Source organism: Arachis hypogaea, chromosome 8, assembly GCF_003086295.3.
Source record: "Arachis hypogaea cultivar Tifrunner chromosome 8, arahy.Tifrunner.gnm2.J5K5, whole genome shotgun sequence".
NCBI classification, from domain to species: Eukaryota; Viridiplantae; Streptophyta; class Magnoliopsida; order Fabales; family Fabaceae; genus Arachis; species Arachis hypogaea.
The window spans coordinates 7,633,557-7,705,645 of NC_092043.1; the positions used below are offsets into that span (position 1 = coordinate 7,633,557).

Consider the following 72,089-nt stretch of genomic DNA (forward strand, 5'->3'; position numbering starts at 1 on the left):
TAAGTCTATGTATATAATGCTATGTGAATATATCTTTCTAATTAAGTAATTAAAAGTAAAAACTATTTCGTTATCTTAATTAAAGGTTTCGGTTCATATTAGTGAATGCTCAATATTAAATAAAGATAGTATATAATAAAAAGGTTAAGAGGTAACTAACGCCTGAACTTTTAGTTCTTTCATGAGGTGCTGAAAGTTAGGGTGTTACATTATGGTATCAGAGTAGTTCATTCCCGTTAGAGCCTTAGGAATGGACTTACTATGCTTTACTGCATACTCTGAGTGTCTGTCATACAATAGGACTTGTCCTAATGACAAGAGTTTAAGTTGCAAATGCATGATTGTCTATTGATTAATGTTGTTGGTCGACCGTTGCATCTCTCATGGTACTAGGTCTGGCCAACTTAATACTGATGATTTGTGCATACAGAAACACTAATAGATTGTCATAGATGAAATAGAATTAATAGGTGATGCGAATTATGGGTTTTGGGAATGTTAGAAGTTGCATCTCGGAGTTACTCAATCACGTATCTTGTTCTTCCATTGTTTATCTTGAAGTTTTGTTTGGGGTTTCTTTCTTGAAAACTGAACTAATTATTCCCCAATCTTGTTCCGTATTCATATTCTATTTTCATTTGATCTTAACTGCATATGTTTACTTGAATTCCTGGAGATATCTGCTTTTCTTAAGATGCGATTTGGTTCTTTTGCTTCATGTCTTGCATCTTATGTATATCTCATTCCGATTGAATTTGGTTCTTTTAAAGTTCTTGTTTCGAACCTTACATTCTGAATTATTTCCTACCTGATAGTGTTCTTAAACATTCTCTTGAATTCCTGTAAACCCCGTCCATAAATTTTGTTCTTCTTTTCCTAAGTTTTATATCCTTTTAGGTAACTCAAGCTTGTTTTAGAGTAACGTGTGATTCCTTAGATATCTACCTTGTGATGTTTAAACTCTTTTTCTTGACTCATGTATTCTTTTATGTAACTTTGGACTTGTTGATGCATCAAAGAGAAACGTAGAAATCTTTGTGAACATACATTGTCCTTGTTGCTTGTCCTTTTTTTGAGGTCTTGTATCCTTTTGAGTGACTTGAGACTTGTTTTGATGACATGTGCGATCGTTAGATATAGCAAGCGATACGTTAGTTATTTAGGATACGTTGTGCGGACGCGGAAGGTGGAGTTTGTAAGTGTGCAACGTCACAGGATGTTGAGGAGCTTGATTCTTGCGAAGGAGTTTTATTGATGTTAGGCTTGTGCCTGTTAGTGGATTGCGGAGTATTTGATGAGGTTGAGAATTCGCAAAAAATCTGTTTAATATAGTATAGTTGAGAATGGTGAAGTTACGTCATGTTGAAGTTTAGGCAGCTGAAGCTCTAAGTTGGTATGAGTTCAGTGTGCAAACGACCCATTATTTTAATACCAACCTGCCTTGTAACCTTTATGCATCAAGCATATCTTGTATCTTTTGCTTTGCGCCAGATTTTTTTTCCTAAATTTTTAAGTCATAAGAATATCTTGGATTTGAAAACTATATATACAAAAAACTTTTTGCTTTCTTTCCTAAATATGTTCAAAGGAAACTTCAGTTTAAGTTTCTTTCATCTTGTATCAATTTTTTAGAACAAATTTTTTTATAAATGAAATAGAATATAAGACCCCAAATTTTTAAAAATTAAAGAATTAGTTATTTATGAATTATTATGTTTGTGAAAATTTTGATTTTAATAAAATTATTTTATTAAAAATAATTAAATAAAAAATTATGATTAGTGAAATTTAATTTAATTATGATTTATTTTATTAGTTTGAATTATTTATTAGCAACTATTTTAATAGACAAAATTTAAATTAATTTTTATAAATATTATTATTATTATTAAAAAAAAAAGTAGAGAGTGGCCTTTAAGAGAATGAAGAAAGAGATTTTGAAACTTGGTTCATATATATATATATATATATATATATATATATATATATATATATATATATATATATATTAATTATTCATTCTTGGTTGGAAGCCAATATGAAAGCAAAAGAAAGAAATTGAAATGTGGTTTTATATGCATGTATAAATATATATACAATAGGAAACATTTCAAGTGCACCAGGGAGTACCGGTGCACAAGTTGTTTTAACCGTTGATCTGAATTAATATATATTATATATATTTTTTATAATTCAGATCAACGGTTAAAACAACTGGTGCACCGGTACTCCCGGTGCACTTAAAATGCTTCCTATACAATAAGGACACATGCCCTCTTCCTTGCCATCACATTATAACCACTTTATTCTTGTATTTCATTCAGCGGAACTAATAGGGAAAAGAGAGGGAGAGACCGTGAGTGAGAGAAGAGAGATTTCATGGAAGTCATAAACTTTCGGCGTCCGATTTATTGAGATTCATAATTCCAATTAAAAATTTAATCCAATAAAAGTGTTTATATCTTTTTTTTTACATGTTGGCGTTATTTTTATTTAGTAAAAATTGATGGTGACATAGCTCCTCTTTTTTTTGAGTTCGGCCAATTGGAATTATAAAAGGTATAGACGATTTCTGACGTCTTTTTTTTCAACAACTCAGTCAAAAATCTTTTCTAGAGGTCCTGTTAGTTTGATTTCGTACGGAAGTAGAATTTCGTTAAATTCTCACCGATTAAATTTGTGTTGGATAAGTAAATGGTTGTTATGATTGATTATTGATGGAGTTTGATTGATTTTATATTGAATTTTGTTGATATATTGTTATATGTGATTAAACTTGTGATTTGGTCATGTTTGTGCTGTCCAAACTATGATAATGAGGCTGATTTGGGACTGTCATTGTGTTAGTTTTTGAATAAAGTGGGTGAAGTTTGATGGGCGAAGAATTAAATTAAAAGCGGTGAAAAATCGATAATTGTAAAACTCAAAAACGAATTAAAATTTAAATGTATATTTTAAGAAGAAAATAAGGAGGATTTCGATTCTTGGTGAAAGGAAAAATCAGTCAAGAAGAATTATTTTTGAAAAAATATACTTATATTTTTATAAAAAGATTGAGTTTAATATTATAACTATATAAGTTTTTTGGATATTTTGGGTAATAAATAAAGTTCAAGAGTAAAACGGATATTTTATAAAAGTTCAGAATTATTTATATAAATATGAAACATAGTGAAGGTTTAAATATAATTTTATAAAATATTAAAGTTAAAAATAAAATATTAAAAAATTCGTGGTTTAGAAAGTAATTAATAAAAGTTTAAAAATAAGGTTTTATAAAATAAATTTTAAGAGTATTATAAATATTATTTAAAATTTTTGTTTAACATTACTCATTTACATTAGAAGAGTAAATTAATATTATAAATTATTTTTTATCAAGATATTATTTTATAAGAATATTATTATATGTATTATGAAAAATAAAATAGGGAGTGATAAACAGACAAGTTTTTCTAAAAGTTTTAGTAAGACAAATTTAAGTTAAGGATCTCATGATCCCCTCTTTATAAAACATTTAAGGAAAGATGAGGGAAGAGTGTGAAGATAGTTTTTGATGTTAAAAGTAAGAAATTAAAAGAATGATGAGAAAAGAAAAAGGAAAGAATATATTAGTTAAAGGGATCTCTACTAAAGGAAAGCAGAGAGCAAATGATTAAAAGAATCTAAAGAATCTCTGCCACAGGAGAGCAGAGAATAGAAAAGAAAAGAAAGAAAGAATGAAAAGAAAATGAGAGAAGCAGAGATGATTGTTTACCTGCAGAAAATGAGCAGAGATATGATGGTGAGTCCACCGAGATTTGCTTTCCAAAAATACATCGATCAATCCAGGGGATAGTTGCACCTATAAGACAGAGGTTTCTTACAGAGGTTATCGCTACATACATTGGCTAGAGAGAGCCTCACCTGTAAAACAGAGGTTGCTTCCAAATGTTATGTTTGCATACATCGGCTCAAGAGAGTCGCACCTGTAAGACAGAGGTTGCTTACAGAGGTTATGACACTGGATACCAAACACAGACAAAGGTTGCTGAGTTACGTTGGGAGTAGGTCAAAACCGACAGATGAGCTCATTACCTGCATTAGGGATAGACATGCATCATACTTGTTTGCGCATATTTGTTTGTGAGTGTGTTTTCGGTGATTGTGGGTGTGCTAAATCATTGTTTGAATTTTGTGTTTTATAATTGTTGTGTTGGATTATACTTTGTTGACTGTTGTCATTGACTAAGAACATAATGAAACGAACTTAACTTCTAACCCTGACCCTACTAAGAACTCCCCAGTTCTTACCCCATATCTCCACCCTCTTTCAGCTATAGGTGCAAATGTTTAGTGCGGAGTTACAGGAGCATAGAAATTATTTTCACAAGTTGAGTTGTTAGAATTTATTTTCCCTTCGTCGTTTATTATTTTGGTTTTTAAAGGAGTAAGACTTATAATTGAGACTCTTTGATTAAGTCTATGTATATAATGTTATGTGAAATATATATATATATATATATATATATATATATATATATATATATGGGTAAAGTATACTTTTTGTCCCTGAAGTTTACTAAAAGTTTCAAAATTACCCCTAAGTTTCAATTTGTTTCAATTTTATCCCAGAAGTTTTCGAATTGCATCAATTTTATCCCTGAACGTTAACAGCGTTGAAATCACTAACAGACGTTAATGACGTGGCAACAAGGAATTCCATGTGGCAACTATGTGTGTGACTCATTTGTAAAACATTTTTTTAAATAATTTTTAATTTTTGTTTAAAAATTTATATTAAAAAAATAAAATAGGTAAAAATCATGAAACCCTAAAACTAACTTCTTCATTGACGTCTGCGTCTTCGTCTTCTTCATTATCTGTAAGAATCAGAAACCCTAAGGAATGGCTTCCCAAGGCTCTGTATCATCACAAAAAAGTAGTCGGCGACGAAGAACGCTGACGTGCAACTGTGGTGAACCCCCTGTACTGAGATGGTCGAAGACACCAGACAATCCCGGCCGGAGATTTTGGGGCTGTGTATACTTTGATGTAAGTTTGAGTGCTTTCTCATTTTGATGTCTTCCTGAGTATCTTCAATTTCATTTTTTTTTGTGTTTATGTTGCAGATTGGGAAGGAGTGCACATTTTTTTCCTGGGCGGATGGAGTTGCAGAGATAGAAGAGGCTGAGGTTGCAAGGTTGAAGATGAAGATTTCCACTTTGAAGGCTAAATTAGTTTATGCCAAATGCAAACTGTTGGTGGCTGTAATTTTTGGTGTGTTGGGTTGGTTTATGGTGATTCTAATGGTTTATCTGTGGGTGAAGAATGGAACCCATTTGAGGTTAGGGTACTAGTGCGTTTGTGACAGATGAAAGTAGCAGAGTAAGAATAGGATGGCTGTTTGTAAACAGTTTCAAAACTGTACTAAAGTCGAAAACTTGTTAATGTTGTTGTCCTTGAAGTTTAATTTATGTTTCAAAAGTATCCCTAAAAGGATTAAAATAGTTTGGCACTAAAATTGGCATTAAGAACCTGTTGTGACAAGACAAACTCTAATTAAAATTTGCATGACATAAGGTGTTAATCATAAGCAAAATAACATAAGTTGTTAATCAACATAATCTCCAATTGTAATAAGTCATAACCGAAGTAAAAACTGAATTACATAATCTCCAATTAACATAAGTCATAACCAAAGTAAAAACTGAATTACATAATTCGTAAGCAAAATAATTCAGCAACAAAGAAAGAGTTGGAGTCATAGGTCATAAGTCATAATACAAAATGCCAACATTGTTCAAGCTTTCAAAAGAAACACCAATTACAAGATTTGACACAACTAAGACCCTGTGAGAGTACTCTGAGTTTGACTCCCTTGTGATGAGGGTTGTCCATGTGCAGTTGAAGTGGAGTTGCTCCTAAGGATTCTAGTTGGTCTTGGTGGCTGGAATTTTTTTTGTGCAGTTGGTTGGGTATTAGGCCTTGCTGCAACATTGGCCAACCTGGTCCTCTTATGCGCTGAGCCAGTAGATCCAGCTTTCTTAGCAGTGCTGTGCTGGGATGGTGATGATGTAGCAGTTCCAGCATTATTGTTTTGGGCCGACGATGTAGCAGCAGTAGTTTCCTATGATGGACATGAACAAAAAACAGCCAGTTACAGTTTAGAAAAGGTAAATAGCATTAGAAACAGTCTTATGTATGGAAAAGGGAACAATAGACAAGTACTTACGGTTGGCCTTCTAAGAGGGCAGCCTCGCTTGTTGTGACCCAATTTCAGACAACGAGAGCATTTTTGTTGTAACCCCAGCCTAGATGTGCTTGGGCCCTGTGGTTCTTCACCCTCCCCCCTTGCTCTTTTCTTCTTAGGCCTCCCAATTGGCACTCTATGTGGTGGAGGCATCACATCTGGGTGAGTAGTTCTCTCCCACATTGTATGTCCATTACAAGGGTTAATCATGGGGGTATAACAAGCCACATAAGCAGCTTTAGTGTAACAGCTTGCAACATATTTTCGAATATCATCCTTAGCACAATTAATTGCACTAACTGCATGCGGACAAGGTAAACCTGTCATTTGAAATTTTCTACAAGTACACTCTTTCTTCAGAAGATCCACTACAAATTTGTCCCTGCCTCTTATGACTTCAAATTTTGAAATACCGGCAGCAACCGGAAACCACCACCTAGAAGCATCTATTTCCTTTTGTAACTTAAGCTTAATCCTAGGAAGAATATCATCCTTATACTTCTCAATAAGTACCCTATTTTCAGCCCATCTCTTCATCAAATAAACTCTAATATCTTCTAGCATTGTCAATATTGGTTTTTCCCTTGATTCAACAATTGCAGAGTTAAAGCTTTCACACATATTATTGACAAGAGCGTCACATTTAGGATAGAATTCAAACCTTGATTTAGTCCAATACTTTGGACGAATTCCTATCAAGTGTCGATAGGCACCCTCACTAATGGCTCGGATTTCCATCAACTCCTTTTCCCATGCTGCTAGATATGTACATTTTGCAGCTCTCCACATCCTTTTCTTAAGATTCAGCCCTGGAAATTTTTTTTTGAAGTTGGCATAAAGGTGTCTCACACAGAATCTGTGATCAACACCTGGAAGTAATTCATCAAACGTTGGCACCAGGCCCTGTTGGTGCAAAGTACACAATTTTAATATAATGATCAAATAATTAGTTTAATACAGCAGCAAATACCATCGTTTACATATACTGATTCACATGAACTAACTAATTCACAGCAATTTATAACAGCAATATATAACTATATATAAAAGAACATTACAAGAACAGCAACATATAGTGCAGAAGCCACATGACTAACTAATTCACAGCAATTTATAACTATATATAAAAGAACATTACAAGAACAGCAACATATAGTGCAGAAGCCACATGACTAACTAATTCACAGCAATTTCTAACACCAATTTATAACTAATTATAAAAGAACATTACAATAACATTAACATATAGTGCAGCAATTTATAACTAATTATAAAAGAACATTACAGGAACATTAACATATATTGCAGATGCGACATTACTAACTAATTCACAACAATTTATAACTAATTATAAAAGAACATTACAAGACTAATTATAAAAGAACATAACAATAACATTAACATATAGTGCAGCAATTTATAACTAATTATAAAAGAACATTACAAAAACATTAACATATATTGCAGATGCCACATTACTAACTAATTCACAACAATTTATAACTAATTATAAAAGAACATTACAATAACATTAACATATAGTGCAGCAATTTATAACTAATTATAAAAGAACATTAACATATAGTGCAGAAGCCATGAACGTGCTAATTATAAAAGAACATTACAAGAACATTAACATTAACTAATTATAACTAGACATAAAAATATAGTGCAAAATCTTAATTACACTAAAATACAAGTTAGTAAATTACCTTTTGTTGGTCAGACATGAACGTGCTACGTAATAATTTATCCGCTCCTATATCATCAATTAGGTTTGAGAGGAACCACGTCCATGAATCTTTTGTCTCAGCCTCCACGACCGCATATGCTATAGGTAGCATCTGGTCATTCGGATCCCACCCCATAGCAACCAATAGCCATCCTCCATATGGTGTCTTCAAAAAGCAACCATCAAGCCCTATCATAGGCCTACACTTCATGAAACTCTCCTTGCAAGCCTTTAAGCAAATATAAATCCTATGAAATCGTGGACTTAGGTCGACCGATGTATCGGGGTGCTCAGTTTGGGCTGCTGGAGGTAATTGAACATGCAGCTTCACAGATGAACCAGGATTGGTACGCAGCAACTCATGGCAATAGTCGTAAAGTCTTCTATACTGCTCCCTAAAAGTTCCATTAATGTCAACCAGTGCAATCTGCTTGGCCCGAAATGCCTTTGCTCTTGAAATCTGCACATTCCACTTCCTAAGAGTCCTACTTTGTATGGTGCCCAGCTTCAACTTCGGATTCTCTTCTACTTTTCTCCTGAAGACCTTCGCTAGCCACTTCGACTTCATCACTTTTATGTCAAATACAGTGTTACAAGAATGATGATCATTAACTGTTCTTAGCTGCCAACTATCTTCATTGGCCATCTTCACCGCATATGCAAACCATTCACAACCATCTCCACACTTAGCCCTCACCCGGACATTGTCCACCACTGGAAATTTTATGTTTCTCCCAGTATGAACAGCATATGATGTCACAGCTTCCTTGAACTCCTCTCTCGTTGCATAGAGAGTTCCAGCCTCCCACTTATACTTACTCATATCCTTCAACTCCTTGTGAACGGGAAATTTCTTCTTGCTGGCTTCATCATCCTCACTTGATACCTCCTCTAATTCATCACTGTTCAATCCTTCATCATCGCTTAAACGAGAGCTCTTTCTCTTTCCAACAGCCACCTTTTGAGTCTTCTTTAACTTCTCTACAACACTCTTACTTTTCTTAGACTTTCTTATATCTTGATGCATCTCCCCAAGAGTTATATCAACATCAAACAGCCCATCATCACCACAATAATCATCTTCACTATCACTAAAATGAAGATCAGAATCAGCCTTATAATCTGGGTCATCAGAGTCATCCTCTTCTTCACTATTGTCCCCATCACCAACATTCTGTAGCACTTCTTCAGCATTTAAATGGACATCAACTAATCCCTGCATTTGGGCCTCCATATCCACCCCTTCACATTGGGCTTCTACTTCAATATTTTGGGCCTGTCTATTATCACTTGGCCCACTATCAGCATCCACACACTCTTCCTCAACAACCTTGCTGTCACCCCCAACATCTAAATACCCAATGTCGTAACAAAAATCATCAGGGATTGAAGCCTTATGCACCACATACAAATCAACCACCTTTTTTTCAACTCCTATATTTGCCATTTCCATTGCTTCTTCATCACCTTTCAACAACTTCAACCCTTCTAATCGTAATTCAGTATCTTTATACCACAGTTTTCCAATGTTCTCAGCAATGTACCCAAGTTTTCCAACCACATCATAAGCCTCTATAACACTCCATCTATCTCTGTCACACCAGTCAACCGTTGTCACCTCACCATCAACATACTCAGTTTTACCCTTATCACTACAAAACCTACCCCTGTGATGAACTCTAACACTGAAATCATCCATCCTGCCGTTATAAAAACATTTTCAGACCAAAGAACAGAGTAACTAATAGTTCGAAAATATAGACCACGTAAAAGTTATATTTTTCACAAAAACTCAACAGAAATCCCTCAATCCCTGAATGTAATAGAACCCTAACAGCAATCAAAACTGATAAAGAAAAACCCTAAATCCTAACTGTTCAAACATGCAGTAGCAAGATTGATCAGAATCGTGGCCTACCTCGTCGGAAACGATGATCAGAATGGCGCTACCCCAGACTGAATGCTATCCCAGACTCCTCCCTCAGTCTCGACGGCGTCGCAGCATGCGCCGTCCTGCCCCTCCTCACGGCGGACTCAAGAAAACGGTGCGTCGTCTGACCACCCAGCAAGCTTCCTCGAATGATTCTGTTTTCCTGGCTGTGTTCCTTTGTGCCACAGGGAAGATAAAAGGCTTATGTTTGAACAAGGAAGCCAATTCATTTACTGGGGTTACTCAGCCATGGGTATTTTGGGGGTTTCACCTTTCTTGCCACATCACACGCTTCACTTTGCCATATCACTAACGTCTGTTACTAATTTAAACGGCGTCAACTTAAAGGATAAAATTGATGCAATTCGAAAACTTCTGGGATAAAATTGAAACAAATTGAAACTTAGGGGTAATTTTGAAACTTTTAGTAAACTTCAGGGACAAAAAGTATACTTTACCCTATATATATATATATCTTTGTGATTAAATAATTAAAAGTAAAAACTATTTTGTTATCTTAATTAAAGGTTTCGGTTCGTATTAGCGAATGCTCAATATTAAATAAAGATAGTGTATAATAAAAAGGTTTAGAGGTAAGTAACGCCTGAACTTTTAGTATGATTATGAGGTGCTGACAGTTAAGGTGCTACAAAGAGCTCCTGTCAACACAATGCTACAAAATTCCTTATTATAAATTATAGATTATAGAAGAAATCCTAACATTACAATTGTAGAATTGCAAGAGGTCTTAGTCTATGGTATTACTAAGATTCTATTTTAATACATTATATAGTTGCAATAGTAAAAAATTTGTGCCACACTTTGCCCCAAAGTTCCAACAACTCAAACAACAAATCTTAAAAGTCTTTAATATTCAATTGTTCGGCTATTCCTTTGTGCCTATATAAAAATTAAATAAAAATTTTACAAAAATTATAAAACTAAATCAAACTTGACAAATGTTAACTTCCTAAAAAAATCTAAGCAACCAAGAAATCAATTTGAACAAGACTTATTCACACTCTCATACCAAAAAAAAATCACAATTTAAAATTTCATAACCAATAAATGATAAGAAAGAAGAGCTCCTAGCATCACAATTCTACAAAATTACTAATTATACATTATAGAAGAACTCTAACATCATAAGGGGTATTAGTTTATTGTATCACTATATGGGTTCTCTTTCAATTACTTAGAAATTTGCGAATGTACATACCGAAAAAATTGGGACATATTGTGCCAAAAATTTGTAACAACTCAACAAACAGTAAATCGGAAAAACCCTCGATCTTAGTTGTTCCTTTTTGTTTATAGAAAAATTGTATAAAAATGTTATAAAAATTATAAAAACTAAATTAGACTTGACAATTTAACATTAACCTTATACAATTTTTTTGCAAGCAAAATACCAGTTTTAACACTTCTATATCACAAGAAAATCAACCGTTCAGAGTTTCATAATCATTAATTGATAAAAAAAGAAGAACTCCTAATAACACAGTGCTACAAAATTCCTGATTATAAATTAAAGATTATAGAAGAAACCCTAGCATTACAATCGTAGAATTGCGAGAGGTAGTAGTTTATGGTATTATTAGGATTCTATTTTAATACATTATATATTTGTAATAGTACGTACCAAAAAATTTGTACCATGCTCTGCCACAAAGTTGTTACAACTCAAACAACAAATCTGAAAAGCTCTCGATCTTCAATTACTAGGTTATTCCTTTGTGCCGGTAAAAAGAATTATATAAAATTTTTACAGAAATTATAAAACTAAATCAAACTTGACAATCTAATGTTAACTTCATAAAAAAAATATGAGCAACCAAGAAACTAGTTTGAACAAGACATATTCACACTCTCATACCAAAAGAAAATCAGAATTTAAAATTCCATAATCAATAAACAATAAAAATAAAAGAATAGCGCCTAGCATCACACTACTACAAAATTATTGATTACAGATTATAGATTATAGATAATAGATAATAGATTATAGATTACAGATTATAGATTATAAAAGAATTCCTACCATTATAATCCTAACCATACAAGAGGTATTAGTTTATTTTATCACTACTTCAGTTCTCTTTCAATATATTACAAATTTGTGATTGAAAATACTAACAAAGTTGGACACACTATGTACAAAGTTGCAACAACTTAACAAAGTACAAATCGAAAGAAAAATTCAAAAAATAACAATGAAAAAGATAATTATTATAAAAATAAAATTAAAAGCATAAACATGTCAAACAACAATGGAAGAAAAAAATTCAATAATACGACTTGAGAATGATATAGGTAGCCGCACCAAAATCAGCAACGAAATAGAGAAAAAAAAAAAGATCGACGTCGCAATAGCAGACAAGAAGATGTGACACTAATAGCATGAGAGTAGCATAAATGGGTAAAAACCTAAGAATAACCTATGTAACCATTTTTTTCTTTCCGCTGGGAGCTTTGACTGGCCCATACCCGAAAACATACCATTTTCTATTTGCCCCGAAACATATGGAATTTGCCAATTTCGTAAAAAAAGAAAGAAGAAACTTGAATATTTATTTTTTCATTGTAGCCGTGTAATCAATCATAAATTGCAAAAAATTAGAGAGGATTATTTGGAGCATGAGCCTTCCACCAAAAATTATAGCAGAGCTAAAGAGAGACTTCAACACATCAAACTAGGTTTCTTAGCAACCGATCCAATTTGGGGGAGGGTGGAGAAAGGTACTTGGCAAATCGAGGTGTCTCTTTGTCGCCAGTGTAGGTCTAATGGAGTCGGTTGGCCATGGGCGCCGTAATTTGAGAATCATGGTGCCTTCATGGAGACAGGGGTTCTTCTCCAGAATCGGTTTTACGTTTGGAATTAGCCAGCCAATAGCGACGACGGACAGGCGTCTCCCTCTTCCATGGCAGTTATTTATCGGGCTTGGAAGGTCGTTCATGGCAGAGGCAGAAGGGAGTGGGTTTAAGAGTGTCTAAATCTGTGGCCGACCAGAACGATAGTAGATGCACCGCCAGTAAACAGTGAAGATGTTTGAAGACATCACATCGGCAATAACAGAATAATGGAGGAGTTCCATCAAGTTTTCTTGAGTACTTTTCTCATGTAAAGGTCATCTTGTGTTGAATGAGGGGATTAGTTTTTTTCTTTTTTTGGTCTAGTGCCAATTTGTTTGATCAGCCCATGACAAAAAAAGAAAATAATAATACTAATAAATAAATTTAATTTACCTGATAACTTTTGAAAGTAAATTAACTTTTAAAGAATGTTGCACTCTCTATTTTGTCTAAAGTGCACTAGCTTTTGCCTTAAGTGTTCACAAGTGGTTAGGATGACAAAATTAAAATATCAATTAATAAGCAACACCTATAGATATGGGAAATAGGTACTGATTCCTCCTTTGTGAAATAAAACTGTTACGTATACATAAAAAAATCAGTTATTAAATTAATTATTATATATATACATATGAGATATTCTCCACATCTAAGCAATTTTGGCATCCAAGTTCATACAAGCAATTTTTATCTTTTCCTCCTTCTCTCCCTGGTGAAGAAACAGTAAAAGGTGAGGAGAAAGAGTTTTGAATTGTGTAGAATAGAAATGAACCAAACATGTTATTATGGTGATACAATTGTATAGTATTAAATGAATGGAACATTATCCATTATATAAATTCAAATTCGAACAGCTTTCTGCATAATAAACCGAACATATACTCATGGTGAAATAATTGTATAGTACTGCATGAACGAAACATAATCCATTATATAAAATCAAATTCAAATAGCTTTCTGCATAATGAACCGAACACGTACCCATGGTGAAACAATTGTATAGTACTGAATGAACGAAACATAATCCATTATACAAAATCAAATTCAAACATCTTTTTGCATAATGAACCGAACACCTACTCATGGTGAAATAATTGTATAGTACTGAATGAACGAAACATAATCCATTATATAAAATCAAATTCAAATAGCTTTCTGCATAATGAACTAAATACGTACTTATGGTGAAACAATTGTGTAGTACTGAATAAACAAAACATAATCCATTATATAAAATCAAATTTGAAACACCTTTGTCTACAATTTAAAGATTATCAATTTAATTCAGATTCAGAATACATGCGTCCATTCAATTCAATTTAGCAATTACATTCCATTCAATTCGATTGAAACAATAATCCATTAGCAAAATGTTGGTGTTGTTGGTGATGACAATAACGAAGGAGAAAGAGGAGGAGGAGGAGAAGTAGAAGAAGAATCTGCGTAGAAGAAGAAGGAGGGGGAGGAGGAGGAGGAGCAGAAGAAGAAGAAGAATCTGCGTGCACGAAGGAAGAGGAGGAGGAGGAGGAGGAGGAGGAGGTATACGTGAATTTGAAAGAAGAAGAAGATGAAGAAGCATAGGGGAGAAGAAGAAGAAGAAGAGCGGGGGAGGAGAAGAAGATAAACCGCGTGTAATGACATTATTTTAATGAGAGTGGTTTTTGTTGGTGTTGAACCTACTTGGATAAAACTTGGATGAAAAAATACTTGGATGTGTAGCATAGTCCTATATATATATATATATATATATATATATATATATATATATATATATATATATATATATATATATATATATATATATATATATGTTTCAATATATATTTTATGAGAGTTTAATTTTAATGTATTGACAGTGTAAAATATTTTACACAGTCGTGCAATTACATCCATTCTTTTGAATAACCATTATGTAAAAAATAGTTATTTTTACTGATATGGCATCACATAATTAAATACATATGTAAAACTATTTTACACTTATATTACATCAAAATTAAATTTATTTTATAAAAATAACTAATTTAATGATTAATTTTTTTAACGTGATTAACTGATTTTTAATATAGATTATTATTTGTAGGGTAAAGTATTTTTTTTTTGTTCCTGAAATTCGCTAAGAATTTTAAAGTTATCCTTAAACTTTATTTTATTTTAATTTTGTCCTAAAAATTTTCAATTTGTATCAAATATATCTCTGACAACTAAATCTTTTAAAAATAATAGGATTAATCTAACAATAACGCATGATAAATATGTTTGATTTGCTTATGTTAAAGGTTATTCTTGTGGAGCCAATAAGCTATAGCTCAAATGACATAGTATCTTCATCATCATTTAGAGATCTTGGGTTTGAGTCTCACTCCTAACTTTGGGAAAAAAAAGTTGTTCTTTGTTAGTGTTAGTTAAGTGAACACCCCTGAACTTAGCAACTTGATTAATCTGTTATGACAGCTCAACAAGTTTGTTAGTTTATTACTCTCTCTAATCAACTACAACCACACTTTTCCCCTTCTCTTTTTGTATAAATTGTAACTCTGTAAAACCCTAATAAACTATTCCTCATTCTTGAATCACAACAAATTCGTTCACTCCCCATTTTCTCTCTTTTAACTCTGTTTTCTGTTCGGTTCTCTCACATGGTATCAGAGCTTCAGTTCTGATCCATGGAGGGTTCCACATCTTCCACTAACCAACACTCCACCATTCAAGCTTCACAGCTTCAATAAAAAACAACAATAATGGCTTCAATTGCCAATTTTCCGGCAACAATAAAGCTAGATGAAGGCAACTTCAAGGCATGGAAACGCCAAGCACTAGCGTGCATTAAGGCAAATAGGTTGCAGAATCACATCACCACGAGATCATCAATTCCAAGAAAGTTCAACTCAAATCAAGATCAAGTAGAAAACAGAATATTTCCAGAATTCAAAGAATGGAAACAACAAGATGAGTGCCTGGTAGCATGGATACTTTCTGCCATGACTGAAATCTTTGTTAATAAAGTGGTAGAATACGACTATGCGTTCGAGATCTGGAATGCTCTAGAAGATTACTTTGCAACAAGACTCAAGTCAAGGATAAGATTGCTAAAAGTGCAGTTGAAGACAATAAAAAAGCACATATCCACATTCTTTGAATACATTGGCAAGATGAATAAGGTAATTAACTCACTCTCAGCTCTTGGAGCTCCTCTCTCAAAAGAAGAATACTTTGAATGTGATTTAGGAGGATTGGATGAAGAGTATAGTGCATTTATCACCATAATTAATGGAAGAATCAATCACATGACAATCAGTGAATTTAAGTCACAGCTTCTAGCACAAGAGGAAGTGAATGACATGTTTAGAAAAGTAGATCTAACCATGGCTCATGTGAACCTAGTGCAAAAAGAATCAGATGCAAGAAAAGAAGCTAAATACTCAACACCAGATCCCTATGAGAACTACACAAGAGACTCATACAAAGGCCAAAGCAGCATAAGGAGTAGAGGTAGAAGCTTCAAAGGAGGCAGATCATGGTGGCATAGGAACATACCTCAATGTCAGCTTTGTGGAAGAATTAATCATACTGTCTGGCAATGTTACCATAGGTTCAACCAAAGTTACCAAAATCCACAACTTCAACATTCCAATCAAGCGACTCCACCGCCTAATGGTGCTTTCCATCAACAAAACAACCAAACATAACCCTACTACCAATGCACTCAACAACCAAACCAGCCTAACTAAGCTCCACAAGCTTTGCTGACAGTTTCAGCGAGCAGCAGTGACACAGGATGATATCATGACTCTGGAGCATCTCACCACATCACTTTCGATCAAATGAACCTGATTAACAGTTTAGAATATGAGAGACTTGAGCAAGTGTTCGGAGGTAATGGAAAAGGTATGAACATTGCTATCATTGGAAGGACTATCATGCATGCATCTATGTCAAACAAGTTTTTTTAAACTCCAAAATTTGCTTCATGTCCCATCAATTTCAAAGAATTTAGTGAGTGTCTCTAAATTTGCACTTGACAATAGAGTATTCTTTGAATTCTGGCCTTATTTATGTGCTGTAAAATGCCAGAAATTCAAAAAGATTCTGCTGCAAGACAGGTTTAGAAATGGAGTATATCGTTTTGATAACATTCAGATACAAAGGCCAATATAAAAAATTGATAAAGTTCAAGATTTTTCTGCTTAAAAAGAAAAAGAAAATTTATGCTAATATTGCTGATACTGTGGTACTTACTAAAATCTTGAGAAAAGAAAAAGAAGAGGAAAAGAAAAAGAATAACAACAGCTCAACTAAAGAAAAAGAAGAAGGGGTTAGTAGCTACATCAATAGTAGCAATACTACTAGCAGTTGTAGCAATGAAGTTAGTAGCACAGTTCAAATAGCAAAAAATAGTTACAGCTCAATAAAAGACAAAGAAGAAGAATTTAGCAGCTGTAATAGTGATAGACAGCACACTGGCAGTTGTAATAGTAGTAGTCAAGATAGCAGTGCAAAAATTAATGTATAAATTCATCATCATGTCATTCCCAATATAATAAATAAAGTTACTGCCAATATTGTTTCATTTATCTCTCCTATCACTACTAATATTGCTGATCAAAATAATGCTTTTGTTACTAACATACCTGAAATCAGCAGCAAGCCCTTAGGCAATCAAGAACTAAACTCCAAATCTAATAACACCAGCATATTTTACCTCTAGCACCGTAGACTAGGCCACCCCTCACACAACATCACCAAAATTGTTCTTACCAAGAATCAAATCCCATTTTGCCAAGAACACCGTAGCTCCGACACACACTGTAAGCCATGCCTCACCAACAAAATCCATCAATTCCCTTTCTCAAAATCACAAACCAAATACAACACACCCTTAGAACTAGTGTATTTTAATATCTGGCGGCCTACACCAACCATCAATAGGCCAGGCTTCAAGTATTATGTTTGCTTCATCGATGCATTCAGCAAATACACCTTCACCTACCTCATCCAAACCAAATCACAAATCTTCATAGCTTTCTGTCAGTTTACAACCATGATAGAGTCCAAAACAAACCATAAAATTAAAGCACTTCAAATGGATAACGGTGGAGAATACTGGTCCAAAGTTTTTACCCAATACCTTAGAGAACAAGGAATCTAGCATAGGCTTACCTGCCTCACACACACCAACAGAATAGCTGTGTGAAAGGAAACACAGACACCTAATAGAGACCTCACTAACACTACTGTCCTAAGCCAACCTTCCCTTCTCTTTCTGGTATGAAGCTATATTGACCTCCACCTACCTCATAAATAGACTGTCCACTTCAGTTCTTAACCTCAAAACATCACTAGAAACTCTCTTCCATACCTCCTCTGATTACAATGCTTTGAAACCCTTTGGTTGCACCAGCTATCCTTGGCTAAGACCATATAACAGACACAAGTTTAATCACAGGTCCATCAAGTGCATCTTTATTGGTTATAATTCTGACCACAGAGGCTACAAGTGCCTGACTCCATCAGGCAGAGTTATTATATTACCCGCCATGTCCTGTTCTGTGAACATAATTTTTCTTTTCCTCTCCTCTTTAGTGACCATCACACCACCCTCAATCTAGAAAAACCAAAAACTATACCACCATCCACCTACACACTTCAACCAACATGCATAGGCATGCATGATCCTCCTTCCAATTTTAGCAATTCTATATCTAATTCATTGCTAACAACATCTGTTTATGTAATTGATGTTGCATCTGTTAATGATTCTGCTAATGTAATTATTGAAAATACAGAATCTTCTACAACTGTGCCTTTACAAGTTGTCGTTGAATCCAACATTCAGATTGATCAACCCAATGGTGCCTCTCTCACTGCTCGAAACACCCATGCTATGCAAACTTAAAGCAAGAGTGAAATTTTTAAGTCCAGAGTGTTTGCTACCACTCTAGTTGCCAAAGGAGACACCAACAATAACCTTCTATATTCCATTGCCCAGGAACTTGCAACCCCACATTGGAGGGAGGCAATGAATGAGAAATATTCAGCCCTCCTGAAGAACTAAACCTGGAAGCTGGTTGATCCACCTGCTCATTCGGAATCAATATGCTGTCGATGGATTTTTAGAGTAAAAAAGAAAACCTGACTGTTCAGAAGTATAAAGCAAGGCTTGTGGCTAAAGGCTTTTATCAGAGGCAAGGAGTTGACTACGACCAGAATTTCAGCCCCGTAGTCAGACTTGCAACAATTCGAATCATGCTCAATGTGGCTCTTGCAAGAGAATGGAAAATTCTCCAATTTGACTTCAACAATGCTTTCTTAAATGGGGATCTCTTTGAGAATGTCTACATGCAGCAGCTGGAGGGATTTATATCATCCAATTCTCATCAAGTGTGCAAGCTTCAAAGATCTCTTTATGGACTCAAGTAAGCCCCTCGTGCTTGGTTTGCAAAATTGAGCTCTACTCTCCAATGTTTTGGCTTCTCCAGCACCAAATCTGATGTATCTTTCTTCACCAGGTTTACTCCCACTTCATCTATCTATATCCTTGTATATGTAGATGACATATTGGTTACTGGCAGATTAGAAGCATAAATCAAGAGCCTCGTGGCTCAACTAAATGATACATTTTCACTAAAAGAACTTGCTGAAATGAGCTATTTTCTTGGCATTGAAGTTACAAGGAGTTTGAATGGCACAGTCACTCTCAAACAAACCAAATACATCAAGGATCTACTGCAGAAAGCTGAGATGAGTAATGCAAAATCAGTCTCCACTCTCATGACATCCTCTCTCAAACTTTCTGCCTTGGTGATGATGTCTTCTCCAATCCTACACTGTACAGATCTATGGTAGGTGGCTTGCAATATGCAACTATTACTCAACCAAAAATATCCTTTTCAGTTAATAAAATAGCACATTTTTTTTCACAATACCCTCAACTCTCACTGGAAGGTTGTAAAACGGATCCTCATGTACCTGGCAGGGACAACACACCATGGCTTAAGGTTTAGTAAGAGCACAAACTTTAGGATTTATGGGATCTGTGACTCAGACTGGGCTAGTGACATTGATGACAGAAAATCCACCAATGGATATAGAATTTATCTTGGGCAAGTCGCAAGCAGGCTGAAGTATCCAAGAGCAGCACTGAAGCAGAATTTCAGGGTATCTCTGATGTAGTAACTGAAATTGTTTGGCTTCAAAATCTACTAACAGAGATTAGAATGACTTGTACAATAAAACCAATAGTTTATTGTGATAACCTAAGTGTAGTTCTTCTCTCAGATAATTCGATCCTACACAATAAATCAAAACACTTTGCCCTGTACCAGTCATTTGTAAGAGACTATGTAACAAAAAAGAAAATTTTTGTTCAACACATTCCGGCCCAGGATCAACTAGCAGGCACACTAACCAAACCTCTCTCAGCTTCATCCTTCCTCAAATTTAGAAATCTACTTAGAGTCTTCAAAGCAAAACCTTAAATGGCCCTTGGTTTGAGAGAGCATGTTAGTGTTAGTTAAGTGAACACCCCTGAAATTAGCAACTTGATTAATCTGTTATGACAGCTCAACAAATTTGTTAGTTTGTTACTCTCTCTAATCAACTATAACCACACACACCTTTTCCCTTCTCTTGTATAAATTGTAACTCTGTAAAACCCTAATCAACCATTCCTCATTCTTGAATCATAACAAATCTGTTCACTTTCCACTTTCTCTCTTTTAACTCTGCTTTCTATTCGGTTCTCTCACATTCTTGTGGAGTTATTTTTAAATTGGTCATAATTTTTTTTTAAAATTAGTTATTAAAAATAAATTTGATGCAAATAAAAAATGTTTAGGATAAAATTAAAATAAAATAAAATTTTGGAATATTTTTAAAATTTTTAATAAATTTTAAGAGTAAAAAATATACTTTTTTGAATTTTTTTAAAGTTAGGAGTAAAATTTAAATTTAAAACCTCTAAATAAAAATGAAAAAATAAAAATGAAAAGATTATGTTATTTGAATTATAGTTCGTAGGGATGTCAATGGGGTAGGGCAGGGTGGGGGCGGGGGCGGGGGATGCCTCCCTGCTCCCTATCCCCCGCCCCCAGATTTACTCCCCGTCCCCGCCCCATTCTCCGCTGTGGGGGAATATTGCTCCCCATCCCCATTTCCCACAGGGCCTCATTCCCCGCGGGGACCCCATTCCCTATCTATCTGATAGTTCTAACTAATTATTAATTTCCATATGAATAGAGATGTAAGTATCCATTCTATACAAAAATAACAAGATTTTATACAAAAAATCTAAACGACAAGATGGTGACTTCTTTCGAAATGACGCAGTGGGGGAATGCAACGACGAGACTGAGGATAGAGAAGTGGACAAGGTGAGAGATGCGGCAACAGAGAGCAGAATGGACAAGACGACAAAGTTACGGAAAGGAACGGCGCAAATAGAGAGCACGACGCAGTGAGGATCATGGTACGGTGAGGTGTGACGATGCGGTGAGAAGGGAGAGCAACGAGAGAGTGGCTGCAAAGATGTTGGATGGAGTATGAACAACGTTAGGAATTTCTGAATTGAAGAAGAGTTATGCAAACGAGAATTAGGAGTTTTGGGTTTATATATATATGTGTGTGTGTGTGTGTGAAATGACTAAAAAACATATATGAGAAATAAACTATTAAGGACAATTCAGTAAATTTATGATCTTTGGGGATTAGCGGGAATGGGACGGAGATCCCCGCTCGGGTCCTCGCGCTTGCCTCGGAGAAATTTTGTCCCCCATCCCCATCCCCACGGAAAAAATTTCCCATAGTCGGATCCCCATTCGAAACAGCCCCGTAAAGATCCCCGCCTCTCGGGGAGTTTTGCCATCCCTAATAGTTCGTGGCTTCCTTATTTGTATTATTACCAAACCGTGAAGTGCGAACATTTATTAGCCATTAAAGTAGCAATTTCTTTGCCATTTTTGTTTGTCAAACTTCTTTGCCAATTCAAGCGGGTGTCCCGTTTTTGGAACAGAAGGTGTTTTATGCAAATGTGGCCTATAAAGTGATGGGAACTGACACACTATAATTTCCTTAACGTCTTTATCTTATGTTTTCAATTTAGTTAGGCAGGCCTAAAAGGCAATCTTCATGTTATACAGTAATTATTTGCAATTTAATTATTTATTCTTATATGATAAGTGATATTATTCTCATTTCTCAATTAACACCATAAAAACAGTCTCTCACAACCCCCGACAAATACATGAACATTGTTATTAATTTATAATTATCAAACGACACATTCTTCAAAGGAGCATAACAGAACTGGTATCATCAGTTAAGGCGAATCTCGTCCAAGCCACTTTTATAAGCAAATCGAGTCATCTGCTGAATTTCAAAATAGTCCCTGTATTTCATGGTTTTGAACAATGGGTCCTCCTTCTCCAACAGGCCCAGTGCAGGCCCAATTTCCTTATCGAGATCAGGCCCATTTACAAGCACAAGGCTAATCCTGGTGTCACGATTGTTAAGTACTGCTCTGTGCATCACACTTTTGTACCTCCCATTACTCACAGCCTATCACACACAATTAATTATGAATTAATGAGATTAAGCCGCAAAAGAAAGAATTAATTAATTAATTAATTAAGTTATTGTTGACCTCAAGTTGATCCCCAGTGTTGACAATGAGGCAATTAGGGAGGGGATTGACGTTGACCCATTTGCCAGTGTGTTTGACCTGAAGACCTCCAATTCCATTCTGAGTGAGGAGTGTGAGAAGGCCATGATCTGAATGTGGAGGCAACCCAACAGCAAGGTCTGGCTCTGGACATGGCGGGTACAGATTCACAGCAAATATCTGCAACCCTGAGTCAAAACCCGTTGACTCTATTATTGACTCAGCATCCAATCCCAAGCTCTCTGAGATTCCTATAAGCAATTCCCTTGCTACACCTCTTATTTTTCGGCTATATTCAAATGCAACCTCCCTTCAAATCAAACACTAATTCATCATCTCTGTTTAACTAGTAAACTATTTTGATATTGCTATTTCAAATGAAAATTTAAGTGCAGTTGTGTTCAGTGAAGCTGCTATTTTAAAATGATATAACGACTCTAAACTATAAATTTCACATGAACGCGTGTCTATCCAATTTTATATCTATTAATTTAGTTTATTTTTCTGATTTCACATAAAATTTCAATATTTTCCATACAGCTACACTACTTAGCTTACTTGTAACCGGGTGGTTTGTGAGGGAAGTTGAATTGGGGGAGTGTGATGACTTTGAGATAATCTCTCCAATAATGAAGCTTCTCAGCTTGAGGATGGAAGCTAGTTCCATGCCTTATTGCTGTTAAAGGCCCTTTATCCGCAAACTCCTCCTTTTCTTCCAATGGAAGGTTGTGAAACTCGTGACTCTTTTCCATCACTTCCTCCATCAGTTTCTCCGAGATCCCATGATTCGTCAGCTGGTAAAACATAAAAAAAAATGAATCTATCTCACATCATGGAAGAAGAAGAAAATGTGATGAGGCGGAGTGAGTACCAGGAAGAAACCCCATTGGGCGCAGGCGTTGGCGAGTTGGTGGACGGTTGAGGCGTGGATTTGAGGGTCATGGGAAGTGAGGTGAGAGAAGTCAATGACTGGGATTGAGCATGCAAGGTGGTCGGCGACATCATCACGGGGTTCTGTTAGGGAGTGGTAGGTGAAAGGGATGGGAGACGAACCATTTGATTCTGCAAATGCTTTTATGCTTGTTATCTCAGATGGTGATGCAGCAGAAGCCATGGCTAATGTTGTATTGGATATTACTGAATGAATAATTAGAGTGCAAAGATAATAATATAATAGAGCAAACGAGAAAGAGAAAGAGAAAGAGAAAAAGAAAATATGAGAAGGGAATTGTCGTGATGCGAGGAAGGCTAATTGCAAATTCAACAGATTTATTTATGCATGAAAAGAACAGTGCTTCTTTTGATCTAGAATAAAGCTGTGATGACTGTGAGTCTGAGTTGTATTTGCATTGCATGGATGTGGAACAAAATGTTAGGATTTGGTTGAATTAGTCCCACATTGCTTAGGATAGCAAATGGAGTGGGTGGCCTAGGCTATAAATATGAGGCTAAGTTCTCCATTTGTTTTTGCACCAGTCAGAAACACTTTAAGCTTGTATCTGATTTTTCTTTTCCTCTGTACTCTTTGATTAGAGAGTGTTGTGAGGTGTAGTTAGATATTTGCTTTGAAAGAGTGTGGGTGTACTGGGGTGCCGGTGAGAGAAAGAAGTCTATGTGTTGTAACAATTTTCACATAGTGATATTCTCTGGTTGTCATTTGACAACGGCCGTGGTTTTTTCTCCGGTAATTGGAGTTTCCACGTTAAATTCTTGTGTTGTGATTGTGTCTATTTTATTTCTCTGTCAAAGGTGTTTTCTCAAGGGGGAATTGTGTCTTATTCCCAACAAGTGGTATCAGAGCTTCGGTTCGGTGGGATTTATTCTTAGTATGCTCTGTGGTTGCAGCCTAGTCTGATCTTCCACATCAAAAAAGAATTTTGTCCTGTGGCTTGAGGTTGATCTTTGGTTGCTGTTGTTGTTGCTGGAAGGCAGTGTGACTCTGTGAGAGTGCAGTTTGGAAAAGGTTCTGGCTAAGGAAAGACTTGGTATTTAAGTGTGTCCATTGTGACCCACCTCTCTTTCCTGGGGACCCTTCCTAGTGCACGGTCTACAGTTGAGTTATAATATTCCAGTATACGGTTGCAACAATGTCAGGATATTCAAGTGCTGTGAAGCTTGAAATAGAGAAATTTGATGGAAGAATCAATTTTGGCTTGTGGCAAGTACAAGTCAAGGATGTGTTGATACAATCAGGTTTGCACAAGGCGTTGAAGGAGAAGATCTCTGGTTGCTCTCTCTATGAGAGAAGATGATGTTCTCTAGAAGACAAGAAGTATCCTCATGGTATTACCGCACTGCCATGGATAAGGATGAGTTGTGGCAATCAGGTCCACAATTGCACACGGGCATTGGTTGGCGTTGAGATGCAAGGTGTGTGGCGGAGTTAGGTCGATGGCTGAAGAACTTCCAAGAAAAGCCAATTTGGAAGTTGCACCATGAATTTTCAGCAAGGTTTCGATCTGTACCAAGGCGAAATTCTTGGAGTGGTCTAATTCCAAGTGAGTATACTTTCATGGTGGAGTATGATAGTTCTCTGAACTATGATTGTCGGTATAGACAATGGCAGCAAAGAATTGTCGGTGTTGACAATGGAAGCTGAAGATGTGTGACTATTTCAATCAAGGTGGAGATTGTTAGGATTTGGTTGAATTAGTCCCACATTGCTTAGGATAGCAAATGGAGTGGGTGGCCTAGGCTATAAATATGAGGCTAAGTTCTCCATTTGTTTTTGCACCAGTCAGAAACACTTTAAGCTTGTATCTGATTTTTCTTTTCCTCTGTACTCTTTGATTAGAGAGTGTTGTGAGGTGTAGTTAGATATTTGCTTTGAAAGAGTGTGGGTGTACTGGGGTGCCGGTGAGAGAAAGAAGTCTATGTGTTGTAACAATTTTCACATAGTGATATTCTCTGGTTGTCATTTGACAACGGCCGTGGTTTTTTCTCCGGTAATTGGAGTTTCCACGTTAAATTCTTGTGTTGTGATTGTGTCTATTTTATTTCTCTGTCAAAGGTGTTTTCTCAAGGGGGAATTGTGTCTTATTCCCAACACAAAACAATGCAAAAGATAAGGTAGTGCCCTTGCAATAGTGCAATACTACTCCATGTGTCCTTTCTAGATAGATATACATACAAATATACAATCATTATATTTCTTCTAGTTCCTTCTTTCTCCTAACTTGTTTGTCTTTCAATGAATATATTTATTAATTTATGCCTTATCTGTAGCCCACATTTGTATGTTTTTTCCAAGGAAAAGTCTAGGGGCAGCAGTTTTATTGAATGTTGGCCAGCATGTAACCGGCAGAGGAAGGTGAGCCATTGGATGAAATTTCACATCAATCTCACACCATCAAATTATCATTGATGATTAGTTGATGGCTAACAATCACAAAAATTACTGGCCCTAGCATTACTCTTTCTCCAAATATGTATACAACTACACTGTCTCTTTATTTTCTAATATGCTAGGTATTTGAACATGATCATTATTGGATAAGAACAACCACAATAATTATGGATAAATTATGTTTTCTGTGTTATTTTTTATGGATTTTTTAAGTCTTTTTGTGGTATAAAAGGTACAGCTTTTTTATCTCATTGTTTTTTTATTAAAACATTTTTAATATTTAAAAAATATATGAAAAATGTACACAAATAATACATATAATGTCACTCGATCGTTATTATGGCCTTTTTTTTTTCAACTTCATTTCATTAATCATTACTATATTCATGGAGTTTTTTCTGACCTTGTATTTTGTATTTATGATGGCTCAAATGAAAAATGCAAATGCTAAAGGGCCATGACAGCCTCCACCTTCCAATCTTGAGCATTATATCACACACTCACATACATTACACATTTAAGAATTCTATCTACTATTTAATTATTGCCAAATTTAAATTCGGGTATAACATATTAAGTGACAACATATTTAGTTACTGAACCAAATTCTTGATTTCTAGATGTTCATAATAGTCTTTTTTTTTTTTTTTTTAATTGGACAGGGATGTTCATAATAGTCTAATGTGTGCAGCATGGTATCTGAGGTTTCTCTATTCCATACAGGATTTTTGGTACTTAAGCCTAGCCCAGTGTGCTCTGGACTTCTCAGCCGAATAGTAATAAGTCCTTTAACCCAATAGTGAAATCGGGCAAACAGTATCCTTGACTTTGTGCAAAACAAAATGTATTAAATTTTTAATCTTACTCCAGGTTCAAAAAAGGTAAAATTTCAGCCCCATAATCTTTTTCAATTATCTCTAATTGAAACTGTTCTATTGAAGTTAAAATAATAAATTCTAGCTGATTAGAGACTTGACTAGTATTAACTAAAATATAAGAGAAATACAATAAAAATATTGATCACCTAGCATGTTTTTATTATTAGATAATCATTTTTTTGTATTAACTTTTGTGCTGAATTAGTAATACACTTGACGAAAAATAGTTGTCTTATTTTTGGTCGGAATGATGGCCTCCATACGTTGGTGAAGTTGGCCCACTAAATTTCTAGGAGTTATTCAGCTGAATTTGGGCCTAATATCCATACCTGCTGGACAAAAAAAACAATATTAGATGTTATGGGCGGGTCAGTTTTGTGGCCCAAGGCCATGTCCAGAAAAACAAAATGGTTTTAGGTTTAGGTTGGAGCTGCGGGGAATCGAACCCCGTGCCCCTCGCATGCGAAGCGAGCGCTCTACCATATGAGCTAAAACCCCTGATGGAAAACCTTGAATTTCAGTCTTTATCAGGACAAATATTGTCCAATCAATACTAAAAAATCAGTACTTTTAGTATAAAAAATTAACCAACAAATATTTTTTTTATTTATCATATCAAATCAAATCAAAGGTTTCATCAATTATAAACAAATTATTAATTTTAAATAAATTATTTCAATTCAAGATTTTGTTCAGTTTTGTTTTATTTTGTTTTATCAAATCGAATCTGTTGAAGATTTTGCAATCAGTTTTTTTATTAGATTATAATTAGATTTAAATTTTAAACTGAGAGAATGTTATAGTTTTCTGGAATTTTCTACTTAAGCTGCCTGCGGGGGGTTTGTTTTTCTCGCACTCTAACTATCTCTACTGTTTATGCAGCCTATATAAAGCACAAGATTCCATTCTCTCTGTTAAATTAAACCCTACTCCCTTCAAAGCTCAAATCTTGAATCCCCTTCGAGTCACACGACCGACTCGAATCACTCACTCACTAATGGCGATAATCTCCGATTTCAACGAAGATGACCACAAAGAAACTCGCACCAAACCCTCATCTTCCTCCTCTCAATCCCCTTCTTCTTCTTCTTCTTCCTCCTCATCGTTCAGCGCCAGCTTCGATCCCTCAAATCCCGTCGCTTTTCTCCAGAAGGTCTTCGATTTCGTCAACCAAGAAAGTGACTTCTTTGGAACTGACGCGGCAGAGAAAGAGATCGCCTCACTGGCACATGCCACTAGGGACAAGCGCAAGAAGAAAGCGGAGGAGCTCAAGGCTGCCGCCGCCGCCGAGGCTGAAGCCAAAAAGAAGGCTGAGAAGAGGCTGAAGGAGGAGAAGGAGCACGAGTCTGCTCAAGACACGAAGAAACAAGAATCTGCTGCTAAAATAGGTGAATTCATTCCCAATTTGAAATTTATGCTTGTTCTCGTGGCCTTATCATCTTGAATTGATTCAATTTTTGAATTTGTTATACCATAATATTGAATGTTTTCAATTTATTTTGATGAGTAAGATAGAATATGGATTCTATATAGTTGACTAGTGAAAATTTACAATTGCATTGCTGTGTTTGTGTGTGTGTGTTCGTGTATGCAATTCTTTTAATCTTGCCAAAACATTAGTTTCGTAGGCTTAATAATGTTGCAAACCGAATAGTGTTTATTAATATCAAGATTTTCCATAGTTTGCGAAAAAGTAATTCTTTTATGCTAAAGAACCATGGGTGCAATTGTCTACACCGGTTGCATATCTATTAAACTTTTGAGCTATGAATCTGAAGTTTTATAATTGTTTTTCTATATATATTTGGACAGTTCCTAACAAAGGTAATGGTATGGATCTGGAGAAATATTCCTGGACTCAGACTCTACAGGAGGTCACTGTTAATGTTCCGGTGCCAAGTGGAACCAAATCAAGGTTTGTTATCTGTGAGATTAAGAAGAACCATATAAAAGTTGGACTTAAAGGCCAGCCACCAATTATTGAGGTAAGATTTCTATCCTAATAATATCAGTTTATATATGATATATCCAACAATACTTGAATGTTACTCCTTATTCATAATATGATCTGTGCCAGTTGGTAACCTTGTTCTGATGTTATTTTGTGTAATGACAGTGCTTATAATTGAATTTGTGTTTGCAGGGGGAACTATATAAGCCTGTCAAGCCTGATGACTGCTATTGGAGCATAGGTACTATACTACTTAAAAGTCAAAACTATGCTTAATCCTTCAAAGTGACCGTAACCTATTATCATATTGATGAATTTGATATCTTAAATCATGAGCTGGCATTGTATTGAATGAGCATATGCATTCGTACTTGGGTTGATTTATTATTTGGGGGTCATGTGTTTTGAATTGGTTAATACTGTCAAGTGTCATCTCATCCATTGCATCTAAACCTATTTTGCAGAGGATCAAAGTGCGATTTCTATCCTTTTAACCAAGCATGATCAAATGGAGTGGTGGAAATGCTTGGTAAAAGGTGATCCTGAAATTGATACCCAAAAAGTTGAACCTGAGAATAGCAAACTGTCTGATCTCGATCCAGAGACTCGGCAGACCGTTGAAAAAATGATGGTAACTAATCCATAGTCTTTGACTTTAACTGGTTTTATAGCTTGTTATCATTGGTTTTGTTCTTTCATCTTTTTTCGTTTCTTAAGATCCTTTAGATAATTAGTTTCACTTGTCTCTATATCAGGGGAGTTATTTAGTATGTTTCTTCAAGTCATGTCCTTTTCAAACTTATTTTGGTTTAATGCAAAAAGATGAAATAATAGTTTTGGTATGTTAGGTTTGAGTTATTAGTCCTCCTCTTCAATGAAAATTTGCCTTAGGCTGCTTGAATTTTGTGAAACCTTAAATTGATCAACCATACATACCACTGCTCTTTCTTAGGAATCTATGATATTTCTTTCTTAATTGGTTGACAAGTTTGTATTGTTTGTTTTGTACAGTTTGATCAGAGGCAAAAGTCAATGGGCCTTCCAACCAGTGATGAACTCCAAAAGCAAGAACTCCTAAAGAAATTTATGGCTGAGGTTGGCAATTGACTCTATTAAAACATTTTCCGTTTTGGTTTGTCATTATCTGCCAAATTTGCTGACTTATATCTGTTGTGTGTTTGCAGCATCCGGAGATGGACTTCTCAAGGGCAAAAATAGCATAAGCGCTGTGTTACTATTGGCGTTGTTCTTTTTTGTTTTAGTTCATTGTTATTACTTATTACTTATTACTAGTCCGACATCACGTGCCAGCTTTTCTCTTTTACTAGTGTTATTCATGGTTTCCATTTAGTGTCTTTTGGTTTCCATTTAGTGTCTTTCTGTCTCATTTTTGTGTTCTGAACACTGAACTTGTTCATAAATCACAATTATCTAGTGTTTTGGGAGAAATTCAACTTTTAATATAAATGTGGTATGATAGGTTGATGGGATATTAACTATGTTAGACTACGCTTAAATATTCTTGTTAAGAATAACAATTCAAAAGTAGTTTTGGTTTTTATTTGAAAATAAATAAATAACAGTGATGTCATTGTAAATTTTGTCAATTTTTATTTATTTTTTTTAACCCAGGCAAAGTTTTTATTTTAACCGAAAGGCTTTTTCTGGGTATCGGGGATTGATGGTCCAAATTCATACGAGAACCCATAGATAGCAGATACCCATCGCCATCAATCTGCAGCTGAGATCGAATGAAAATTAGACCACCACTTTTCAAGTCTGGAACAATTTAATATCAAAAAAGTTTGGAACAATTAGAAACACTCCTTTTTTTAGGACATGAATTAGAACACTTTTTTTCTTGTCTTTTTTTTTTCTCAAGTTCTCTTCTTGAATTAGAACTTTTCAAGTCTTTTCTTTCCCTCTTTTGTTTTGTTGTTTATGGACTATGAAGTGTTCGTGGGCTTTTTGTGCCCATTAAGCATGTTGCTCCTTTGTAGGATTGCCAAAACTAAATAATGAATTTGGGCCTTTGGGCCTATTTTAGTAGAAAAATATTCAATTCAATTAATGATATAAATATGTATCACCAAAAACAAAATAATTGCTATAAATATTATGGATGAATCTAGAAAACAGTGTTAACATTTTTACCCAAAAAAAGAACAGTTTAACATGCCCATGTGAATTTTAATGCATGGGTAAAATTTGTAAGTTTGAGAAGGTCTTTTACCAAGTTGATTTCTTTTATTCTTTTTATTATTATTTATATCTTTTTAGAAAGATAAATTATTATTTATGTCCATTTGAGTCAAATTCTAATTTAGTCTCTAATGTTTTAAACGTTTTATTTTTATCTCAAAAAAAATTAAATAAATTCAATGTTGTTCTACTATTAAATTTGACACAAATAATTAACAAAATGAGTGACGTAGATATTAACTACATTATTGGTTTAAATTATATCATATCTTCTTATACCAGTATTAGAGAAATATAACCAAAATTTTTTTTTATCATACTTTTCAATCTTTTTGTGTAAAGTTTCAAATCTTAGCAATAATTTATTAATATTCTAAATAAAAAAAATCTTATATTAATACTTGTTAGTAAATTAATTTTACTTATATACTAAAATTAAATATTATTAATTTTTTAATACGTTAATTATTCGTATTAAATTTAATAGTGTAATAATATTAAATTTGTTTAAAATTTTTTAGAATTGAAATATAAGATTTAAAACTTAAGAGAAAAATTAAGATCTAATGGGGACAAAACTCAAACCTTCCCTTTTATAAAGAGAAACCTACTAGCTCGAGACAGGAACATTCGACCTTTTTCTATTCATTCCCTACTTAAGAAGAAATGTTGGCATACCACTCAAACCAACTCCGATAATTTATAAACAAATCAATTAATGGACTTTATCATTGTTAGAATGTTAGTAGCTAGTGAAATCAAACTCAATCATGTTATCTTGTATAAGCTTCACACAAGAAGAAAATAGAGACGCGTGGCCAATAATAAGCAAAGGTCCCTTTCCACATAAAGTAGATGATTGCAATGGCACTTCCACACCCCAATTGTCCTCTTCTCCTGTTACCATTTGGGCATTAACCCTTATGGTCCATATCATTTCACATAAACCCATCATTATCCTCAAGAAAGTGATGCCCTCTTTTGTATTTTCTGCTATATTCAGTTTTCGCACCCAAAAGGGCCAAAATCTGGTGAGAGAACAAATTGATGTTTGCAAAGGGAGAGTCAAAATGTAGTGCTTAATTTGCTTGATATTTAGGAATTGCCTCCACCCACAATTATTGATCCTGGTTGATAGCCGGACAAACTCTTTCAAATAGTAGCAACTACAACGGAGTATTTATTTTTAAGGTTTAATTATTCTATCGATATTTATAATTTTATCGAAATTTTAATTAAATTTTTATATTTTTTAATTAAATTTTTATATCATGTCAAATTTTATAATTAAATTTTTATCGTAACAAAAATATTAGAATTAATAAAAACTTTTATTAAACAAAACGAATATATTTAATATTTAAATAAATATTTTATTTTGTTTAACAAAATATTTATTTGATTTTAATATTTTTACGACGGCAGGAACTTAGTTATAAAATTTAATATGATATAAGGATTTATTTATAAAAAAAGTGTAAAATTTTAACTAAAAATTCGATAAAACTATAAGAACCAACAGACTAATTAAACCTATTTTAAAATTAGTTTTTTCAAATTTCAATAAATATAAAAATTGCCTATTAAATTCGTCATTATATGTTTATGTATATTTTTAAACAAAATAATCAATTACTAAAATAATCAAAATTTTTATAAACACCAAAAATCATTCACTGTATCTTTTGTATTTTCATTGGTATTTTGATTATATTCTTTATAAAATTTAACTACAAGTATAAATATTATTATATGTAACATGGTTACTTTGTTGTTGATATATCAATTTGAGGATGATATACTTCCATGCTTGAAAATTTTTAAGAAATTTTTCCTAAGAAAAACTCTCTCACAAAATATTTAATATTTTGATATCTCTATTTTATTTTTTCCGATTTAGCAAAATTATATTTGATTATATATATATATATATATATATTAATTGACTCCTTTGACTACAAATAGTTTTTTTGAGTGATAATTTATATATTACATAATTAAATCGGTAATGCTTGAGAGACAAAAAAAAATAGTTAAAATTTGTTTTATTTAACATTTATTAAATGTCATAATAATTAATAAATATTAAATAAGACAAATTATAGCTATTTTTTACTAATTTTCTTTGATTACCGAATATTTTTGCAATTGAATAAACAAAAAAATGGAATTCTTTTCTTTTATTTCCTAAGTCTTGCACTCTTAATTACTTGACAAAGAAAGATACGGAAGCTACCTATACAATACAGAGAATTATTGAATGTGACATAAATGAATTTGCAAATACAAATAAACACTTAAAATTATTTATATACAAATGTTTTTATGTAAAAGTACTAATTAAATATTATTAAATAATTTAATGTATTTTATTAAATTATTAAATATAATATGTGTCAAAACTCAAAAAGATCATTTTCATACAAAAAGATCTTTATATAAATAGCTGCTTGAAGAGTCGTCACATTGTTCGTTGTTGGGTTTCAATAATTTAAACTGACATACCCTCTTACGCATGCATATAATAACACTGCTGACATTAAGTGGCATTCATTTTTGTCGTTTTCTCATTATTTTTTCCAAAACGTTAAAATATACTCTTTTAAAATTTAATTTTGATGGATTATAAGTATACAAAAATTATATATAATTAATTATAAAAATATTATAGAGACATTAAAATTAATAATTAAAATTATTTATTAATATATTTATATTTTAATATATATTTTATATTATTAATATATTATATTAAATTTATAAATTTATTTTCAATATCTCACCGAAATAAAACAATAGCTTAATTATGCATTGCTCTCCTATTTAAGTATTTATAAATGTAAAAGGCTGCACTGACTTTCCTAGAAAATTTATAAAATTAATAGGGTAATACTCTAAATTATTTTTTAAGAAAATTTAATTGAATAATTTAATTTTAATAAACTTTAATTACTAAATTAATTTTAAATTTTTTATTTTATTAGATAAATCAGTCATATAACAAATTCCATAAAAAAATATTAACAAACAAATTCTTAAAAAGTTTTTAATTAAAATTCTCATATTAATTTATGAAAAAAGGGAGCTAGTATTTTTATTAAAATTTGGCTAATACTCAAAAGAAAAGTGAATAATTCCACACTATTAAATGAAATCTCACACTATTAAAAATACTAATAATAATTAATTAATAATTATAAATCACAAAATTTGTTGGACTTTTAATACTTCTGTTAATTTATTTATATAGATGACTAATATGATATAGGAATTGATAGTCATTTATTTGCTAGTGACATGGATTTCTCGTAAATCTTTATTCGCTAGACCCAAATTGAATTTCATCAAATATGAAGATGATGAGCATATAGTTTTTTCCCCCCTTTTTTTTATATTTCTAAAATTTAATAAATTTCAGCACGTCCACTTTCTATTTGTTCAACTAACATTAACTTTCTTTCCAAACCTCGATCTATTTTTACGTACGATTAATGTATATTTTTAGAAACAAATAAAGAAGGCTGAGTTTCGCTTGCCATTATAAATACTATATAATTGGCTAAAAAAGAAAACCTTGAATATATAATCTTAAAGCATGGTGACCTTAAATCATTAATCACATCAAATAATTTATTCCACTCGTGAAAAATATCATAATGTATGTCCGAACTAATTAAGCAAAGCGTGACAAGGTGGAGATGGCAAGCAAATTAGCTATGAGCTACTTGTCTCAAATATTTGGAATCTTCTAAGCATATATATGCACAAGTGGCTTTTCAATTATGACTCAATAATAATAATAATAATAATAATAATAATAATAATAATAATAATAATAATAATAATAATAATAATAATAATAATAATACCCTATCATCGAAATGGATGTCCATGTCCATGTCCATGTTGTATGATGTGCATGTCACCATTTATTCATTGCTCCATAGCAAGAAAACAGGAATCTGTTATCTCTTATTGAATCTGTCATTTTCTCTAACCTCCATGCTTTGGATTATTAGGGCTAAGACAAGCTATGCTACCAATGAGAAATCAAATATTTTTCTATTAAGAGAAGATGGATAATAAAACAAGGTTGACTACCTTTATTTCATGTAAACACAGTCATTATACTATATAAATCATATTATGATGCAATTAGTGAAATGGAAAGAAATAATCAAATTCTATGATTTGAGAATGGATTGAAAAAGCAGTATAGCATATGATTGCACCGGGGAAGAGTGGGTATATTGAGTGTTTTTTTTTTTAATATAACGAATAATAAATTGATGTGAAGTACACTCCCTTCGGGCATATAGAGTACAAATACATATTCAATCATTTAAGTCTATATATCCCTTAACAATAGATTTTTTTTTTCTCTATTTTTGTTAGTTTTGTTAGCTAACTAATTAGGAGTGCAGCAAACTAGTATAGGAATTATAAAAGAAGTCTAACAAGAGGGAAAAAAATCATAAAAAAAATTATTGTAAAAAAAATACTCAAAATCTAATAAAAAAAACATCCGAAACATAACAAAAGCGAAACATCCAAAATCTAACAAAGAGATATCCAAATTCATTTTGAAAAATTTTAAAACCTAGTAAAACAAGACATCTAATATTATTGAAAAAAGAACATACAAAAATTAAAAAAAAATCTAAATTTAATTTATATAACATAACTTTTATAATTTTATATACGTAGCATCTCTAATTTCATATTTATTACATCTAAAATTGTGTAATTATTTTAACAATAGTTAATGAATACTAAATAAAATAATTTTAAATTATTTGGACTGAATTTTTATTTTTTTCCTAAATATTCTTGAAATTGGTAGGTATTAATTTTTTCCTTTTTATGTATCACTTGAATATAGTTAACCAACTTTAATTAATGATTTTATCTTTCTTTTTTTTTTTTGTTATCTACAGTATTTCTCAACCTAACAGATTAAGGATTAATTTGTCTCAAATCTGAGTTTTATTTGAAAAATTTTCACTGTTAAATAGATTATTATTATATGTGAAAGGTGACATTCAATAACTCTGACGTTTGTTTAAACAGACTAATATAGTAAATATGAATAATAATAATAATAAATTTAAGATTAGCTAATAAAATGGTAAATAACTAAATATGTTACATTAAAACTACAAGATCATGAATTTTAACTTTTGAAGTAAGCAAAATAATTTTCTTTATAATAATCAATGATTCAAAAATTTAAGAATCAACTACAATAAATGACATTTATTTGATATATCTATGTTGATATTTATTTTTCAAACCCATAAATAATAACTTTAAACTCATTATTTTAAATACCTTTTATAGTTTTGGAGAAAGTGATAAATAGAATTTATATATATTTGTTTACAATGGTCATTATTTTCCTAATCTTGGTTATTTCTATTAGTTTATTTTGTGGTGGGATTGTTGTTAGTTTATATTAGATTTGAGATACAATCTCTCTCTCTCTACTCTTTTTTATTTTCAATTTATTATTTACCATTTTATGTTTTTCTTTTTGTTTTGGTATCTTGCAAAGGTTTTGTTATTATTTTTTGTGTGTGTTTTGGTTTTCTCTTTTGTAATACTTGAATTTATATTAGTAGACATTTTAATTCAATTATCTTATGAAATAAAACATGTAAAAAGTGGTCAAACTAATTGTAGAACAAGGAAGTGACTCAAAAAAATAAATATTAAAAGAGAGAAATTTTTTGCAGTTTTTTTTTTTTTTGGAGAAAAGATATAAAAGAAAATGAAATTAGTTGATCAATAATATTTGCTAATCTTACACGCAGGTATATATACATTGAATAGAGCTATCATCTAGAGGATTACGTTATGGTTAGCCTGAACTAATTCAATTAGAGAAACTAGCAATTAATTCTCACATGTTGAGTTAATTATAAGTCATACCAGAAGAAAGAAGAGAAAAAATTGTTAACCAACTAATTAAACTTATGATAAAATTATAAAGAATAAGAAAAGAAAAGATGAAAAAGGTTATACTTCGTATTTTTTGATTGATTGTTGATTGATTAAATTATGAAGGTAAAACTAAATATATATAGAGTACTGTCTACAAAAGATAAAAAAAGATAAAATAACAAATAAAAATAAAATAAGAATTTAATATGTTCCCGCAAGCTTGTGGAGGAAAGATGTCAATAATCCATCACTTGGATAAGTTTCGATGAAATGGTTGATGAAGACGCGTGTGACGTAGTAACACAGAGGGAGATACGTGCGGAGGAGCTAGAGCTACTGACGGCAAAAAAATAAAAAAAAAACATAGAGGAAAATTATGTGTTTGAGGGAGAGAAAGCAAGCAGCGATCTTCAAAGAGCGCGTAGAGCATGATAAGATTGATCTTCAAATGGAACATAGAGCGCGATAAGAGAAAGGGCGGATATAGCGCGATAAGATTGATCTTCAAAGGGAGAGAGAGCAAGCAGCGATTTTCAAAGAGCGCAATAAGATTGATCTTCAGAGGGTGCGCTTGGAGCGCAGTAAGAGTGAAATTAAAGAATGCAGACAGAACTACGAAAAGAAGCGGACGAAACTGCGAAAAGAAATTAAAGCGTAGACGTAACTGTAAGAAGAAGGTGTGATAAGAGGGGGCGCATAGAGCGCGGTAATTTAGGTCTATTAGAATCGAAAGGATAAGATGAAAATGATGGATTATTTGGTGAGTTGAGAAAATATCAAATCAATAACAAAAACGATCAATAAAAAAGAAGTATGATAATTTCTCACAAAAAAGATGATAACTTATGTATTTTTCAAGATGTCAACACTCTGATATCATGATAAAATTATAAAAAAATAAAAAATAAAAAATATTCTATTTTATATTTTTTGATTAATTTTTGATTGATTGAATTATAAAAATAAAATTAAATATATATAAAGCATTGCCTATGAAAAAAATAACAAATAAAAATGAAATAAGAATTTAATAACTTGATCATATAGATTAAGTCACAAAACATAATACATTTTTTAAAATTTGTCACACATGTTTTGTAGTCTTTGATCTACAATACCCATAAAATTGATTTTTCAAACAAGAAATAAAGCCGTATATATTTGCTCTTAATTAATTTAAGCAGTATATTTCCTTCTTATTAAAATTTGATCAAATCAATCTTTTTTAATTTGTAAAAACCGTTAAACAGTTAAACTTATCTACGAATAAAATTTTCTATTACCATTTATCAAGTTAGATTTGTATAGTAGTTAATTTATTAATTTGATTAAGCAGTAATTTGTTGACTAACAGTAAATTTTTAAATAGAACTCAATATTAAAATATCAGATCAAAGAATACCATAAATAACAAAAAAAATTTAAAAAAAATTTGAGAAAAGAGATTATATATTTGCAATGGAAGAAAACTGAATTGTCGAAATTAATTAAGGCCCCGTTTTTATTGAATTGTGTTGGGCATGAAGACGATGGAGAAGAGAGGGTCTTTCGCACACGTCATATCAATTATTTACATAAAAAAAGAATCTTAAAAGTGCTTCGAGTTTGGGCCGTTTAAGAGAGCATGGAGGAGCCCATTTTCATGTCACTATCAATTTCTATACAAAGACAAACCTACTACATTCACATGCTCCTCCACCACTGTTTCGTTACTTTCCATCAAATATGAATTATATATGTTTACTTGCTTTGCTTAGAAAATATTTAAATTAGTTTTAAAAAGATTTAAGTTTAGTTTTAATCATTTTTTTATAAGTTTTTGAGAATTATTATTGTCGGACATATTAGTCTCTCTTCCTGTTGGCTTTTAATTTTTAACATTTTTTTTTTGTGTAGGGACATTTAAAAGAAAGCAAGAAAATAGAATATAAACAAAACAAACAAGCAGCTAGCGATGCTTCTGATAGCACCTGTCACCTGATTAAGGCTGTGACTTTAGTAATAGAATTCAATAAATAAGTTCTTAATAAATTTTATTAAAGAATAATTAAATTTTTAAAAAATATATTATAATTTTATAAGATAAATTAATTCTTTTTTAAAATAATACAAAATTAGATTTGTTTAACAGAAATCATTTTTAAAAATGTTTTTAATAAATAAAAATTTATTAAAGATAAAGTATCATATCTAAAAAAATTATGCATAAAAGAGTTTTTGGTGGTCAAAAATATATATTAAATTCTTAAATATTAAAATACATTCCAAAAATTATTTTTAATGAACAAAAATATACACTTAAAATTCGTAAATATTAAATTTTTACTAATAATATGATACTTTTGTCTATAAAAAATAATTTCTAAGATATATTTTTGTATTTACAAATCTTTACTATTTATTTTTATATATTCCAAGCATTTTCACATGTACTTTTATTCATTTATTTTTAAATATCTTCTATGATAAAAGAATTAAACTACTATTATTATTAGTGATAAATATTTCAATTTAATTTACAAATAAAAAAATTAAGTAAAATTATGTTACAAAAAAATGTTGATATTTCATATGTTACTGCTTTCATTTAAAGTTAATAATTAAATATATCAAATCATCTAATAATTTTAAATTATTAATTTTGCATCAAAACAAATGTAGCTGGTCTCTACCTTTAAAATTTGAGTACTTGGTGAACGAGAATAAACATCGACAACTTCATCAACTTTATAGTAGCGTAACAATTGAAGCTTTTAATAGTAAAATGAAATTGTTTGGAGTAACATTAAAACTGTAAAAATTAAATTGGGTTGGTCTAATAATTAGTTTATTAGTCTATTTAAATAAATGTTAGAAGTTCGAATTTTGTTTTCTGTATACATCAATTTATTGGCCAACAATAAACCTAACTCAATATCGCAACAAATTAGTATTTGACCTATCAAATTATGAAATACCATAAAAAATAAAAAAACATTATAACCGTGAAAAAAAAAGTCATCAAGTTTAAAATGATTAATAAGTAAGAGTGGCTAAATTCATTTCATGAGTTAATGCTATATTATTAGTGTGATCTAAGCATCCATTTTGAGTTAAGTCAAATGAATTTTGCTGCCAACCAATTCATTCAACTCAGTTGGCAACCAATCCGTGCCTTGATTCTTCTTCACAACTTCAAATTCCAATTACTCTCTTTTCTTTATTCGCGTTTCTGATTCCATAAATCAATTCACAGCAAGAACGAACGAAACAAAACCATGATTCAGAGATTCCACGCCCCCAAATAGATGTCAATTAAAGCACGTTTCCAACACACACGGCTGGTGACACCTAAATTAAGCTAACCTAATTTTCCATTAATTGCTTTGCACCACGAACAGACAACATTTTCGTCTGTTCCTTCCATTGTCTGCTGACTAGAACGCTACAAATTATCACCCTATTCTTTTTTTTTTATTATCCACAATATTTTTTAATTTGACAAATCAATAATTAATTTATCATGAATTTAAATTTTATTTTGAGATTTTGCTATTGATCAATAAATTGTTCAATTCTCACCCTATTTTTACTAAGACAAAATTGACATTTTCATTCAACTAATTTATTTAAGTTGCTAAATGTGTTCTAAAAATACATTTTAGGAATAGTAAAATATTATTAAAAATATTTTATAAAAAATTATTAAAATATATTTTTATATTTTTAATAAATTAAGTATATTAAAACTTTAAAAAATATATTATTATAACATACTCTTAAAATATAAAATAATTAAATCCTTTTTTAAATAAATAATCTTTTATATATTACTAGTTAACTGCATATGTGGTTTAGATAAATAATTTTATTACATAATATTAAAGTTTTTATCATCAAAATGTAAAAAAAAAATATTATTTTTATCATTTTATATATTTTTATTTTTGGAATAAATATTTTTTTATAAAATTAACATAAATAATCAAAGTACTAACTACTAAGAATTATCTATAGAAACCAAGGTTTGTATACAAACAATACAACAAACATAATAAAGTAACAAAATAATTATTTTTTAAACTTATTACAGATTGCTAAAAAGCACCCACACATAGCTAAGCCTAATTATTAGCTTTCTTTTCTGAGCTTGTTAGGATTTTATTTATTTAATTATTTATTATTAATATTTTCCTAATATGGGATTTCAGGAACATATAGTACCCTGCTACTTTAGCCATCTGAACATTCCTTATTGCTCAAAACAGAAGAAAAATTAGAGGAGGCACATGTCACCTCTCCAAGGTTCCCTTTTTGAAGTGGCTGAAATTCTTTTCACACTTTTTTGTGTTTTTCCCCCTTAACTCTGTTTACTTTACATCCCAACTTCATATATATTCCACCTTGGCCATGGAATTAACTATATATTTACTAAATAAAAATTTATGGGTTTGTATTTGTAGTTTTGAAGAATTAAAGTATTTTTTAAAATTAATTTGTGTTTTTAAAATATTTAATGTATAATTTTGTATATTAATAAATATTTAAATTTATTTTTAACTAAATTATTAATGTCAAATTTTGTTTACTATCAAATTTTTTCTATTTATCTCTAGTCATTTTAATTTTTAAAAATTATTTTATTAAATATAATTATTGTTATTTATATTTGTTATTTTTCTAATTTAATTTTATCAAATATAAGTACTATAATTTTTAAAATTATCTTTTAAAATTTTGTTTTAATAAATTATTTGTGAAATATAAAAATCTTACCAAACCGAATTTAACAATATCTTTACTTTCAATAAAAAAATAGTAATCCTTTTAAACCAAAGAGTGAACAAAATATTATTTGTAGTAGGAGATTGTGTGTTTTGTGATGGACTAAAGTGAGTGCAAAAGTTTTGGCAATGAGAATTGGAGTTTTTAAATTAATTTGTTTTAGACACTAAATAACTACAAGTCAGAAGGATTGCATGATTAGTGTGAAAATTTGATGAAGATGTCGTTTATTTTACTAACTCATTTAAGTAATAATTACGGGTAGAAAATTCTGATAAAGATATAACTAGTTGTAAATTTATAGTTAAGAATTTGAAAAAAATTAGTTTCTTCTTCAGTTAAATTATTTACCTAGTTTGTTGTAGTGGAACGAGTTAATTAGGAGCGTTTAAGACGCGGTCCAGTTCGAAATTCGATCCAGATTCAAAACATATTTTGTTGGGTTTAAATTTGTCAATTCTGCTTTTTGTTATTTTTTGTTATTTGGTTTATGCTTTTGGGACTTATGGTCCGATTTGAAATTGTCTTTTACAATAAAAAATATATTTTAAAATGACATTAGTAGTGTTATATTATATTTTTATATTTTAGTTAATATTTTTATATTATATAATATTATTTTATTTTAAAATAATTTATTTTAGTATAAATATGATATAATATTTGTTAAATTTAATTTTTAAAAATAAAATTTTAATATTTTAATATATAAAATTTATAAATTTGTATATACTAATATTACATTGGATTGATTCAATTTATTTTTGGATTACTTCGGATCGAAATTATAATAGATTCGTTATCTTTTTAGAGATTAATATAAGTCTACTTAAACTCGGCCCATAAACATTCTAATTATGTAAAAAAGATGTTATTAAAATTGTATAATATTTATTTGTTACTTATAATTTACTTGATAAATATGGTGTACTTGGATAATTGATGTTCTATGATTATGGACTATGTTGGACACCATAAAACACTTTTAAGAGTTGAATAAATGCATCAGTGAAAAAAACGCAAAAAAGTGGTTATTATAATTTTTTTATTATTTAAAATATTTGACTAAAATAGAATAACATATTTTAAAACAACACAATAAAAGTTACAACAAAAAAACGTAAGAAATGATTGATTAGATTTTTTTATTTAAAACATTTGATCGATTAGAAATGATAGAACAAAACAACAAAAATTGCAAAACATTGTTGATAGGTCGTTCAACAAATATAAAGAGTGGAAGAGAATGGATTCTTCATTCTTGTAGTTATTAATGACAAGATCAAAGATAACATATAAATACTATATTGTTTGTTGTTTTTGTCTTTTGACTGTTTGTTTGCTCCAATCCAAGATACATTGAGCTTTTTCTTTGAAAAAAAGAAAAATAGATTTTTTTAAATTTTTTTAATTATTTAATAAAGTATAATTTTTTATTTTTTATTTTTTAAGTAAAATAAAAATATAATATGTAAAAAAAAATATTAAATAATAAAATATCACAATTTATTAAATAATTACGAAAAAATGGACGAATCTAATAAAAAAGAGTAATCCTTTATTTCTCTTCTGTTAATGATGATGTTATTTTAACTTAATCTTATTTATAACTATCACTCGCTGAATGGTTTTGGCTTCCCAGCATATTCCAATAGTCCAATATCCGAAAGAAGCATTCAGCAGCATACAGTACGGTACTATTGTGTTCGGTGCAGTGCTCTACATGCATGGCCATGTGCCAGCGTGATTGTGTAAATGTACATATATTTATGAACCTGTCCAAAGAAAGCAACGTCATATTAAATTATTAATATCTGTACAACATAATTATTATTTTATTAAAAAAAAACTTAAAGTTCATGTATGTACTGATCCATCAATAGCATTAATTTTGAGATGCATATCATATCATATAATGCAGTTTCTGTTTATGTGTAACGCTTAATAGTTACTGCCATTGTGTGCAAGTTTATTTTCTGATATATTTAGTTTTTTATGACAGACTAAAAATTATATCATCGTAGATCAAAGTTTTAATTTATTTAAAATTTTGTTATTAGTGAATGAATTACTATATATATAAGTTGACAAAAAGTTTAAAAAATTAGACTAGTTATCAAACTGTTCTAATCACGGATTTATTGATTCAATCGTAATTCAATCGAAAAAAATTGTTTTAGAATAAAATAATAAATAATTTATAAATAAACATCATAAAATATAATTATAGTCTAATATAAATATATTTTTTCGTAAATTAAAAGAATCTTATGACGGACTATTGTTAGAACTAGGAGGATTGGGATTAGTAACATCATTCAAATTAAGAGGATTGGCAGATGAATTATTACTCACAGATTTATTGTTATCAGCAACTTCGTGATTAATACTTCCATTCATAACTGAAATCAATACACCATAATCAAAGTTAAAAACAGCAGAACTTAACAGAACCAAAAATAAAAAAGAATCAACAACAAACATTAAATACCAGCAACAAATACCAAATCATAAATACCATTATTAAATACCAAAAGCAGAATTTAACAGAACCAAAAATAAAAAAGAAATAGTAACAAAAATTACCAAATACCAAAAGCAGAAATCAATAAGACAACACACTACCAACAGCTCTCAAAGGATCCCAATCAAAGATACCATTACCAACACCACAACAGACTGAACAACAGTCATGAATCAAGAACAATCAACAACAAAAATAAAAAAAAGCAGCAACAATTAATCACCTTAAACCAGAAATCAATAAATATATCAATTAAAATTCAAAAATAGCATACTCACTTTTTCGAAAATTAAAAAGAGCAGCAACAGAATAACAAAACCATTTTTAACACACAAAATCAACAATTTAATTTCAATCTATAACATCCTAATATTCAAATCCTTATACTCGAGTCATAAATCAATGATAGTAAGGTCGTACCACTCTCAAGGTGGATTATAATATATATAAGTTGAAAGGAAATATTAAACGAGAAGCCTGAAAAGGAGTAATATAAAATCGCGCATTGGAAAGCTCACATATTGATAAAACAGAAGATAAAGCGCGTCTTAAAGCGAAAGTAGAGATGAGCAGTAATGAAGGATAAGATAAAGATAGGATATAAATATATAACACAAGTAAATAACCACTAATCGCGATCCGAGAAGTTTAATTCAACCTCTCATCTTTCCCAACCTTCCAAACTTTTCAACTTCCAATTCATTACAAAACCATGACCACAACAAGCACCAGCTAATTCGACTAAGTGATTATATATCAATACCTCACATCTTCACCTGAAACAAGTGAAATCACTTTACTATGTCTATCTAGAGAGTTCAAATAATCTCATTCAGTATTCATCATTGTTAATCAATCATCTCATCAGTTCACTTTAACAAGGACTGCCTTCAGCGTCAACTGACACCAGCATGAGGGACCTCTCAGTTGTATAAACACAAGCAATACTAACAAGTAATGCACAAGTAAGGCAATTAAGGCAAGTAGTATTTAGTCAAATAACATATTCAATTAGGCAAACTAATACAATTAGGCAAATCCAAACAAATACAAATGATGTATGCCTGTCCTATGGCCAATGAGCTCATCTGTTGGTTATACAGCCAACCCGACACACCCGGTAACTAACACAGATATCGTCTCTCAACACAAAGAGAATCCTCAACCTTCAAGGAGGGAATCTTCAGCCTCCCATTCAGAGAGAGATTGTGATGTAATGATAGAGAATCTTCAACCTAACTCGTTCACACCACATCCAGGAATCGAAGGGAATCCTCAACTTTCTTTATTCAATTCCCTGATGTAGCAAGAGAGGGAATCCTCAACCTCACTTGTCCACCAAAATGAAAGAGAGAATCCTTAACCTCATCTTGTCCACTACAGCAAGAGAGAGAATTCTCTATCTCAACTTGCCTATCAGTGGGCGGGATTCAACCACCATCCTCACCATTTCAATTCGAAACTCATTTTCAATTCAACACAAGCAAACACACCCGCAATCCGAATTAATTATTATAGATTTAAACCAAAGGGAATTCTCGACCTCCTATTCAACTCTCTAGTGCGACAAGTGAGGGAATCCTCGACCTCAAGCTCGTCTACCACAATAAGAGAGGGAATCATTGACCTCAACTTGTTTATCACTGCAAGTGAGAGAATCCTCAATCTCAACTTGCCTTTATATGAGCGGGACAACACCACCATCATCACAACACAAATCTTATTGTCTCTTTAATCTTAATCACAACACGAGAGAGGAAATCCTCTACCGCAGCTCACCTATTCATCCTGGGATATAGTGTCTGTCACACTTCACCATCATTATCTTGTCCAAAACTTCACTCACTTATACAACAAATAATTCGGAGGGAATCCTCAACCTCCCCAATCTGCCATTATTCACCAATTATCAATAACTTACACTCATCGCTCATTTTGCTCATTATCATCATCATTCTCATCAAACTCAATCTTTACTCCTCATCACATTCATCCCCATCATGCATAATTTTACATCTTATTCATTTTTCTTAATTTCATTAACTTAACTCTTTAGATTTGGCCTCTAACTCTTCCATTCTTAATTACATCGGCTCTATACTCTTATTGGGGTTTATAAAGGTTTAAAAGGTTAAAAGAATAGTTAAAAAGCTTAAAAATACACTTTTATAAAATTTGAAGGTTGTGTGTACACATGCAAAAACTCGCATACACAAGGCTAAAAATTTGGGTGTCGTGTATGCGAGCCTTGTTCGCATACGCGAGTGTTGAAAACAACAGCCTTTGCTCGCGTCGCGTATCATGTCCACGTATGCGAGTCTGTAATTTCGATACTTCCACGTACGCATGCCTCCTTCTGCGTATGCGAGATCACTGGACAGCACCCAGTGTCCGCTTGCGTGGCACCTCCACGTACACAAGTGTTATAGAATTGCAAAAAGCTGTTAAGTGTAAAAATCAGTTTTTGAACTCAATTTTCAAACCTTCATATCTTTTTGTACAAAATTCACTTTTTAACTATTCTTGAACCGTTAGAAAGATCGATAAATGAATTTTCATAAAAATCCAATTTTAAAATTTTTTAAACTTTGAGGACCGAGTTACGACCCGCTAAAGTTGGCCAAAAATCCGTTTTTACCAAAAACACACATTTACCAATTTTTCAAAGATTCACAAGTCTCAATCATTTTCAACCAACAAAATGAACCCAAACTAACTCAATCCACTTATTCACACTCAACCAAATCCAATCCTACTCCATCTATACATTCCAACTCAAATACATCCATTCAACATTTCAAAAATATCATTTTCCACTATTCCATCAATCAATTACATTCTCATACATTCTATACTAATTCTTCATTCAATCTCATACATTATTACACAATTCAATCATTACATACAGTCTTTACCTTTTTCGGCCTCCGGCCCAAAATTCACAGCCTTCGGTCCAATATTCATTAACTCAACACATATATAACTTATAAATGCACAATTCATCATCCAACACCAATTACAATAAACACAACTATGCATCATCCAAATCATCAATTATCATAACATATCTTCTACACATACCAAATCCATCCAAATACACAATTCAAACCTAATTCTAGGGTATCTAACCTGGGAATTCTCATTACACCACATGATACTTAAATAAAACTTAAACCATACCTTTGATGACGGCGGTTCACACTCAACACTTGAATTCTCCCCTCTAAGGCTCACCCACAAGCTCCACAAGCTAATTCCAAGTTTTAAATGTGTATTCAAGTACCCAATACTCTAATATACACAATTTTATACATACATCAACTTAGGGTTTATAAAATCTCGTAAATCACAAGGGTTTGAGGATCTCTTACCATAACCTATGGAAATAGTTGATGAAACTCATCAATAGCTCATATTAGAACACCCATAAACAACCAAATTCACAAGATTTCCTCAAAATCCAAACTAAAACTCAAAATTAGGGGAAAAAATGAAACTAAATAGAGGACAATGAGATACTCACGATAATACCTAGATATAATTAAAGAGGGTGAGGAGAGCGATGCGTAACTATAAACGACTCGCCAATCGGAGCACCGAAGCAAAAGTTATGAAGATTTGAAGTTCGATGGAGTTAGAATTTTCTCTCTTCTTCCTCTCTTCTCCATTTCAGTGCCCCTCTCTCTTTCTCTAGGATTAATGAACTAAAATGCTCATAACTAAGGTTTATATATGTTGGATCTTGGACCCAACTTGGGCCTGATTCATATATAACCCGTTTGGCCCAAGTTTGAGCCAAAACCTTTAAAATTACCGTTTCAATGTGCGTTTTAAATATTTTTACATTCTCAATTCATAATTTCTATTTTGTTAACCTTTCTCACTCATTATTAATTTTCTCAGCTGTAGTGCCGAACAAATCTAGGTCGGTACTGCTGGTCAAATTTTTAGTGCACGTTTTTACGCAGAAAACTATGTTTTTCCAACTCAAAAAAATCCACTCGGTCCAAATATCATATTTAAATTGTCAAAATTTAATTGCTAAATTTTCTAACTATTTTTGTCCATATTTATTTAATTACTTAATTATGCGATTTTACATCCTACCCACCTTATTAGAAATTTTGCCCAAAAAATTAGTTGCCACAAATTCGTCCTTAAGCCACAATGCATCTTTGCTGTCCTTAGGATTAGTTAAGAATCCACGACTGAGTCGATAGTCTCTCTCCTATATCATGCAATCGAACTAACTCTATTTTTGGCACTAAGTCTACTTAAGTTCACTCTTAGTTTTCTCTAGGTCTTTCTCAATAGCAATTCTACTATCAAGTTCACCTCTTCTAAACCTTCTGTAACTTTCAATTAAAATCTTAACTTAGAATTTTCAAAACTCTTAGAATCCTTAACGAATGTCGGCAGAACGTCCTCTAAGCTGAAGTTCATCACCCTTCATGGGTTTTCTCTATTCAACCTCAAAAAGATGTTAGAATTCTCCATTCAACGTTTTGCAATTTCATCGTTCAAAATCAGTCATTATCAATTCAATCTAATCTCACAGCCACCACCAAACTCAATCATCTAGAAATCACTATCTGCATGAACCCCGTGAACCTTCGAGGTATTCAAACCTAAGGTATTTCTAATCATTCCTTACTACTTCTTATTGCAACCATACTATGTTAATGCTCCCGCAAGCTTCCATTGCATCACTCTGATTTTCAGCCACCAAGCATCCAATTATCCATCCACGTCATGTTCTATTATCGGATCACAAAACCTAGGCTCACTTCTAAGCTTTCTTAGTCTGATCCCAAATAATGCTTAAGTTCATCCTAAGACTTCAATCGCAATTTAGGACCCTGGCGCATTTCTACAACCATGTCAAATCCTCATTCTTCAACAACTAATTTCACATATTTAACATCTCATAAAATTTCCACTCTCAACATAACACCAACTTGCACCGACCTCTATCAACACACAATTCACAATATATGCACATTATAACGCAATCCATCATCATCAAAATCAGAACTTGCTCATGTATCCCATAATCTCATAACCAATCAACCATAAATATACTCATCATATTTTATACACAGTCCCAATAACAACCAACTAATTATAGACACAAATAATTCCATTCATCATAACTAAAGTCGAATGCCAATGAATGTCAAATCCAATCAAATTCAAGTCTAATTACTATAGGTTGAGAAGTCGGCGTATGCACATGCAAGTCGAAACTAACTCCACTACTACTCATCATCAACATACAAACATCATTCCCAAATCACATCCTAATTATCCAAAACCTATAACATCAATTTTCTAGTAATTAGTCGTCCTCCAATTCCTATACAATTGTTCAGTTTCGCGAACTCTCATTCCAATTTAATTTCCAACTATACCAATGTCATATACAAGCATCCTCTACTCTCAATAAGTTTAAGCCATTAATTGATAGTCCATTTGAAAATTATGTTTATCGCAATTCAGCCTTACGTTACAAACAAATACCATATGTCATTATTATGTCAAGCAGTTAAATTTTTTTATTATGCTTATCAATTTTACAATTACCTCAATCTCGTTGAGATTGGTCCTCTCCTTGATTTTTTTTTGTATGGACAATCTCGGGAGATATGCCTTGGTTTTCCACAACGATAGCATAGTCCTAACTCGGTTCGGCGTGGCTGGTCCGAATAGTATCTCTTGCATCATTGGCACTGCAAATTATCCGAAGTAGCCTTCGCCTGCTTTTCTTTACCATTTTCCATGCGGTTGTCATTTCTTCAGTAATTGTTTCAACCTTGGAAAGGCTGAGGTAGATAACTATTCCTTTTGAAGTCTAAGTCCCTCGATGCAAAACTCTTGTCTTAATCCTTTTCATGAGACTCCTGGTGGTCACTCCTTGCTATATCAGTTTTTCTGCAGCACTCTTCCACCACTCGACTCTTGTTAATTAACTCCGCAAAACTCTTAACCTCAAAAGGCGCCACAGCTTGCATGATATCGTCCCTCAAACCATCTTGGTACTTCATACACTTCCACCCCCTATATTCTTTAGGAGCACCTTGACAGACCCTTAAGAAATGGCACAACTCTTCGAATTTGCTCGTATAAGCAGCCACTGACATTGATCCTTGCTTTAGTTGTAGTAGCTCCAATTTCTTAGCCTGTCTTATAGAATCCAGGAAGTATTTCTTGTAAAAATTCCCTCTGAACATCTCCCAGGTAATCACCTCATCTCCATTCCCTTGCTGCAGTAGACGGTGAGCTCCTTGCCACCAGTATTGCGCTTCTGCACTCAACTGATATTTAGCAAATTCTACCAACTGACTCTCAGGTACATGTTGCACTTGAAATGCACTTTCTATCGCCTGGAACCAATTGTAGGCTTCCGTCAGATCAGTTGAACCCTTGAACATTGACAGATTAACCTTCAAAAAGGTTGCTAAAGTCATCGGACCTGCATCAACTGAGTTTCCTCCAAGTCTGTTATCGTTTCCATTCATCCTTTCCATAGCTTGGTTTGTAGCCACAATATTTGTGTGCATAGCATTTACAAGAGTAGTCATAGCAGCCAGGAGTGTGGCTTGGTTATCCCTTGGTGTGCCTTCCTCATTTTCTCTTCGCGTCCAGGTTTGACCGCATCCACGAGTCGTCATTCAGGTCGTATCCACACCAAACAAATGATATTAAGGTGACCAGTCTCAATATTTCAAGTTAAGTGCTTCGAATTCCCAAAAGTATACTCATGAACTTCATGATAAATGTATCAGTTAGATATCCTAGATAGCATAGGCACAGACTCAGAGTATGCATTGAAGCATAAGTAGTCCATCCCTCAGGTTCACGAGGACGAACTACTCTAATATCATAATATAACACCCTAATATTCAAATCCTTATGCTCGAGTCATAAGTCAATGATAATAAGGTGGTACGACTCTCAAGGTGGATTATAACACACACACACACACACACACACACACACACACACACACACACACACACACACACACACACACACACACACACACACATATATATATATATATAAGTTGAAAGAAAATATTAAACGAGAAGTCTGAAAACCCTAAACCCTATATATATAAGTTGAAAGAAAATATTAAACGAGAAGTCTAAAAGAGAGTAAAATAAAATCGTGCATCGGAACGCTCACGTATCGATAAAACAGAAGATAAAGCACGTCTTAAAACGAAGGTAGAGATGAGCAGTAATGAAGGATAAGATAAAGATAGGATATAAATATATAACATAAGTACATAGCCACTAGTCGCGACCCACGAAGTTTAGGCTGGCTAGGGTTAAAGAAGTAAAAGCAGTTGACAATAGTATTTCCTATATCTCCTAAGGATACATCATTGCCTCTATAAGCAAGTTCTAAAATAAACATTTATATAAATCATTTTAAATGTTTTTCAAAATAAAAAAGAGAGATTCTAAAGGTACAAAATAGAATCAAATAGACTTCGCCGTCGTCCAAAAGAATCCAACTCACTACTGAGCACCAGAACCTGTATCTAAAAGATAGAAAATATATGGAATGAGAACCCTCGACCCATAGGTTTCCAGTATGGTAAAAGTGACAAATAAATACATTGCACTATAATTAGAACTCACTAAGCATCCTAATCTCCCTTTCATTAATTATTCACCCTAAGTTCTCACTAATCCTAAGTCTTATTCAACCTCTCATCTTTTCCATCTTTTCAAACTTTCTAACTTCCAATTCATTGCAGAACCATGACCAGAACTAGCACCAGCTAATTCGACTCAGTAATTATATATCAATACCTCACATCTTCACTTGGAGCAAGTGAAATCACTTCACTACGTCTATCCAGGAAGCTCAAATAATCTCATTCAGTATTCATCATTGTTAATCAATCATCTCATCATTTTATTTCAACAAGGACTGCCCTTAGCGTCAACCAACACCAGCATGAGGGACCTCTCAGTTGTACAAGTACAAGCAATACAAATAAGTAGTACACAAGTAAGGCAATTAAGACAAGTAACATTTAGTCATATAATATATTCAATTAGCCAAATCCAAACAAGTCAAACATATACAAATGATGTATGCTTACCCTATGGCCAATGAGCTCATCTGTCGGTTATACAGCCAATCCAACACACTCGGTAGCTAATCCTGAAATCGTCTCTCAACACGAAGGAAATCCTCAATCTTCAAGGAGGGAATTCTCAACCTAACTCATTCACACCACAGCCAGGAATCGAATCGAATCGAATCGAAGGTAATCCTCAAGCTTCTCCATTCAATTCTCTGATGTAGCAAGAGAGGAAATCCTCAACCTCGCTTGCCCACCGCAATAAGAGAGGAAATCTTCAACCTCATCTTGTCCATTACAGCAAGAGAGAAAATCCTCTATATCAGCTTGCTATCAGTGGGCGGGATCCAACCACCATCCTCACCATTTCAATTCGATACTCATTTTCAATTTAACACAAGCAAACATACCCGCAATCCGAATTAATCATTACAAAATTAAATCGAAGGAAATCTTCGACCTTAAGCTTGTCTACCACAACAAAAGAGGGAATCCTCAACCTCAACTTGTTTATCACAACAAGTGAGAAAATTCTTAATATCAACTTGTGTAACACCCTACCACACAGAATCTTATGCTTAACTCATAAGACAAAGGTTGTGAGGTATTACGACCTCTAAAAATACAAAATTATATATAATATAGTTCGAAAAAGATTTGTAACTAGGAGCATTTAAAGAAAAGTTAAAGCAAAAGTGGTATAACGAAAAGCACAAATACTCACAAAGCGAGAACGTAAGCGAAACAAGATAGAGTGAGCTAACATTGATATAAACAAAAGAGAGTTTCAAGGTACAAATATCAAAGCTCAAGACTCAGCTCGTGAAGATAAAGCAGCCAGAGCACATAAAAGAACCCAAAAAAACCCAAAAGACAAAGTTTACAGAACTTGTTTCTCCAAAATAACCTCTAAAAGGAAGTTAATACAACATATACATAAGTAGTGGAGATAATAAGTATTTACGTATATACATATAACCAAAATAAGCCCTAAAAGACATAGAGATCTTCGCTATCAGAAGCTTCCAGCATGGCTCAACGAAGTGCCTCACGTCCTGCATCTGAAAATCACAAAATACGTATGGGATGAGAACTAGAGGTTCTCAGCATGGTAACAGTACCCACATACCTAACATATAATGTTCTGGAAAAGGCAAAGGCAATCCTAAAACCTTCGACATATAATCAAATCTTATAAACATAAGTAAACCATTAAAATAAAATAGGCAACTATCTAAGGGTCTTCCGTCTATCTAATACTCCCCTTTCCAACTCCTCCGAACCTCCCAACCGCCACCGAAATTAAATGTTACAAACACAATTATTGCATGTAAAGAAATCACAGGTAGAAGCATATACAGAAGATAAACAGGTAGCAAATAGTTTATGCAAGCAATTAGGCAATCCAAATAAGGCATACCAAACAAACACATAGATGCATATGATGCATGCCTGTCTTATGGCTGATGAGTCTCATCTGTCAATTATAAAGCCAACCTAACAAGTCCTGGTAGCTAACCATTGGACTGTCTCTTTGTCGTGCATCCCCAACTCGAGCAATTCTCAATCATAAACACATAACACACACCGGTATTATTCCACGAGGGCGAGCTCATCCGGAACTTTCACAGTGTCTAGTCATACTTACAACATAGGGTCAGCAGAGTATCGAGTCTCAACCTGGAGCACGTGGTGGCTAGCCACTGATTTTACCCAAGAAAACTCGTATCTCAAATATTTGGAAGTGCAACAATCACATTATCAAATTAATAATCTTACATATTCATGCTCAGCCATAATTAAATATTAATACAGCCATCTAGCTCATAACATAATCCATAACCAGCCATAATGCATTATCAAATACCACCATCCAACTCAGAACATAAACATCATTTCTACCATCGTAATCAACAACTCATATAATCGTCATTAGTCATGATTCATCACTAATTCACCCTTACTTCATCGATAAGTTACCTTCCTCACAGTCTTCACTATACTTCATTACCCAAAATCCACCTACCAGGCTTTAAACAAGAGAAATTAAGGTTTTGAAAACTAGAGGAATGCCTTAGAAATCAAAACTTAAAGTTTGGAAAAAAAAAGGACTCGTGTACGCGACCCTTGCTCGCGTACGCGAGGAATGCAGCCAGTAATGCATGCTTGCGTCGCATGTAACCTTTCATGTACGCGACCTTTAAAAATTTGACTTCTTCTGTACGCGAAACTGGCTCGCGTACACGAGCTTCTTAACCCGTAAATACTGCTTGTGTCGCGCGCTATGTGGTCGCGTACGCAACCAAGAAAACGAGATGTTCGCGTATGCGACACACATCTCGCACACGCGAGTTATTGAGGCAGCAACAATTGGTCGCATCGCGCATGTATCACGTGTACACGGGCTTATCAGAAATTCAAAAAGCTGCTAAGTCCTGAAATCTCACTTTTGCACCTCAAACTTTGATTGCGCATAACTTTCTCGTTTTAAAACATTTTTTCTCCGTTCTTTAAATGGTGTAAACATCTCGGACCAAAGTTTCTTTCTAAAAATTTTGATAAAAATTGGAGGTCCAAAGATCAAGTTATGCTTTACCAAAGTTGGGTCAAAATCATAATTTTCACAAAACTTAACAAACCTCCAATTTCAAAACATACAATTTCCAAACCCTTTAAAACCAACCCAGAACTTACCAATTCAGTATCAACCATATACCAACTTCCTCATACAATCCACAACCTACCAATTTTCTCCTTTTTCGTCAATCTCAAATTCAATATTTCAAGTTCAACAACATACAAATCACATCATCAATTTCTTATGACAACTCCAATATCAACTTCACCATCAACATGGTACTAACAACAATTCAATCTCACTAACCATTATATATATACCAAGTCACACATATCATACATACAAGCTTTCATCACAACCTCCAAAAATCACTAACCACATATGTAATAATACAATCCATCTCAACCAATCAACAACATCAACAATTCAATTCCTATTCTAGGGTCACTAGCCTAAGTTTTCACAATACATTATATTTTAGATACGAAAAATCAAAATCATACATTGACCGATTTCCATGTAAAACCCAAAAACACCACCAAAAAGGCACAAACTTAGCCCCAAGGATTCAAAAACTCCAAAGCAATGACACCCAAAGCTCCTTCAAGTCCCCAATGTCCACAATTAAGCTCAATATATATATATATATATATATACTACCTAATCCACATTACTACATTCAAATATAACAACTTAATACCCAAACACAATAAATCAAGAATTTCACTAGGGTTGAGAATTCTTACCGTACCCACGGACCAAAGAGGCAAGATTAAGCGTTTCCCTCAAACTAATTGGATCCTATAATATCAAAGAACTCAAAATTTTAACACCTTTACTCAATAGATTCGAAAATCAAGGGCTGGGAAACTGGTGAGAAAATCGTGACTTACCTCTTAAATAACCTTGTGGGTTTTGTAGATCTCGACGCTGCAGTCGCGTGGCCGTAAACGGTGCGGCGATCAAAACTTTGGATCAAAAGTTACGTTGGATTGAAATTACACTAAGGGTTTGGTTCTTCTTCCTCCACCCCTCAATGTTTCCCAGCGTGTTTAGCTTATGGGAAGGGGAAGAAGAAGCTTAGCTCTTTTGTTTAATGTAGCTTGGGCTGGGCCAAGGGCTCAATACGGGCTCGGTTCACCTGGTTCGGCCCAATTTTGGGCCAAATTCTCAAAAATTAGTATCAAAATTCTCGTTTTAATTAGCTCTATCACATTAAACTATAAAAGTTAATTTTTTAATTTCTTTAATAAATATTAATTTATGAGCTAATTATTTATTAATTATTCGGGTTTTACAACTTGCCTTTACGTGAGCAGAATAACACCACCGTCCTTCCAACACAAATTATATTGTCTATTCAATCATAATCACAACACAAGAGAGGGAATCCTCTACCTCAACTCGCTTATTCATCCCAGTATATAGTGCCCGTCACACTTCACCATCATTATCTTGTCCAAAACTTCACTCACTTATACAACATATAACTCGGAGGGAATCCTCAACCTCCCCAATCTGCCATCATTCACCAATTATCAATAACTTACACCCATCGCTCATTTCACTCATTATCATCATCATTCTCATCATACTCAATCTTTACTCCTCATCACATTCATCCCCATCACGCATCACTTTACATCTTATTCATTTTCCTTAATTTCACTAACTTAACTCTTTAGATTTGGTCTCTAACTCTTCCATTCTTAATTACACCAACTCTATATTCTTATTGGGATTTATAAAGGTTTAAAAGGCTAAAAGAATGGTTAAAAGGCTGAAAAATACACTTTTGCAAAATCTGGAGGATGTACGTACGCATGCATAAACTCGCATACGCATAGTTGAAAATTTGGGTGTCGCGTACCATGTCCGCATACGCGAGTCTGCAATTTCAACACTTTCGTGTATGCATGCCTCTTTCCGCGTATGCGAGATCACTGGACAGCACCCAGTGTCTGCGCCGCGTGGTACCTTTGCATACACGAGTGTTGCAGAATTGCAAAAAGCTGTTAAGTGTAAAAATCAGTTTTTGAACCTAATTTTCAAACCTTCATATCTTTTTGTACAAAATTCATTTTTCAACCCTTGTTGAACTATTATAAAGATCGATAAATGAATTTTCATAAAAAATCAATTTTGAAAGTTTTTCAACTCTGAGTACTAGGTTACGCCCGCTGAAGTTGACCAAAAATCTGTTTATACCAAAAACACACATTTATTAATTTTCCAAAGATTCACAAGTCTCAATCATTTTCAACTAACAAAATGAACCCAAACAAACTCAATTAACATATTCACACTCAACTTAATTCAATCCTACTCCATCTACACATTCCAACTCAAATACATTCATTCAACATTTCAAAAACCTCATTTTCTACTATTCTATCAATAAATTAAATTCTCATACATTCCATACTAATTCTTCATTCAATCTTATACATTATTACACAATTCAATCATCATGTACCGCCCTTGCCTTTTCCGGCCTCTGGCCCAAAATTCACATCCTCTGGTCTAATATTCATTAACTCAACACATCTATAACTCATAAATTCACAATTCATCATCCAACACCAATTACATCCAACACAACAACTATGCATCATTCAAATCATCAATTATACACCCCAAATCCTTCCAATACACAATTCAAACTTAATTCTAGGGGCATCTAACCTAGAAATTCTCATCACAGCACAGGTACTTAAATGAAACTTAAACCGTACCTTTGATGACGGCGGTTCAAACCCAACACTTGAATTCTCCACTCCAAGGCTCACCCAAAAGTTCCACAAGCTAATTCCAAGTTCCAAATGTGTACTTAAAAGTACCCAATACTCTAATATAGACAGTTTTATACATACATCAACCTAGGGTTTATAAAATTTCTTAAATCACAAGGATTTGAGAATCTCTTACCTTAACCCATGGAAATAGTTGATAAAACTCATCAATAGCTCATTTTATAGTACCCTTAAATAACTAAAATCACAAAATTTCTTCAAAACCCAAACTAAAATTCGAAATTAGAGGAAAAAATAAAAATGGATAGAGGAAAATGAGATATTCACCACAAACCTAGATAGAATCGAAGAGGATGAGGAGAGCGAGGTGGCCACAAACGGCTTGTCAATCAGAGTACCGAAGCAAAAGTTATGGAGGTTTGAAGTTTGATGGAGTTAGGGTTTTCTCTCTTCTTCCTCTCTTCTTCATTTCAGCGCCCCTCTCTCTTTCTCTAGGGTTAATGAACTGAAATGCTCATAACTAAGGTTTATATATGTTGGATCTTGGACCCAACTTGTGTTCGGTTCACATATATGGCCTGTTTGACCCAACTTTGGGCCAAAATCTTTAAGATTAGCGTTTTAATGTGTGTTTTAAATATTTTTACATTCTCAATTCATAATTTCTATTTTGTTAACCTTTCTCACTCATAATTAATTTTCTCAACTGTAGTGCCAGATAGATCTCAGTCGGTACTTCCGGTCAAATTTTTAGTGCACGTTTTTACGCAAAAAATTATGTTTTCCGAATTAGAAAAATTCACTGAGTCCAGATATCATATTTAAATTGTCAAAGTTCGATTGCTAAATTTTCTAACAATTTCACTCATATTTATTTAATTACTTAATTAATTATGGTTTGACCGAGTTTTACACAATCCACAGTCAGAAATCTGTAAATCACTAAACATAGCATAAAAAGCAAGACCCAAAGAAGTGAAAAACCATGTAAGCCTGTAAGTAGTGCCACTAACCTCCGACAGAGAGCAGTGCGATGAACATACGACATCGAAAAACGAGCGGGGAGACGATGGCGACAAACAGACGGCGAGTAGCTCCAACCCTCAACCAGACGACGTGCCGAGCTACAAGAGAGTGGCTGAGTTCGAGGCGGGGGGAAGGAGGAGACCGCGGAGGCGCCGACAACATCGGATGGCGGCGGCAGAACCTTAATTTTTGAACTGTCAAGCTTTGCTTTTTAATTTTGAATGTCACCAGGGGGTGTCGCAGGAAAGGGGTGGGTGAGGGTGACGCGTTTACGCGTTGGTTTTTTTTTTTAAACTCAAAATGATGGCGTTTATAAGAATCAGTCGGTTTCGGTTTGGTCCAACCGGCTAGTTATCGACTGATTCAGCAGTTTTCAAACGATTTTTTATTGGGCGATTTTACATATTAGACCAGACTTTTTTTTTGCTGGTTCTCAGTTGAATCGGTCCAATCGATTGGTCCGGTCCGATTTGATTTTTAAAATATTAGATTAAAAATTATTTTTAACATTTATTTAAACAAATTAGTGAATTAACCACTAAACCAACCCAATTTAATTTATAGACGTTTGTATATGCAAAAAAAAGTTATGCAAAAAGAGCCATATGATTATATAAGTACCTTAATTATAATATAACACACCACGGATTTTGTTTTAATAAGTTAATTATTTATTCATATATATTTTTTAAAAAAGTGTTATATATATTTTTTTATTTATCTAGCTAAAACTGCTAATAATAGAGATATTTATACACATATTTTGTTGTCATTATCAATGATATACATATATATAATGAGAGTATAACAAAGTGTTGACGTACACTTTTTTTTTTAAATGTCATATATAATTTATAAATATTTTTTCAACTATAAGTTAAATGGACGACCTTTTAATTTTAGTATAACATTTATCATTTTGATTAGTCTAAATTTTATTATTATTCTTCATATTTAATTTATGCAAATATAGATTAATAAATACTTTAATGCTTGTTAATACACTTGTGTATATAGAGGAGATATAAGAGAAATTTAGGGTACAAAAAATACCTTCCATTATATAAAACTTACAAAAATATATGTTCTCGAACCCAAAACTTCTTTGTAAGTATATTAGATATTTTGATTATTTTCTATCTTGGCTTATCTCTTATTTTGATAATTAATCTAATTTTAAACTTATTTTTTAAGAAAACCCATTTTTATTAGCATTTAATTCTTATATATTATTTGTCCATTAAAAATATTATATTTCAAACGTATCGTATCTTCATCATATGGATAATAAATATTACATATTTCTTTAATAATAGTAAGAATTTTACTAATTATCACCACTCTAAAAAATATCGGTTATATAATTAAAACTTTTAAAATATTTCTATTAATAATAAAATAATTTTTTTTACAATTAAAAATTAAATAAACTGATATTTCTATTCATAAAAATTTTGAATATTAAAAATTTATTCATAAACAAATAAAACTAATTTATATTTATATAAGATGATTGTGTGATAAAAGCATCTAGATGCTAATTTTATTTATGGATAAATTATTAAAATAATAGTTTATTCATCTTTTGTAAATATAAAATTAATTTTGTTTATTTATAAATAAGTTTATGATTTAATTATTTTGTTAATCTTTATAGTTTTATTAAATTTTTAATTAAAATTTTATATTATTTTTTAATTTTGTAAGTAAGTTTTTTTTGTATAAAAAATATTAAAATTAACAATATATTGTTCTAAAAAAAATATTTGGTTAAAGATATAATTACTTTTTTAATTGTTGATATTTTTAATTTATAAAAAAAATATTCTATTAATTATAATATTTTTTACATTAGTAAAGATCTAATTACAAAATTAAAAATAATATAAAAATTTAATTAAAAAATATAAAAATTTAGTTATAAATTTAATAAAATTATAGAAATCAATAAAATAATTAAATCTAAATTTATTAACATTAAGAATTCTCATAAATAAAAAATAATAAAAATGACAATTTCATTGTGCTTGAACATTAACCAATGGGAATATCTGGCCAACTGTGATGAGTGATGATTCCTGTACATCTTCCATTATATCTCTTCAGAGTCTCCACTGACATTTTGCTTTGGTGCAATTCATCTGCCTCTCTTTCACTGCTATATTACAACTTGCATTATTATTAGCATTTATACTAGAAAAGAATTATTAGCATTCATGAAAAACAAAAGCTCTTTCTTTTTTCTCTTTTTCTTTCTAAATTAAAGGACATGACAAGAGATATGGGACCATGCATGATGCATACAAAATATAATAGTGGTGGCCTTTCCCCACTTTGTCACTTTCTTGCATCATATCTCCAAACTCATTTAATAGTGCAGTCAAAGAATAATGTTTTATTAGTTACAAATACATCACTTGCCTCTCATCTGTCCTCTTAGGGTGCACATGATTCGGCCCAATTCAAAGATTTGGTCCGACTCTGAACAATTTAGGAGTTAATTTGGTGTAATTTTACTAAATTTAAAGTCAATAAGGATCTCAAAAATAAATGAGGTTATTATTTCGGATCGAATCTGAGTCAACCGAATCCAGCTTTACCCAATCTATATGCACCTTAAGAAAATTAAAAAAGATATATATATATTTTAAATTAATTTTAATATTATATTATATTAATTATAAATTTATTGTTTTATTTTTAGTCACACTTACTGAATTAGAAAATAAATCAAAGAAGCATCAAATCAGAATTTATGGACAAATTCAAGTTCAGATATGAATATCAACTTTTCAATAACAAGTTTCTTCTTTATAAATAAGCACATCGTAAATAAGTTTTTTTATACATAGAGTTTTTTATAAATTATTGTTAAAGTTTTAAAGATACAGTTTTCATCCGATTTGGACCCAATATAGTCGTGGCTTGAAAATATTTAGATTTTATTAGGTCTAGGACTAAATTATAATCTAAAAAATAGACTTAATGTATATTTAGGGTCGAATATGAGTCAGAACAAAACTGATTTCATCCAACCTATAAATATTCCTATGTCCTCTTGCCTCTTAATTAATTATAGCAATATGATTTTTTTTCCTTTTAGTTTTTTTCTCAAGTAAGAATTGTACAAAAAGAATTAAAAGGAAAATTTTATTATGAGAGTAGTATTAGGAGTTATTTAAGTTACTTCTAAATCTAGGTAGATATTATCAATCAAAAGCTGTAAGCATTCATTGTTAAATAATAGAATGATTAGGTCAAGTAATAAACAAAGGAAAAAATAATTTTGCGTGTAAATAACTTTATTTTATTGAAACAAAATAACATCTTTTATTAATCGAAAAAATTTAACCTTTCCTCTTATTAAGTCAGACTAATTTTTTAATATATTAATTCAATTTACAAGAAATAGAAATTAATAACGATCAGACACTTTAACTCAATTCAAAAGAACTAAGAAAGTTATAATGATAAAAGTTTTTAATAGGTTTAATTAATTCTTATAATTTTAGTAAATTTATAATTATGTTTATATAAATTTTTTAATTAAATTTTTATATTATTTTTAATTTTATAATTAAGTCATTTTTAATGTAAAAAATATTAAAATTAATTAAATATTTTTTGTAAATTAAAAATATTCATAATTAAAAATCTAATTAGATATTTAATTGTATATATTTTAGAATAAATATTTAGATAATTTTAATATTTTTAATATAAAAAAAACTTAATTATAAAATTAAAAATAACATAAAAATTTAATTAAAATATTAATAAAATTATAAAAATCAATAAAATAATTAAATTTTTTAATATTTACAATATTTTCAAATTAATAAATACTGTGGATTTAAATACAAATTTAAATTTTGATATTTATTTAAACAAATAAGTGAGGTAACTATATGATTAATTCAAATTTGTTAACAATTTTTCATGTTTTTTTTTTTATCAAAGATAGGAGATTCGAATCTGCAACCTCTTAATTAAATATGGAAAAACTATACCATTTGAATTATAATTTATTGGCAACAATTTTCCATGCTTAGAACTTTATTTTATTGAAACAAAAATTTACCATCTTTTATCTATATAAAATTTCAAGTTATATTTCTTATCAAGTCAAATTAATCTTCTAACAACACTTGATTCAACCTAAAAAAAAAACCCCAAGAAACCGACAACAACCATGGCTTCAATTGAAATAAAAATTACCACATCCTGGCTCACCATTTTGTTTTTATAAATATAAATTCTGTTTCTCCCTTCTCCTAAATCATTGAAGCTCCAACATGTTTATTTATCTATTTACTTAGAGTCACTCTTTCACACTCACATTCACTTAGCATTCAGCTACTCTGTTTCTTCTTTCTTCTTTCTTCTCTTCCTCTGCTTTAACCCTGTTTCTTCTTTCTTTCTCTGAATCCAAGAATGTATGCAGAAACCGGTCTTCTCTTACCACACATGCAGAACTTCTCTAATCACGACCTTCATCAACTCGACGAGTACTGCAACACCTTCAAGTCTAATGCTTCATTGGTAAACCCTTACTCTGTTTCTCTCTGCATTTGCTTCATGTCTTTTTCCTTGTACTTAACAACTTTCGAAACTTTCTATTCGGAAATTATTTGCTTTCTTATTTTTACAGTTAGAATTAGTACAAAGTTCACTTTTTTATGAGCTTCTGTCTCTAAATTTGCACTTAAATTTGTGGTTCTGTAATTTGTAGTTCCATTTCCATGCAAGTTAGAGAAGGAAAATTGAAGTAGTACATATGCTTTTCTCTCATAAGAGCTGGAATTGGATTCATGTGGTGGATCTTAAAAAGAAAAAAGGCATGAGAAAATTATTATGAAAAAGAGGGTTTAAATTGGGAAATGTTTCTCTTTTGTTTTAGTTCCGTGTTGTGTAATATTTCCTCTTATTTCCTTCTTTAGTGTTTCTGGTGTGAACTGTGAAAGTGTGAAATCCAAGTTGGGTTTGTCTTTTTGTGTGCCGCACTGAGGGAGATTAAGGAGGAAAAAGCCTCATATTCCTCTTTTCTTTCTGCTTTCTTTAATGTATGATGCTTAACTTCATGCTATTGTCTCCCACTAATTATGGTTAACTTCCTTTTTTGCTCTTGTTAAATACAAAGATCATGTGAGTAGGTTGTTTCAAATATGCTGCTTTTGGTCACTGATATTTTCAAACAAAGGCTTTTAAGGAAAGGGCTTTTGTTAATACCTTTTATTTCCCTGCTAATTCCACCTCATTAGTGAACCAGTCTCTTGTAATATGATTAAGGGATTCACAAAATTAGATTAAGTATTTCAAGCTGATCATAAGTGGTAGTTACCATAAATTTATTTCAACCGGGTTTCTTCGTGTACACCAAATTGTAATGTGTTGGTTTATTCTTCAAAGTGAAAATTGTTATCTATATTCGGCAAATAAGTTGTAGTGGAGTTCATTCTAGATGAGAATAGATCCTCTTAATTGGAAAATTCACTTGATCATGTCTCGTTTGGATAAGGGTAAAAATTCACACTTGACATGATGAATGGATCTTAGCCTTTGAACTTAAAACAGACTTGCCTAAAAATACAGTATAGATCTAGATAAACTGATTCTACCTGGCGCTTGCTTTCTTTTTTGTGCACTGTGATTCTGTAAAGGTTAAGATGAATATATATACATGTTGCAGTTATGCTAGGCTTCTGCTTTTTTGTATGCATATGATTTATGCTAAGGTTGAAACCCATGTCTTCCTCATCTTATATCATTTAACCTACAATATAAATTTTTTGATGATTTATTGTGAGAGGTATTAGTTTTTAGGGACTTGGCAATGTGAAATTGATTAACCATGTATAAAAATTTATACTGATAGAATTAAAAATAAAATGAAATAAAGGCAAGATTCTAAATCTAAAAAATATAAAGCAAAATGAAATAACTTGTCATTTTATAGTTATAAAAACAGATTTAACTAAATGAAAATAAGCCAACATATCTCAAAGCATAGAATTTTTCATATTTCTTGGATAGTGCTTGAAGAAGCTAAGACCCTTGCTCAAGTCTCTTACCGGTGTATAGCTTTTTCTGTCAACTCGTTATCCTGATAGATTCTCTGTCTGTCTTTCTCTCTTTTTTGTTTTCCCCTTTCTGAAAAAGTTGAGGAAATTTCCCTATTTGTTCTAAAATGCCATCTATAAACCGTGTTTTGGTAAGATGAAGATGACATGCAATTGGAATCTTTCGGCCATACTAACAAATTCATAATACAGACAGTTGGTTTAAGAACCACTTTAACTCAATGGAACTTCTTTAGAAAACTTTTGGCATCTTTGATCTAGGGGAACTTATCTTAAACATGCTGATTGAAATTGAACTAAGCTTGAACAAATCGATGTTGGCAGCATGCATTAAATGCTATAGTCCATTCCTTAAGGTTTTTCTGTTACAATTTCTTTACTGTAATATTAACACTCAACATTTTCCGAAACTTTTATCTGTTATCATAATTTTTTTTTCTGATGCTAAGTAATTATTCTAGTTCTGTCTGTTTTTGTGTTCTAAAGCTAACATTCTGACTAAGAATAATATAATTTCTATGAAACTTTTTGCATATTTTCTTACTTGTTTTGGTCACTTCCCTATTTTAATTGCAGAGTGATCCTGTTCAATCTTCTGTCATGTCGGAGTATGATTTGGCAGCAGAGGGTGATCTGTTCAAAGCCCCGGAACCTGTTTTTGAAGAGTCATTCATGAACCTGGATCCTGTGACAGCAGCCATCTCAATGATATCTTGTGGGGAAGATGTCTCCTCACAGGGACTAAAATCTGCTGATATTGATGTTCTTCAAAAGGAACAGCTTCTGAGTGATGTGTTTTATGAGTGTGAAAAGGATCTCTTAGAAAAGGCAGCAATGGACTTGCCGTTCTCCGATATTCTGGAAATCAAAGTTCCTGTTCTTAACACAGAGGAGAACTCAATTGAAGAAAAGAAACAATTTCTAGACATGCCACCATTACCAAAGAGTGTCAGTTCAGGAAGTTTGAGCTCAATGGACTGGATGCATGGAGCTACAATGAAGCCTGCTTTCCTCGATGTCCCAGGAATAGATTTCGATGAAGTTTATGGCATGAGGAGATCATTTAGTGAGGGAGATATAAAGGTATGAACTAGTTGATCCATGTGACTTTTACTTCTCAAGGTGTGACTTATACATATATTGTATCATATGCTTTAGATAATCACAATGATGCTATATAGTATCAGTTGAAGCTATAATAATATCTTGGACAGGATATATATATACACACACTGCAACATTGTTAGAAACTTTATATTTTGATTAGAATTTGATTCATTTGTATTTCTACTTCTCCCTATGTTTGGAGGAACATATTAACATTTGCCTCAAATGTTCCAAAATCTTATGAAACCAGAAATTATAAGCCAAAAACAATGAATTCCCCGTGGTTATCTGTGTGATTGATTCATTTCTTGGTTAAAAGCTTGGACTTCGGTTTAATGGCAATGCTGACATGACTAAATATTTGACAATTCACCTCCACCTGAAATCATTAGAAGGTTTTGATGTCTTCTTCAAACATGACTAAATAGTACACTTCTTCCTGGAAATTATGCTTCCTTGTATGGAATCACAAACAATCTATGCATTAAATTCTTCCGTAAAATATGTGATTGACAGTGGTTTTTATGACAGACTTTAGGTAATGGCAATCTGAACATAGTCCAGTCTCCCCACGAGAGGCGTTTGCTTATCGGCAGTAGCATCAAAGAGGAACGCCAAGAGAAGCTATCCAGATACAGGAATAAGAAGACAAAGAGGAATTTTGGAAGGAAAATCAAGGTACCTATAGCTTTAGGATTTAGCATCCTTGAAATCTTTATAAAATCTACATGAATGAAACACCTTGGAAATTTGGTTTGCATTAACCTTAAATGTTACATAGTGTATTTTATAAACCTTAATCAATACTTCTACTCCTGATCTTTCTCATGTCTAATCTTTTGTTGCTGCTGTTGCATAATTACTGAAAAGGGGGTTCCTTAGTATTGCTGATAATTTCGAATAGGATCGGGTTCTACAGTTACAAATCTACCAATACCATGGATCATGGATGTCCTTTTCAATTATATTAGCAATTGCTTTTATAGTATAGGCATTTAATATGCAACTAATTTTCACTGAATTTGTTTAAAATCTATCTAAAGATTCAGACTCAATTCATGATGTTCTCTGGTTTCAGTATGCTTGCAGGAAGGCTCTTGCTGACAGCCAGCCTAGAATCCGTGGAAGATTTGCGAAGACCGAAGAATATGATACCAAGAGGCAATGATTTTCAACTCGTTCAGTAGGAAGAAAGTAGAGCCAAGCTAATGCATCTGATGAAGCTTATATGGAAGATCTAGGAGCAATATGTGCCTAGAAATTAAATATAAATGGTGGATTCTGTAAACTAGACACATATTGGCAATAAACAAAGAACTCAAGCTCTAGTGTAAAAGAAAAATGAAAGAAAGAAGAAAAAGGAATGTAGCTTCTTACTCCTTAGGATAGTTCATCTCTTATCTGCTGTAATAATGTTCTCTGTTGATGGAAATGGTCTCCTAAATATGTAAATAGGTTTGTCCAATAAAAGAAGGAAAAAGAAAAAAATGTACTATATGTGATGATGGAATGGCAATGTTTAGTTCTGTTAGTTACTTATTCTGGAAACTGAAATGAATGTTACTAATATCTCAGACTCTTTTTGTATTTTTTATGTTCTTGTTCAGCCAATTGTGCCATTCAAAAAGTTATCAAAATTAAGTCGGAAATCGGACCGATAAGACTATTGAATTATGATATTATTAATTGAACTGGTTGATCTGATCATAATTGAATAATTATATAAAATTGTATCAAATTAACTACTATTTTTAAATTTTAATAACTCGCTAATTATTTTATTCTTTTTAGACCCTTCAAATATTTATTGAAAAAAAATAAAAACGAAAATAGAAAAATATGTTGAACTTATTTAAAAAATAAATCCTCTCTTCAACATCATGGAATATACTTGGAAGTCAATAATCAAGCATGTTGTATTATGCAACTCAATGAAGACAGTACATGTTTACAATGGAAGCCGCAAGCTTGGCTAATTGAGTAACACAAAACCTAACGGGAAAGGACACGACACTGGGAAGGTAATGGCCACAATATCTTTCTCAGAAAGATTCTATTTTTGCTTAAAATCTCACACATCAGCAATCAATAATGGTATTGCACATGGTAAGTCCGTCAATCGGATCACTGGATATTACAAAAATTAAAATCCAAATATGATATTAGGTTGTCAAAGTTCGGTGAGGGACTTTCCATTAATAAAAGTAATCACTTTTTCAACAGCCACGTCAAGTGCAGCAGTTACAGCAGACAAATTCTGTAGGAATTCTTCTGAAGTTGGTTTGTCACCATCAACAATATCAGTCACAGCTTTCACAAAAATGGCAGGAACTTTCAGAAGGTCAGCAACATAAGCAACAGCTGCTCCCTGGAAAGATGTTGAAAAAGGGAATTAATCTTCGATGAGCAGAACATAAAACATACTAACAATTACTAGTTAATGAGTTTTCTCTGATGGAACAAGGAATTATCTGGAAGATATGCATTCATGCCATCTCCCAATAGATGAACAAACAAGAATAATTTTGCTAAAGTGATTACCTCCATATCTTTAACCGTGGCATCATTTGAAATGATTGATGATTCATCCTGTTGTGTCATGTCTAAAGAATCACCCGTGGACAGTTTGGCAACCTGAAACGTGCATGCCAATCATTGAGAGTTCAAGTTTTGCTGAAAATTTTCAAACAATTAAATAAGCAGACATCAAAGACATGAGAATATCTTGTGTACAAATTAGCTATGACATCCAATACCACACTTAATGAACACCATGATTGTGATCACGCTTATTTTCTATGATAAATATGTTTAATCACTTACAGACACAGGATTGTAAACCAAAATCGAGCCATTCAACCTCTCAATACACCAAAGGTAATACAAGAACAATATATTCCATTTTACCGACTAAATCTATTATCTGATTGGGGCAAACCATCTCATAATCTAATTGCCTCACCTCATAGGCTTTACACATCAAGACAACAAAGTAATAGCAGCAAGAAGTAATGCATTGTTGGTCTGTAAAAAGTAACAGCTAGCGCACATGGTAGATTGAGAATTTTCTTAGTTCATAATGAAATGCGACATACATAAATTGTCACAATAACAATTCTGAAACGAATAGAATTTCCTAGGGGTCGTGTCTAACTCAGACAATATGAATTTGTATGTGGTCAGAGGCACAAACTTCGTGTACGGTGTACCACACACGCATTCAATCCAGTCCAGGTAATCTGTTGAAAAAATGGAACTTATTTTCATGACCACAAATGTGGATACTAACGAACCTTTTCAGTTCATAATTCAAGTTGAACAAGACTAGATTCATTTTAGCAAACATAATGAAGAAAGGATATTTGAAGATGCAAGAGAAATAAGTTTTCACATATTTGATAACTTTGAATACATGAGTATAGCAGCTAGCGCACACCTGGAGGTTGAGTTCCTTTACAAGGTTCGGTGTCTCAAAGGCTTTACGCGAACCAACTCCATACAGATCGAAAACCTGTGGAAGACGAGAAATGGGTTATTTAAGCTTGTTAAATCAGGTATGTCACGCCTAATATCTTGTCATTTTTTTTCCCCTCCAAGGTAAATAAATAGTATAACTAGAAGTTTAGGTGGATAGAGGAGATACATAGAAAAAAGTGGATAAAGTATTCAACGCAGATAGAACACAATAACCAAAACTAGAGCAGCCCTCCACAAGATACATGCAATACAACAATAGGTTATTCTATTATCACAATCTCAAATAGGAAATTTATATAGTTAATCACATTTCAAATAGATAAGGGAGCAAAAGACAAATCAAGCAAGAGCTACAAGATATAACATAATGCTTACAGGTATGGGTATTCTTCTGTCATGGAAAGCACAATCTGATATAATGAAAATATCACCAACACTAGCTCCTTTGGCCTGAAAACAACTAGGATGAAACGATTTCAAAAAATATATTATGGATATATAAATGATTATATATCTTCATCAGAATACGAAAATGTTTTCAGCAACATGCTTCATCATCTTATAATTGTTGGTCTTGTTTGTTACATTGTACAAGGCATTATGTTTTCATATCTTGAAAAAAAGTTATTCAATTATCAGATAAAGAAGGAAAACTACTGCATCAGGCCTACCATCAATTATCAGATAAAACAATATAAAAATTACTCTGGAGTAAAAAACCAAAAAACCAGCAAACCATAAGGGTGATGCAAGTAAAAAGGAGAATGACAGTGCCTACCTTGAAGGCACCAGCAGTGCCTGCATTTATGATCAAATCTGGCTTTAGTGCTTGAATAGCAGCATATGTTACCAGAGCAGAGGAAATTGTGCCTACACTGTCAACCCCTAAAAGAAATGAACATAACTCATGAATAAAAACTTCGCAATCAAACTTGCCACAATCTTCGGTTCCTTTCAAATGACTAGGATAGAAATGGATCCGAGGTAGAGTGTTGAAGGTGTGGAGCGGGTTAGCACTTAGCATAGAATTAACTTTTGACATGTTACCACACATATTACACATATGACATATCTTGCGCATAGCAGAGAATCATAACCTAATTAAGATTGGGTATTACATTACAATTAGGCCTTAGTGTTTAAAAGAATACTAAAATGGGGTGCATACCTAAAGTAGGATCTTTCCCAGGCCAAAACAAGCTTATGTCAAGGTCTTTGTATGAGCCATGATAACGCACCCAAGGCACCCCTTGTGGAAACCCGCACGGAGGGTGAGGATCCTCGGTGAGCTGGAACCTATTGACGAGAGGAAGCGCCTCGGACTGCATAGCTGATGATATTCAAAAGCAACATCGTTAACAACAACAAATAAAGAGACGAAGATGGGGAGGAGCAAGGTCACAATAAGCTACCAATGATGATCACGATCTTTGAAATGGCTCTCTCCTGGCTCTGAGCTTGGCCAGATTGGTCGCTGCTAATATCCATCTCTCTCATATTCTTACTTCTATTTTGCCACAACTAAAAAGCTAGCCTATATATTAGCAGAGTGGGATTGAGGCGAGCCTAGCAAACGAAAATTCCGAGAACATGAAAAAATCTCATGCTTTTCTTTTCTCTTTGCACTCCACAATCCGTATTCTCTAACAAAACTCTGTTTAAATCTGCAGAATTGAGTGGTGAAACAATGGAGCAAGCACCATATGAGACGGAAGTTTTGAGAAGAGAAAAGAAAGATAGTTGAGGGATAAAAAATCTCAATACTTTTGTTATTACAATCATCTATATATATATATATACGAGAGTCTTATACACCTTAATCCTAATAAATATACTCTAATAATCTATATACACCAGAGTACCTAAAGAATACTTAACTAATAAGGTAAAATACATACCAAATTTACATAATTACATATTATAACTCTTAAAATACTATTTAATATATAACCTTAATTACATTATCTCCCATTCTAGGTCAACTTAAAACTAAAAATACTTTTATTTTATTTTTCAACCCTTATTAATATAAGAATTAATAAGACGAAGTAATAAAATAATTTTGTAATGAACAAATACGTTTTAATCCATTTATCATCCTTATTGGTAAATTAATTCAAAACTTAAAATTATCTGTGAAAACTCAATACTTTTTTGTTTGATTTATAATTAGAAAAGAAAAAAATGAGATGCTTGTTGTAGAATACAAGAATACAATAGTATAATACGAAATTTGTATTTTTCAACTAATTTAACAACACAAAAAAGAAAGAGTTTATCTAAGGTTGCAAGAACCAAACCGGTCATTGAACCAATCAAGTGACTTGTTCAATGGTTTAATAATCTAACCGGAGTCAAACTGTGGTTGAACTATAGAATAAAATTATTAAAAATTTAATATATAATTTCAAATATTCAAATTTAATATTTTCTACACTAATAAAATTTAAAAATTTACCATTTCACATACTAATTTGTTCATATTTTATCATTAAGAATTCATAATAAAAAATAATTAACTTCTAAACTCTAATAAAGCTCAATTACTTGACAATCAAGATAAACACTCCAAGAGAAGAATTCTTGTGATATAAGAAACAAAGAAACGAATTCAAAGACTTAAAATTGAGAACATAATTATTGAGAATCAATACTCTGATCATATTATTTTGAACTAAAAGCTGAATCACACCTCCAAATACAAGGTCTGCCCTATATATACGAAAGCTATTGACATGAAACAGAATAACTAACTAATCAAGATTCTACCTGCTCTTCTTTCACTCTTTCTTAAACCAAATCTTGTTCTATTACATTTGTATTCTAAATACTAATCAAGTACTCAACAAACTCAGAATCTAAAAGCTTCTCAGCATCCAAAGCCAGAGATTTCAAAAATAAAAAATTAAACAAAAAATACAAACTAAATTCAGAATCACATCAGCAACAATCAC

At 32.2% G+C, this 72,089-nt stretch overlaps 4 protein-coding genes across 5 annotated transcripts in view; 2 read left to right on the forward strand and 2 right to left on the reverse strand.

Moving 5' to 3' along the window:
* Positions 1-21,905: 21,905 nt before the first annotated feature.
* On the reverse strand, positions 21,906-23,775 carry LOC112705912 (2-oxoglutarate-dependent dioxygenase 19). The gene is made up of 4 exons (XM_025756928.3): positions 23,277-23,775; positions 22,964-23,199; positions 22,388-22,715; positions 21,906-22,302 (listed from the first exon to the last, which is right to left on the reverse strand). The coding sequence occupies exons 1-4, from the start codon at positions 23,517-23,519 to the stop codon at positions 22,060-22,062; spliced, it is 1,050 nt and encodes a 349-aa protein (XP_025612713.1). The 5' UTR covers positions 23,520-23,775; the 3' UTR covers positions 21,906-22,059.
* A 3,366-nt stretch (positions 23,776-27,141) lies between these two features.
* LOC112705913 (protein BOBBER 1) lies at positions 27,142-30,070 on the forward strand. Its single transcript, XM_025756929.3, has 6 exons — positions 27,142-28,017; positions 28,442-28,614; positions 28,773-28,821; positions 29,045-29,211; positions 29,592-29,675; positions 29,765-30,070. Exons 1-6 carry the CDS (start codon positions 27,627-27,629, stop codon positions 29,801-29,803), a joined length of 903 nt encoding a protein of 300 aa, XP_025612714.1. The 5' UTR covers positions 27,142-27,626; the 3' UTR covers positions 29,804-30,070.
* A 32,543-nt stretch (positions 30,071-62,613) lies between these two features.
* On the forward strand, positions 62,614-67,227 carry LOC112705914 (uncharacterized). Of its 2 annotated transcripts, none has more exons than XM_025756930.3 (4): positions 62,614-63,013; positions 65,128-65,634; positions 66,190-66,336; positions 66,737-67,227. In XM_025756930.3, exons 1-4 carry the CDS (start codon positions 62,906-62,908, stop codon positions 66,824-66,826), a joined length of 852 nt encoding a protein of 283 aa, XP_025612715.1. In that variant the 5' UTR covers positions 62,614-62,905; the 3' UTR covers positions 66,827-67,227. The 2 variants fall into 2 exon arrangements, with proteins under 2 accessions (XP_025612715.1, XP_025612717.1); XM_025756932.3 differs by lacking the exon at positions 62,614-63,013 and adding an exon at positions 64,651-64,907.
* Positions 67,228-67,549: 322 nt separating this feature from the next.
* LOC112705915 (5'-methylthioadenosine nucleosidase) overlaps positions 67,550-72,089 on the reverse strand; it is a 5,247-nt gene continuing 707 nt past the window's right edge. The window contains exons 2-8 of the mRNA XM_025756933.2: positions 70,548-70,799; positions 70,304-70,465; positions 69,914-70,020; positions 69,511-69,585; positions 69,095-69,169; positions 68,200-68,292; positions 67,550-68,026 (exon numbers count right to left, since the gene is read on the reverse strand). Coding sequence (XP_025612718.1) covers positions 67,829-68,026; positions 68,200-68,292; positions 69,095-69,169; positions 69,511-69,585; positions 69,914-70,020; positions 70,304-70,465; positions 70,548-70,632 — 795 coding nt within the window. The 5' untranslated portion in view covers positions 70,633-70,799 and the 3' untranslated portion in view covers positions 67,550-67,828. The remainder of the gene's footprint in view (positions 68,027-68,199; positions 68,293-69,094; positions 69,170-69,510; positions 69,586-69,913; positions 70,021-70,303; positions 70,466-70,547; positions 70,800-72,089) is intronic.

Excerpts from the sequence above, each read along its gene's own strand:
- LOC112705914 (XM_025756930.3), top strand. The coding sequence starts at position 62,906 with ATGTATGCAGAAACCGGTCTTCTCTTACCACACATGCAGAACTTCTCT. Across the intron at positions 63,014-65,127 it reads TCAAGTCTAATGCTTCATTG|AGTGATCCTGTTCAATCTTC; the intron begins GTAAACCCTTAC and ends TTTTAATTGCAG. Across the intron at positions 66,337-66,736 it reads ATTTTGGAAGGAAAATCAAG|TATGCTTGCAGGAAGGCTCT; the intron begins GTACCTATAGCT and ends CTCTGGTTTCAG.
- LOC112705913 (XM_025756929.3), top strand. The coding sequence starts at position 27,627 with ATGGCGATAATCTCCGATTTCAACGAAGATGACCACAAAGAAACTCGC. Across the intron at positions 28,018-28,441 it reads AGAATCTGCTGCTAAAATAG|TTCCTAACAAAGGTAATGGT; the intron begins GTGAATTCATTC and ends ATATTTGGACAG. Across the intron at positions 29,212-29,591 it reads AGACCGTTGAAAAAATGATG|TTTGATCAGAGGCAAAAGTC; the intron begins GTAACTAATCCA and ends TGTTTTGTACAG.
- LOC112705912 (XM_025756928.3), bottom strand. The coding sequence starts at position 23,519 with ATGGCTTCTGCTGCATCACCATCTGAGATAACAAGCATAAAAGCATTT. Across the intron at positions 22,716-22,963 it reads CACAAACCACCCGGTTACAA|GGAGGTTGCATTTGAATATA; the intron begins GTAAGCTAAGTA and ends TTTGATTTGAAG. Across the intron at positions 22,303-22,387 it reads ACACTGGGGATCAACTTGAG|GCTGTGAGTAATGGGAGGTA; the intron begins GTCAACAATAAC and ends TGTGTGTGATAG.